General features: G+C 44.4%; 1 protein-coding gene across 1 annotated transcript; it reads right to left on the bottom strand.

Annotated features, from left to right (window-relative positions):
• Positions 1 to 728: 728 nt before the first annotated feature.
• On the bottom strand, positions 729 to 36,811 carry LOC310677608 (uncharacterized protein C14orf132). The gene is made up of 2 exons (XM_083440683.1): positions 36,331 to 36,811; positions 729 to 5,483 (listed from the first exon to the last, which is right to left on the bottom strand). Exons 1-2 carry the CDS (start codon positions 36,355 to 36,357, stop codon positions 5,259 to 5,261), a joined length of 252 nt encoding a protein of 83 aa, XP_083296809.1. The 5' UTR covers positions 36,358 to 36,811; the 3' UTR covers positions 729 to 5,258.
• Between the last annotated feature and the right edge of the window lie 24,137 nt (positions 36,812 to 60,948).

Raw genomic sequence — 60,948 nt, 5'->3', positions numbered from 1 at the left:
TCCTGAAGTCTGCATTCTAAAACCAAGGCGTGCTTTCCCATAGAAAGTACAGGGGTACCTCTGGATGCGAAAGGGATCCGTTCCGGAGCCCCGTTCGCATCCAGAGCAGAATGTAACCTGCGTCTGTGCATGCGCGGGTCACGACTCGTCACTTCTGTGCATGCGCATGGCGTCATTTTGAGCGTCTGCACAGGCGCGAGCGGCAAAACCCGGAAGTAATGTGTTACGTTACTTCCCAGTCGCCGCAGAGCGCAACCTGAAAACACTCAACCTACTTTAACCCGAGGTATGACTGTAATGCAAAACGGATTAATCTGTTCCAGATTTTTAAAAACAACCCCTAAAACAGCAACTTAACATGAATTTTATTATCTAATGAGACCATTGATCCATAAAATGAAAGCAATAATCAATGTAATGTACTATAAAATAAATAATACAGTATTGCAGATGATAAATTTAATTTTTTTTCTCCTTACGTGCACTCATGATAGTCATTGTTTGGATGGGGGGCTTTTATCCATTTCTTGCCGTCACACAATCAACCAGGAGCTGAACTGAATTCCACACAGTACCAAAAACAAGTCCCCAAAAACAAAGTCACAAGCCACAGTCACAAGTCAGTCCCATAAAACGAAGAACAAGTCACAGTCAAAAAAACGAAAAAGGCACACAAACAAAAATGCAAAAAAATAACAAAAACAAAAGCTCCAAATATCACCTCTGTGTTGTGTGGATGCTCAGGACTCAACCGCTGACAGACTCAACAGGAATCCTCTGATTAGCAGCGGGGGACTCAATTTACGAATGGAATACACTCAACAGGAAGCAGAACATGTTCAGCTTCCAAGGCAAAGCTCACAAATTGAAACACCTACTTCTGGGTTTGCAGTGTTCTACAGTCATACCTCGGGTTGAAGTAGGTTCAGGATAAGTATTTTCAGGTTGCGCGCTGCAGCAACCTGGAAGTAATGGAGCGCATTACTTCCAGGTTTCGCCGTTCGCGCATGCGCAGACGGTCAAAATGGCGTCACACGCATGCGCGGAAGCAGCGAATCGTGACCCGTGCACGCGCAGACATGGGTTGCGTTCACTTCTGGATGCGAATGGGGCTCTGGAACGGATCCCGTTTGCATCCAGAGGTACCACTGTATTTTCAAGTTGTTCATAAACTAAGCTGTTCTAAAACCAAGGTACCACTGTACTAGAAATGGGTAGCTCCTCATTATCTAAGCAAAAAGATGCGGATTCAAACTGTGAGAACTCTAAACGCAAAATTAATTTTTTCCAAAGGGTTTTTTTCCCCTTTTTTAAACTGAATTCATTTCACAGGCCCTCCACTTCTGTGATTACCTGCAGGACACTGGGCAAAATTACATTATCTGGGACATGATGTGAAAAACAGAACTGCTTTACACATTAATAACTCCCCTGCAGGAAAATGTGGAGAAGTTATTAAGATCTTGAATATCTCTCGGATACCACAGAGGAAGCATTCATAGGAGGGAAAAACACACAACAAATCATTGAACTAGGATGGTCAATTTCATTTGTCCCTTCCTAAGTCCATTAATTTCAACAATTCTCCTCTGAGTAGAATTTAGTCAGATATAACCCTTTGATAGCCTTATCCTCAATTTGTCTAATTGTAAAGCCATTCATGTTGATGGCCATCACTGCCTCTTGTGGGAAGCAATATCACAGAATATTAGTAGCAGTTTGGTCTTAAATCGGTAATTGAGTTATGTGAGACCATTACTAATAATATTAGCAAACCGTGAATATGGAAACTATGGGGTGGAGAGAACTACTTCTCTGCCTTGTTTTCTGAAAACAGTACACTCATGCAATGCAATTACATCTCTCGCTCTTTAAATAGACAGCCTGGTTCTTTTCTCCACAATTTGTTTTAGTCTGCTCTTTTTTTCCAAGGCCGAATGTTCTTTTAAAATTCGGTCTAGTCCGTCGGCAAACAAACACAAACACTGTTAATTGCACTTAGATTAAAACCCACAAATTAGCTCAAGCGAAGCATTGTTATCAGCAAATTCATCAAGCAGCACAGGGAGCCCACTGGGTAAAAATAAAATAAAATAAGTACAATTGTGTGTAACCATGGTGAAATGGCTTTCTCTCTTCTTGACGGTGCAAAGTTTGTTTTCGCTGCAAAAATGTGCCAGAGCTGCTGAAACGCCTATGAATATCTAATCAAATCTAATCATGAAGCTAGCAATAGGCTTGCAACAAAACAAAAAAAGCACTCAGGAGCGTGAAACTAAAGTCATTTAGTTTTCATTAGTGGTTTGGAATGGGAACTGACGGGGGAGGGGTGAACTGGGGAAATTTGGGTTTGAGCAGTAGACTCACAGAATTGTAGAGTTGGAAGGGATCCTGAGGGTCATCTTGTCCTATTTCCTGCAATGCAGGAATCTCAACACTCGGTCTCCCATCCAATTTGAAACCAGACCAGACCCTGCTTAGCTTTGCAAATGTGCTGCTTGAACAAATGATGACTGATGACTTGATGGAAAATAATGGTAAGGCAAGAAAAGATGTATTGCTAGTCAACTGTTTGAAAGGTAGGCCTGATGTATAAATGGGGGGGGGGGGGATGTTAGACAATGCCTATAAATATTCACTAGCCAGAATTGATATTTTCCTTCTACTGATACCTCTTCCATCATTTTTAGAGGCTTAACTGCATCCTCCATCTTTATCTCTGCAGTTATTTATGACAGAAGTTTCCCGGTCCAGTCCTATGAGCATTTTTCTCACCATGGGGCTTTCTCCCTGGAAGATATGTGCACAGGATTGCAGCCTCTGACTCTGCCTTCCGTGCAACAACCACAGTGCAATGATCTCGAGAATCAGGCCTTTGCTTATTAATAGCTTATTCTTCACAGCATTTCCAAATGCAATACAGGAAATGTTCACCAAGATTTCTACATCCACTTTTGGAAACACTGAAATATTCGACTGCAAAAAATAAACAAGAAACACAAAGTGCTGATAATAAATAAAAACACAAAGTGCACTTTCATAGCATTTGTCATGATTATCTTTTTATATGACATGCTAACTGAAACCATGTTGCTAATGCAGGGAGAACGCTCATTAACCTGCTTATAACAACAGCCACTCAAGTGTGCAGAACCAGAAAGTTGGCCAGAAAAATAATACAGACGCTCTTGAGGAATAATCACATAAGGTCTGAAATGTGGGGTGAGCTTTGGGAATGGTAAGAGGTAGAAGACATATAAGAAGTACAAACAATGGCTTGGAACTGGGGTAGAGAACCTTTGGCCAGGAGTGTCGTGACCAATTTAGAAGTGCAGGTCCCTTCCTGCTAGTCCTAGCCATGCCCCCCCCCATAGCTATATCCCTTCTACAATTATATAACCTTCTAAAATATTAACTTTGTAGAACTACCATTTTCTATGCATGTCCACAGGCAAATGATTTGGAGTGTTCCACTATCTTCTTTCAGGGTGACTTGAGTTGTGTGTTTTTTCTCTCCATGTGTGTTTTTTCTCTTCACAACATTCTCCTGAAACTGAAGCACCTTGTGTTCTTGGTGTCCCTACATGCTTAGCTTGAGAGCATACAGAGGCTACAAAAGCTCCCCTTTCACGCTGACTGGGTGACTCTAGGACACTGGAGACAGGGACCCTACAAGAGGAATGGTAACAGATTGGTGACATCTCCATTTGCCAATACACCACTCCCTTTAGACCTCTATGTGTTGCAGTAGTGCTGCTGATAACCAGCCATCACTGTCTTATTTCTCTTTGACTGTGTCTGAAAACCAAGCAGGTGGTGGCAATGATGACTCAGAGGAGAAGTAGCAGGTGGCAACCACGGCAGTGAGTGTAGAGCAGTGAGTGGACAACTGGAGCCCTCCATATGGTGCTGGAATACAACTCCCATCATCCCTGTCTATTGCCCATGCTGGCTGGGTCTGCTGGAAACTGGAGCCACAATAATAGGTTCTCTATCCCTGGCTTAGAACAACAGCAAAAAAAAAAAAAAAGAAAAAAAAAGAAAAAAAAGGCCTTCTCCTAATTCCCTTTGACATGAGTTTTTATACAAATATCTCTATGGACCTGGTGAAAGAGTGGCATTGGTTTCTGAGCCACAGACACACAATAACATCTCATTCTGTTCTAGACCACCACAGACTTTGGTCAATGCAGCTGGGTTAGAAGAAGACATCAGAATCTCTCTCTGTGCATGAGAGTGTGGCTTTGGGGCTGTCACCATTATGTTTCCCCATGTAACCAAGAATATCTATCAATATTGTTGCAAGCCTCTATTTCATTATCAGATCCTAAACTTCCACCATGTTATCCTTCCAGACCCAGGGTTTTCAGATTTATGCAACTGGATTGTACAACTTTCTAGACACCTGAGTCATTTTCTTTCTCCGGCAGGATGAACTGCTAGGAAAGTAACCATATGTACAAAACCAATTGTAATATTTCAATGTGCCTTTGTAATGGACAACGAAAAAGGGGTACTCTCCACATGCATACCTTCCTGCCATTTTAAAATAAAAATTCAAACCACTTCTGCATGTCTACTTGTCCAGTGCCTATGGAGGGCAAGGAAAGATATTGCTGCAGAACTTGAGGAGGAAGGTATTCACGTACAAAGCTCCAATTCAGGAGTAATTAGATACTTAAAACCATAGAGAAATGAGATAAGCAACAAATTCACTAGCCAGCAAGGATCAGAGCCCTTGGTGAGCAAACCTGCCTTTTCTTTTGTGTGCGTTGCAGTTTGCATTATGGGGAAAGGCCGTAGCTCAGTCATGAAGCCTCTGCTTTGAATTCAGGTCTCAGGATCAATCCCTGGCATCTCCAGGTAGGAGACAGGGAAAAGTCCCTCTATCTGAAATCCTGGAGATCTGCTGTGTCAGTAAGACAATAGCGAGCTAGATGGACCAATGATCTGACAAAGTATAAATTCACTGGCTTTTCATGTTAAACTTTACATTTAATTGATTATGCTGTTAATGAGATGCTTCCTCCCCACATCACTTACAAAGGACTTCAAGGGTGGCTCCCCCCCCCCCCATTTATCTTTTGGTCACCTATTGGTTAAGCTTGTTCTTAGCTAACAAGGGTCTACCTACAAATATTTAAAAAGATTTACATTTGTATATAGGCATGTGCGCATATATATATCCACATACATACACACACTCTGCGCTGATGAAACAGCAACTGTCCACCTCCCCGAGCTGTTGTCCTTTCTTCTCAGAACGTGAAGGCATACACAACTCCAACAACAACTATGTTTCCAATTGTGGCTATAATTGCAATCCATAACAAAATGGCGTCGTTTGAAGAACGGGAGGCGTCTTCAGGCTGGTTCGGCATCGAAGCAGCTGCGTGGACGTTGGCGGAGGAATTAAACAAGGAGTATTCCGTACTAAAGTCCTCGTTGGGTGAATCCATGAAGGCTCCTCCCATAACTGGAAGCTGTGGAAGAAGAATTTAGAACATTAGGGTCAAGAATTGGAGGACAAGGTCCATAAATAGATACTTGTTTGCTGTCCTCCAGGTGCTGTTGGACTACAACTTCCATCATCTGCTGTTTGTGGTGGAGTCCAGCAATATCTGGTGATATAATGGTGAGGATTGGAAAAATATACTTTTAAGAGAGGTGCAAGACATGTTTTCATGGAAAATAAATGCTATGGGTGTTTCTGTTTTGCAGTGACTTTACACTAGCATTTCTTGTAGGAGGGTAAGAAAACTGCATGTGCTTCTGGTTCTGTGCCTTAAAGCGAACACTTTAAAACTTGAAGACCACAGTGCAGAGTTTAGCAGGGCCTGCCTCTTTATGGACTGTGTCACATGGTGTTCCAAAAGGACTCCTAACATGCAGATGATGGGTTTCAAATGTGTTATAGTAGAGGGGCATGAAGTGAGGCATACCTTCCAAGAGCCCTGGGGAAAAACGGGGCATCCCATTTTTTCACACGAGATCTTGGTGGCCATTTTGGGTGCTGCGGTCTCATGTGCTTTTCCCCGAAAAAGTGTTTCCTTTGTGGTGAAAGTGAAGCATGGGTCACATAACTTGCTATGAGCACATCCCGGAAACTGCACTTCCCAGTTTTGTGTCAGAAAAAATTGGACAGTATGGTGAGGTAACAGTAGTTAGTGGAAGGAAGTGAAGGAGAGAGGGCTAGCAAGTGGCTAATTTAGCCCATTAGTCCTGGTTTCTGAAGGCCTGATGTTCCAGGCTGGTGATTCTATCCTCAGTAAAGGATAGACCTACTCTGTATGACATCAGTTCAAGAGTCATTCTTCCAGAAAGACCATTTCAGTAAACAGGCCTTGTCCAAGATAAATATTTGTTATGGGATTTCAAGCTTCTAACATAGTATCTTACACAGTTTATTGGTGGGAGGGGGAAACACCCAGATGGAAAATGTATTCAAGTGGACACACATTTCAGCATGTCCAAGTGCCTTCTTGATCCCAGGAAAGAAACCAGTACTTTAGGGGGTGGGAATTAAGAGTCTTTTCCTTCAGATGAATTTAAATTCTAATTCAGAGCTTTTCTGGAGCCCGGGACAAATTCTGCCATGAAAGCTAACAGCTGGGCTTGAAGTTCCTATGACAGGCAGCCTCTGCCATCACCATTCCCCACAAATTCTGCAGTCAATTAAGACAAAGTTAACCATCTGATATGACAAGACCCATCATTTAAGAGAATTTTAAGAAACTTTAAGAGATTGTGCAGGGGTGCCCTCATGTCCTATTTTAAAGAGACGAGTCTTCAACTTGAAGGGCTGCTAAGCCATAAAACTCACTGAGTTAACAGAATCTACCTCAGAGAGGATTGCTGCATGGATAAAATGAGAACAGTACCCTCCATCTTTGCCACCCTGAACTGTTTGAAGAAGGATGGGATACCACATTGCTTGGCACCTCAGTACCCAAGGGAATGTCACCTCCCATATGATGATACCCTTGGCAATGGAGGCCCTCATCCGAGTGTCTTCTCCATCAGAAGTTGGGGGTGGCTTTGAGAAAGAGAACTTTTCTCGGTGGTGTTCTGTAAGCTTGAGAATACCAGTTACTGGAAACCAAAGAGTCAGGAGGAGTGCTGCTGTGCTCAGGTGCTACTTGAAGACTTCACATATGCATCTGGTTGACCACTGTGATAGCAGGATGCTTGACTAGATGAGCCACTGGCCCTAATCCAGTAGGCTCGTCTTACATTCATTCTTGCTGGGCAGTGCCCTGGTTATGAAATGCTCACCCAAGGGAAACTGGCTTGGGAGTACCTATATTGTTGTCGTTTAGGCATCAAGCGAAGCCTTTTCTATTCTCCCAGCTTTCATGGTAGTGTTAACTTCTGTATTTTGTTAGTCATGTTAGTACATTCTCAGCTCGAGATTTTATTTTGTTTTCTTAGTGTGGTTTTGTAATACGCGGCTGTATGTTCACTTGGATGTTATGTCTTACTGTGGACTTCTGCTGCATATTGTGTTTTTAAACCCAAAATGTCACACCTAAAGAATTTTAATAGGGATGGGATTCATCACAGCATGAAGATGACTACAATGGAAAGTCCCTCCCTCTTATTCTTCCTTGTGCACCCCCTAAATCTGTTCTAGGGGTCACCCCAATTCTCTGGAGCAGATTCAGGACACACAGAAACTGAGGGATGGGGACCAAGTCCCACTGCAATAAATGTTCCACTTGCACGGTTATTTAGTTGAACACTGCCCTAGGTGTCTAATACCAGTACAGTGGTACCTCTGGTTAGGAACTTAATTCGTTTTGGAGGTCCGTTCTTAACCTGAAACTGTTCTTAACCTGAGGTACCACTTTGACGAATGGGGCCTCCCGCTGCCGCATGATTTCTGTTCTCATCCTGAGGTAAAGTTCTTAGCCCGAGGTACTACTTCCGGGTTAGCGGAGTCTGTAACACGAAGTGTTTGTAACCTGAGGTGTTTGTAACCTGAGGTACCACTGTATACTTAAAAATCTTCTGTAGAACTGTGTGATTTGAAGAAGCGAGCACAAAAGGAAAATGAGAGAAGAGAAGCAGATATTTTCAAATGAGCAACTGGGAAAACCCAGAGTTCTCTTCCTTTGGGCGAAGCTGGGGGAATTACTCTTCTTAATTGTCCATGTGAATCATTGTTACAGAAAGCTCTCAAAGTCTAGTGGTTTGAGAGCCTTTATCAGTGAAGAAAGACACATCAGAGCTGGCCCTAAGCTCAGATAGCCAAATAGCTAAGGGGACCGATTGGGTTTCTAACATGTCTCTACTAGGCAAGCTTTGAAGAAGATTATTCTTATAATTGGGCAATGTGCTATTTGTAGCAAAGCCCCACAATACATCATCTTTCCATTTAAATTGTACCCTCGGTGCCTTACTTTCCCCAGGGTTGGCAGAAAATCTTAAGAGATCAGTGTCAAGCCCTTTACAAGACATTTAGGAAAAGAGCTTGAAAAGGGGTGTTTTAGACTATGTTTTCTGTATTCACAAAAAAGCTCAGGAAACAAATGAAATGATGCTTGTGGAAATTGATTTTGTTTGGCACAAACATATACTAGCTGCAGGAAAACTGAACGATGTGGTTTAAAGCAATCTTTAGGTTTCCGATCGCAGTATCCAACAGAGGGCTCTGCCAGATTGTCTTGTTTATTGAGCATTCATCTTGTTTGGATGGTGGTTTTAGGATGTCGCCCAACACTGCCATTATCCAATGCATTTTCCTGTCACTTTCCTTGCCACAAAAACCCCACTTCTTTTGGAAGTGGCTTTGTTGCGCAAGACCATCAACTCCACTTTGTATGAATGAATTACAGTGTGATGGTCTAGAAGCAGCCGGACTCAACAGGAAAATCTCTCATTAATGTCTTTCAGTAAGAGGGGAACCAAAGCATGGGGGTGGGGGGTACCACAGCTCAGAAGTAGAGCTCTGGCTTTGCATTCAGAAGGTCACAGGTTCAATCCCCCGGATCTCCAGTTTAAAACTGGGTCAGTTGGCAGGCAATGTGAAAGACCTCTGCTTCAGGTAGTGGACAGTCACTGCAACTCAAAGTTACCAATACGGGGCTATATGGAAAATAGTCGGACCTGCTTTATAAGGCAGTTCCCTACATTTCCATCTTTCTACTCACCATCTTGTACATTTCAAGAATATCTCAAGGTCATGCAAGTATTTGTGAACTCTGGGGGAAGATTAAGTACCTCGTATGTTTAAAAGGATGCTAGAATCCATTCCAACTGATCTTGGCCCAGGACTAAGTTGTACAAACAGACCACATCTGTTTTCAGCAACATATTATTGGGAAATAAAAAGGAAAGACTAAAAAAGGGAAGAAACTCTAAAAATTCAGATTGCTAACAACCCAGACCTTTTTTGGGGGGGTGGGGTCAGTTCCAGGTCTCTCCACCCAACATCTTTTAATTAAGAAATTCAAAATAAACATGGATCAAAGTGGAAAAGGTTCTCAGATGATGCTCCCTGAATCGAACTTGAACACTGGTGGTTTCCTATACCACAATGGAGGCCAGTAGTTCAGTTGAGGGGGCACTGGGCCTGACATACAGTTCTCTGTCCTCCAAGACCCTGCCCCCTGCAACTGCTGCCTGAGGCAGCCGCTTTATTCTGCCCAATGGGAGGGCCGGCCCTGCAAAGGATTGTTGTTTTAGGGGCCAGGAGAAGATGGGTTTCTTGCAGGACATTAATACTTTGCACAAGAGATGTAAAGGAAAAGAAGGTTTAAGGTATGGCAGCCTGCCCATATTAAGGAAAGGAAGGCTTCTTGAGGGAAGAATAAATTCTTTCTAACGAAGCACTTATTGCTATGGAAGCAATTATTGAATTCAGAAAGCACATGGTTGCACATGTGCCATGTATTCCGACCTTGGGCTCTTCGCGCCATTGTTTAAATGAGAGAGGCCCAACATCATAAATACTTATCATTAGTATGCAATAATGAAAAAAATGTATGCTGTGATCCCCCCCCCCGCAAAGCTAGCACATTTGACACCTATGTAACTAATAATTCTTGCATGAAATAATGTAGATTTTCCTCAGACAATCGAGATTCAGAATGAGTGTGCAGTTCCCATTGGTTCCATATTCTGCTAAGAAATAAAAAATTTATATTGCCCCTCCTGGCCCCCTTTGCCTCAGCAACCTTCACATTTATGCCTTGAAATGTATATGTTAAAGTATTAATGTGAAAGTGAGCTTGCTCACAAAGGAAATCTCTTTGCTATGGATAAAAATCAGTGTTAAAAGTCAAGTACAAAAATGTTTTATTTAGTAAATATAAAAATAAGTGCCACAAATAGCAGGATGCTGTCAATAAATTCAGCCTGATACAAGTCCACACCTTATATAGCTTGCCATTCAAAATATAAGAAAGAGAGAGAAAACTGAAAGAGAAATATAATAATGAAATTATATAAAGTGAAACAAACAAGACTACCAACACACTAAGTAGGTTCAAGTTTGAATTTTAATTCATCATAAAATAAATATCTATCTGCACCAATTTCCCCTTTTGCTCATAGTCTTTGTTCTAAATAATCTAAAAATAAAATAAAATAAAATAAAATGTTGAAAGAGTTGTGGAGGATATGTCCTTTATTAATAGTAATAATAAGTTAGTTACATTTGTAAATGCTGTGGTAAAATTGTTATAGTTTGCAAAAAAACCGCAAGAACCAGAAAGTTTAAAATACAGTAATAAAATTTCCAACTAGAAAACCCCCACATTATGATGAATGGAGAGCATCATAAGGCTGTATATTATCATTGTACTTGCTATTCCAGTATATCAAAAAAATAAAATTTCTCCATATACTGAAAAGCAATACCAAGCAGCTTTTGCCCTTCTGTTCTATGGGAGGTTTCTGCCATCCCTGAGCTCCCCAAATATATTTGTTTGGTTAATTCTGCTTGTATTCTCCTATAATGAGTTCCCTCATTCATTTTTGCCATATTCCAAATCTTCTCGACCCACGCAAAGGTAGTGAGAGGAAAAAAGCTCCCCCCCCCCCAATTCTTAGCAATTATTATTTTTGCTGCAGTAATCAAACTGATTACCACCCCTTGATCGCTGTCTATGATAACACCTTTTAAGTATCCAAGCAGAAATATATTGGGAACACATATCCAAATGGAGCCTAACATTTCTGAAATTATTTCAGAAACCGAATTCCTAAAAAAAAAGAAGGGACAATTCCAGAAAATGTGGATGTAATCTGTTAGCAGATTAAAAACCAGTGCTGCATGATATATATTTTTTCAGACAACAGTGGCCCCTCCCTCACTGCATGCTGCAGTGCAAATATTTTTAATATTCCTTGGGGGGGGGGGCAGTTTGTGCTACTATATAAGGAGCTGCTGTTCATGAATGTGTTGTAAGCTGCATTGCTTGCGTACAGTCTCTTGCATGTGTTTAAAGGGGCTTCCTGGATCAGGGCCAATAAAGAAGGAGCCTTGTTCCGTAACGAATGTAATATCAAACCTAAAACCAGGGGGAGGGGGAATCTACAGCAACATACACCAACACATATGTAGTGGTTCTAGGGATTGCTTGTGCGTAAATTGCCTTTACTCGTGGCTGTCTTGCATGGTTGAACCCTTTCTGACAGAGCAGCCTCTATCTCATGGCTGCCTCAGTCGCTGGCAGAATCTGTCAGTGGGCGTTTCTTAAACCACTTCCAACATAAAAGCTGCTTGACGCCCAGTCTCCTCCCGCGTTGCCTGCGCGAAAGCTTTTTGCGCGCTGTGGGTGTGGGCAGCGGAGCACTTGTCCCCTCTCCGCTTGTCTCCTGCGAAGAGTCCTGGAGCCAACTCTCCGCTTCCTCTATCTCCCCTTCTCCACTGGTGTTACGCTGATTTCCTTCCCCAGCGTATGGGCTATCCCTCCTCCTACTAGGGCCCTCTCCACCATCGTCTGAGAGCCCTCTCACCTCCTCCTGCTCCGATGGCAGTTCCCTGACAACATATGTACCTCCTCCACCCGCCCCAGCCACCCTTTCAGAACCTAGGAAGTTGCTTTACAATAAATCAGGTCGATTTGTCCATCTAAGTCAGTACTGCCCACATTCCCTGGTATCACACCCTTACATATCTACCCTGATCAGCTGTGATTCCTGCAATGTAGGGGGCAGAGCCAACACAAGACATTTCGGCACCTGAGGCAGACCCCAAAGCAGAACCCCACTCCTTGCCTGGGAAGAAGGAGTGAGGGGAAAAATCTACATCAGGAACAAGAGAGGATGAAAGATTGACATCGGGACCTTCTGCCCCCGTGGATTCTACCGCCTGAGGCGGTTGCATCCAGGACAGAGTGCCGGCTAAGCTCTGCTTAAAAACCTCCAAGGAAGGAGAGTCCACAACCTCCCAAGGGAGTCCATTCCACGGTCAAACAGCTCTTCCTGTCAGGAAGTTCTATCTGGTTTTTAGCTGGAATCTCCTTTTTTTGTAACTTGAAGCCATTGGTTTGAGTCCTATCCTCCAGAACAGGAGAAAACAAGCTCGCCCCATCTTCCATGTGACAGCCCTTGAGATATTTGAAGATGGCTATCATATCATCTCTCAGTCTCCTCTTATCCAAGCCAAGCATACCCTGTTCCCTCAATCATTCCCCAGAAGGCTTGGTTTCCAGACCCTTGATCATCTTGGTCGTCCTCCTCTGCACACGTTCCACCTTGTCAATCAATTAAATTTACTGTACAAAGGAATCAGCAGTGATTCTACTTAGACACAGAACATTTGTTTGGACAACATGCTACGTAATGGTGAAGAGTACCCAGCTATCTAATTGGGGGAGAGGATCTGCAAAACAGAGTTTTGCCTCTCCACACCCTGCCTCTGGACTCCAGAAGGATATTTTCACATGGTCCCTTCCAAGACACCCTTAAGGCTTCATCCCTGGAGCAATTCTGGTCTATCTTTATTTAGCAGTCCAAACGCATAACAAGAGTAATACAGACAGGTTGATGGCAAACTCAGTTTGCACGCTTCCATCCATGACCTTGCATTGCTGGTTAATTGTCGAATTAAATCAAAATAACAAAAAGCAGACCTTGGAAAAAACAATGGAATATCCATTTTTGAAATATACAAAATTAATTACCTCACATTGCTCTTGTAATTACCTGCCATATCATTGTGAAATGAATACGGGATGAGAGCAGAATGCTAAATAAAAACACACACATTATTTAAAAGTACTTTGCAGAAGGTAAATATATTCCTGTGTCCCTCTTCACTTTATATATCCGAGAAGCCTTAAAAACTATGAAATGGAGGTGGGCATTTTCTTTTTTTCCATTTTGTTTATCTTAAACAGAAAGCAAAAAAAAACACACCTCCTTTGAGAGTCCTGCTGTCATGGACAATTCACATTCTAGTATTGCCACTGGGCTTACAGTTTGATGTGGGCAGTGACCTGTCTCTAAATAGGTATATTTACAATTGCATCCCCAAGGTGGCTGACTGTCAGGTGTTGAGAATGAAGCATTTTCTGCCATTACCTGCAGCAATGACTCTACTCAGTTTAGTAAATACATCTCAACATGCCTCTATAGAATGGCATCCCCAGACAGAATGAACCAGCCCAAGGCTTGTATATCCCCCTAAGAATATCAACATGCCTTCTGCAGTGAAACTTGGCAAAGTGCCTTAATGTGAGATAACTGGATGCTCATTCAAGTTTTAGATGTTGGACTGTGATTTGAGATTTAACAGTACTATGAGGTTTATATCACTGCCGCAACACAATAAGCAGAAGAATGTACAGATGACATTAAAGATCCATTCAGTCAAACATCCTGTTTCCTATTTGGGGCTGATTCCTTCCAGGCTGTTGTCAGACCCACTAGCCAAGAACCACAGTGCTGCATAGAGATATAACCCTCATACATTCCTAATTATTCTTATTCTTATTTATTTATTTACACCCAATCTTTCCTCCTGACAGGGACTCAAGGTGGCTTACAGGTAAAATAGGAACAGCTAAAAACAAGGTGAGAAAAAATAATTAAAAACAATTAAACAGTAATATAATTAATATTGTATATAAATAATAGAGGTCTATTAAAAACATAATTACAATAAAAACAGCACGGCACCAGCCCTTGTTGTTGTAACAGTAATCTTAGCCTAACTGCTATAACCCTTTCTTTTATTTATGCCATTTCTCCAATCCCACTCATCCGGGTTATGAAATCTGGGAGGCGTGTCAACCATCATTTTAGACCCACCTCCCCACGAAAAATTAGGACCATGTCATTTAATTGGTATTTTCTTCGGATCAACAGAAAGTGCACCAACCTTAAACACTGGAAAGAAAACATGTGCCAGAAAAATCTGGGCAGGAGTCCCCCCAAAACTGCTTCCCCCCAAACTGACAACCCACATTTAGCATCACTTCTGAACTTACCTGTGTGACAGGTAAGGACTGTTTATCCTTCCCCTTCCCTTTCCCAGCCATTGATGCACTACATATCACAAACGTTCCTTTTGTCCTTAACAGGGAAAAGCTATGGCGTTCTGAATCGTTAACTTTAGAAAAGGGAAAAGTCTTTTCCTCCCTCTCTCATATTATAGGAACTAGAGGTCATCGAATGAAGCTGAATTTTGGAAGATTCAGGACAGGCTAAAGAAAGTATTTTTTCACATCCTGCAGAGGCCTATGAGACGGCAGGCCTGCAAGCATCAGGACATCAGTGCAACAGTGCTTTTCCTACTTGTGATTTCCAGCAACTGGCACTGCCTCAGACACATACCGTATTTTTCGCTCTATAACACACACCCGAACATAACACGCACGTAGTTTTTAGAGGAGGAAAATCCGTAGGCATGCCTCCCGTAGGCATTCCCTCCATAACACGCACAGACATTTCCCCTTACTTTCTAGGAAGAAAAAAGTGAGTGTTATGGTGCAAAAAATATGGTAATAGTCATAGCTAGGCCATCAACGGCTGCTAGCCATGTTTGCCATGTTTTTCCTCTTCTTTGGAAGGCAGTACACTTCTGAATACCAGTTTCTGGGAAGCACAAGTGGGAAGAGTGTTGCTGCACACAGACCCTGCTTGCCGGTTTTGCCACTGTGAGAACAGGATGCTGGACTAGGTGGGCCTGATGTTCTTAATCCCTTCCATTTTAGACCAAAAGCAGAAGCTGGTCACATGTGTTAATCCCTGCCTTCTGCTTCAGAAGCATAAGCATGATTTTTTTTATTAAGCAAAAGCCAGGGAACCAAGAAACCAAGCTGTGTCCTGTTACCATCACCACACATAAGCAAAGTACTCCTCTGGCGAGCACTGCATCCCGAAATCTTTGCAAATAAACTGATAAAGTGTTAAGCTCTGCTGTAAAGAAGAAGAATTAAAAGCCAGCTCTGAGATGTAATACAGGAACCATATGGGAAGATTTTCCCTTTAACCAGAGCCTCAGAGAAAAATCATAAGAGATCTGTTTAGTTTTGTAACATTTGCCTGGAAAGGAGGCTGAGTAAACTCGCCCTTGCACTGTTTATGTGTGTGCAATTAACATTTTGTGCGGCTAATGTAAATATTTCTTTTTAAAAACAAAAATGCATGGGGCACATTAAGTTTACATTGTTGGTTATTTTATTCACAGTGCTGAAAATTCAGCCTGAAAAATAACCAGCCCAACCTATGACTCAATCTGTGCCTTTCAGTAATCTTTTCTGAGAACATTTGCTATTAATCGAATTACTGCCGCTGTGCATTGGTGAGCCAATTAATTTTAGAGCCTCACAACATATGCATGTTTCTTCATGATCTCAGTTTTAAGAGAGAGAGAAAATGTGATTCCATGAGGTGCTATTCAAGTACCTTTTACTCTTGAATAGACCCGCTGAAACGAACAAATCTAACTTAAGCCATGTTCATTAATTTCAAAGGGCCTTCTCTGAGCAAGACTTAGGTGAATGCTACTCATGGCTTCCCAAAATGGCTGCCGTGCATTCTTCCTTGAAATAACTTGAAGCAGTAATTGATTCAAGGTATGCATTGACTCTTTGTGGTGACTGGGTAACAAGGTAAAACGGGGTGATTCCGCAGATGGGGTCTTCCCCTCACCTCATAAGTTGAAGCTTGATGCCGATAACACCTTTGAATTGGATCAGGGCCACACATAGCACCGTGTCTTGACTTTCTACTGAGAGATGAGCTCCATTAGGCCTTTCTCCTTGAATTGTTTCTATTCCAGCTGGTCATTTTAAAACTTTTGAGAACTAATACCTGACTTTCCTTGTTTACTTTTCCTCTCCATTTTCCCCTTTGTATGGTGTCTTTTATGGTGCAAGCCAGTGGGCAAAGGCTGTCTGATTTTTATTGATCTTATGCAAGGTTCTCCGAGAGCCGTATTGATGGATGAGCACATGTAAAATAAAATGCTTAAAACAGACAAACAAGCAGCTCTGACAGCCTGATTGGATGGGATATATCAATGGTTTGAGTACAGGCAAAAATAAATTTTTGACTGATACACAAGATTATTTATTACTTATGTATTGCATTTACCATATTTTTCGCTCTATAAGATGCACCAGACCATAAGACACACCTAGTTTTTGGAAGAGGAAAACAAGAAAAAATATATTCTGAATCCCAGAAGCCAGGACAGCTAGCGGGATTGCTGCGCAGCGATCCCGCTGGCTGTCCTGGCTTATGGGATAGCCGCGTCATCCTCTCCTGGGCAAGGGGAGCCTTCATCCCCTGCCCAGGAGAGGCTGCACACGGCTAAGGCTCCCCCAAGAGCCGCACTCCCTTTAAAGAGTGCGTGGAGTGTGTGTATGGCTCTTTAAAGGGAGTGCTGAGCAGAGCCTACCGCCTGCATTCGCTCCATAAGACGCACACACATTTCCCCTTAATTTTTAGGAGGGGAAAAGTGTGTCTTATAGAGCGAAAAATACGGTACATTCCACTTTTTTCTTCATTGAGCTCAAGGTGGTTCTCTCCCTCATTTGTTCCCCACAACAACCCTGTAAGCAGGTTAGGCTGAGAGGAAGTGACTGGACCAAGATCAGCCAGTGAGAGTATCATGTCTGAGTTGGGATTTGAACCCTAGTCTCCCAAGTCCTAGTTCAACGCTCTCACCACTACACTGCATCTGTAACCTCTTTTGACCTCTTTTTGCTGATGTAGTTCATTTTGCCAATACATAAAAGACCGCCCTTATGTGGGCAACTGATAAGTTTTCCTCCCCACAAGGCTGCCCCCTTGCCTCAGAGCTCCCGTTCTCCCAAACCATCGGTACGCAAACTAAGGCCCAGGGACCAGGTGCGGCCCAATCGCCTTCTAAATCCAGCCCACGGAAGGTCTGGGAATCAGCATGTTTTTACATGAGTAGAATGTGTGCTTTTATTTAAAATGCATCTCTGGGTTATTTGTGGGGCATAGGAATTTGTTCTCCCCCCCCCCAAAATATATATATATAGCCCGACCCCCCACAAGGTCTGAGGGACAGTGGGCTGGCCCCCAGCTGAAAAAGTTTGCTGACCCCTTCCCCAAACATTCGGTAGAGCTTAAATGATGCAACTTGGTTGGTTTAGGAGTCTTTCCTCGACCTCCATTGTTGACAGATGTCCCCTGAAGCCCAGCAGAGAGAGCACTTTCCCTACAGGCAATGAAAGATGTCTTTTATTCAAGGAGGCGTATGGTGACTATTGTAGCCAGGAGGCTGTTCTAAGAGAGCGGCTATTTTAACAATATTTATGCGCACAGTCTCAGTTGACTGCGGCTTCATGGAGAACCACACCCCACAGCTGCATGGAAGGATTTGGGGATTAGGGCCCCAAGAAATGGGAGTGGCTCTGTGAGCATGCAAGGGTTACAGAGATGCATCCTCAGATCACTTCCCTCATAAGAAACACTCTTGCACATTTGGGAAAATGAGAATGCTGCGGACAGCGACAGGCGAAACCCCCCCAAACTCTTCTGAAGCCTGCCTGACAGTTGCATACAAGCTTCAAGAGAAAAGAGCTATGTGGTTCGATGCAGAAAGGCTGTCTAATTAGCGCTGCGATTTGCATTTCAAATGCATCGGAGTAAAACGGCAACACAGGGCTTTCTCAAACAGATGCTCTCAGGCAGGCTGCTGTTCCACTGGGCTAATGACTGTCATACATAATTAGGTCACTGATTTCAGAGGGTTATGGGGTTTACCTTCCTAGCAGGAAAATGTTTACAGTGTATAATGAAAAAGGGTGGGGGAAATGTACTCGAAACCCAGTACCCTAATGAGCATAAACGATAGGTTTTTGGGTACAGTATTTCCATTGAGATAAAAACACCAATGCATGATAGAATGATTTAAGGAAGAGCATAAAGAGATTCAATTGCAGTAACCTAGAATGCTGGCCGCCAGTAAAGACAGAAGAAGTAGCCACTGATAGTGTTAGTCTCCATGAACTGGTATAATCCTCTTGAAGCCATCCAACTTGGTGGCCATCACAACCTCTACTGGGAGCAAATTCATAGATTAACTATGTGCTGTGTGACTATTGGGCTATGAATGACTACTTAGAGACACTATTGTAGGGTTGCCATATTTTGAAGAGCAAAAAAGAGGATGCTATGACGACTCTCGTTTAAATACCCCTACTATATGTAGGCTAGGGACGCGGGTGGCGCTGTGGGTTAAACCACAGAGTCTAGGACTTGCTGATCAGAAGGTCGGCGGTTTGAATCCCTGCAATGAGGTGAGCTCCCGTTGTTCAGTCCCTGCTCCTGCCAACCTAGCAGTTCGAAAGCGTGTCAAAGTGCAAGTAGATAAATAGGTACCACTCTGGTGGGAAGGTAAACGGCGTTTCCATGCACTGCTCTGGTTCGCCAGAAGCGGCTTAGTCATGCTGGCCACATGACCCAGAAGCTGTACGCCGGCTCCCTTGGCCAGTAAAGCGAGATGAGCGCCACAACCCCAGAGTCGGCCATGACTGGACCTAATGGTCAGGGGTCTCTTTACCTTTACCTTATATGTAGGCTGTAGAAGCTGTGGCCTACTGCTGAGGCGGGCAGGAGAAGAGAAGAGGAAAGCAAATCTTCAGCCACTAGTAATGTCTATGTCCCATCCAAAAATTATAGCCAGAGACATTTGGGCAAATTTTAAAAAATCCACCTGGACACAATATTTACCCCTGAAAAAGAGGACGTGTCCTGGAAAAAGAAGACACATGGCAACCCAACACTATCACTATGTTCTGCCTCTGCTGTGGGAGGTAGTACATCTCAGAACGCCAGTTGCTGAGAGCGCTGTTGTGCTCATGTCCTGCTTTCAGGCTTCTCATCACCTTCTGGTGGACCATTGTGAGAACAAGATGCTGGTCTTGCTGGGCCTTGGAAGGACTGTTGCTTGACCTAGAAGGCTCTTCCTATGGTCTTAGTACAAAGGTCAGCCCCTAGAAATTTTAGTTGCTGCATTCCCATTTCATCATTTGTCTAAAAGAGGATGGGAATCCGGGGGAAGGACTTTGCTAAACCTGAATAATAAATAATAATATAATAATATTTTTTTATTTATACCCCGCCCTTCCCGGTTTAAAAACCGGGCTCAGGGTGGCTAACAACAAATTTAAAACACTTAATTATAAAAGCAGCATAAAATACAGTATGAAAACATGAATAACAATAAAATTCAAAAATCAATTTAGGGGAAATAAGCATTAGATAATCCCCAGGGCTAGCTGGCTGAATTGGTCCTACTTGGGCCAGCGAGGAGGCCAGGGGAGAATTAGCTGTTGGGTCTCAGAGCGGGTGATCTTCATAAAAGGGGAGGGGGAGGGAAGGGAAGGGAAATAAAAGATCAGGCTGAATTCAAATTAAAGGCCAGGCGGAATAGCTCTGTCTTACAGGCCCGACGGAAGGAGGTTAAATCCTGAAGGGCCCTAGTCTCATGCGATAGAGCATTCCACCAGGTCGGAGCCATCACTGAAAAGGCCCTGGCCCTGGTGGAGGATAGTCTGACTTCTTTAGGGCCCGGGACCTCTAAACTATGGTTGAAGAGTTAACAGGAATGGTCTCTCCCTCAGGAGGCTGTGGACTCTCCTTGCTTGAAGGTTCTTAAGCAGAGGTTAATGGCCATTTGTCATGGATGCTTTAGCTGAGATTCCTACATTGCAGGGGGGTTGGACTCGAGAACACTTGAGGTCCCTCAACTCCACTATTCTATGATTCTAATTTCTATAGTTGCAACTTGAAGAACTGTCTTAGACTGCAGTCTTGTACCTTTTTGCTCACTCTGTCACCAATCACAATTAGAAGCACACACCCCTTCCCCCCCAAAAACCCAACTGCATTTAGTTTTTATTTAAAAAGGAAAGTCAAGAGATCAGTTGTGGATCTTGGGTAAACCTCCAGTTTGGCTCCCGGTGCACAGTTTAAGTGTGCAAAACTGCTAACATTTCGCTGCTCTCTGAACAAAGCCTTAGCATGCTCAGGAGAAGCTACTGATGTACTCGAATGAAAAGGAAAATGCTCAGATTAAGAAGCTTATCAAAAGAGTTACCCAGCCCAACAAGCTATTGATGGTGCTATCACTATTTCTCTTAAAGCACTACTGTGCTGTTATGGTTGAAAGAATGAGATCATTTAAGAGTAAATAGAATGGCTCGAAAGCAAGGAAGAGATGGTGGCAGATGAAAGAATCAGATGAAAGAAAAACAAAGAGCGATGCTCCCATATTTATAAGCTAAAAAAATATCTTCTTCCCTTGTTCATACAATGGCCTTTCCCACAAATGAAAAGTATGGGTAAATATACCAATGTATAGCTTTCAGCAAGGAAACAAAACTTGTTGCACTACATGAAAATGTACCTGCTTAGAACTCTAAGATGCATCTATGTGACCTGATTGGTTTTTCTCCAAGCTTCTATTGCCAGCACATCTGCTTTTGCTCCATTCCACGCTACAAAGCTTTTCATCTGAAGGAGTGGCTGCTGTGATCCATAGCTAACACAACAACTGCAAGATGGGTAGCTGCTTCCCCCACAAAAGCAAGGCCCTGTCGGTTCTATTTCCAAGCGGCCACCACATATGCTATTTTAACACAAGAACTTGGCTTGCATCCCAAGTTGCGTCCTCCAATTAAGACGCAGTCAGCAAACACCAGCACAGCACAGATACAACGGAGTGAATGATCTGAAGTGGTAAAAATATTAGTCTGTAGAATTCAAATAGCAACCTTTGAGACAAGCATTACAGAAGTCTTTATCGTTACGAATGGGTTGTGTTTGCTTCCTACATCAGCTTCCATTCACCGGAGAGGTAGGCCACATTCGCTGCACATTTAAAGCTACCACTTTTAACAGTCACGGTTCCCTCTCCCAAAAATTATGGGAGCTGTAGTTTGCTAATGGTGCTGCAAGTTGTTGTTTTGCTCACAGAGCTACAATTCTCAGTGTTTCCTGTCAAGAGGCATTGTTACCCCACTTTTAAAAACTTTTTAAATAGTGGGTATAACACAGGCCCTGGGAGATTGAGCAGATGAGACCAATAGTGGGTCCAACAGTCAGGAAGGCGGTTTCTGCATGTGCTGTAGAGGGAAGTGAGGAACAGAAGGAAAACTCTGACTCTCAAGTTTCTCCCCAGTCCAAGGTCTCCAAGGAAGGAGCTCACACATGCCAGGTATCTCTCACTCCCCATCAGCCAACCACCTGTACAGAGATCACACCAAGCGAAAATTAACAGAGATGCAATGGAGGTTTGTTTGTTTTTATTTTCAGGGTGCCCTGCTTTCACAAAGTGACTTATGAGACTCTAAAGCACACGACATTGCCGTTGCAAAGCTACCAGTCTGTATAGATAATGCTGGCCTAGACAAAACCTGCATGCGAAGATGGGCTCCGACAGATTAAGAGGACAAGACCAAACAGTCAAGAAGGCAGTTTTTGCACATGCTGTAGTGAGGGGCAGGTGGGGCTTGTCAACGTGGGAAAGTAGCCCATCTAGGAGAAGGAAAACTCTGATCCTATACCTCTGCTGCCTTGCAGGATATCTTTGAGAGAAGAAAAGGCTAAGCAGTAAACCCCACACAAATCTGGAGAGGAGGAGGAGGAGGAGGAGGAGGAGGAAGAAGAAGAAGAAGAAGAAGAAGAAGAAGAAGAGGAGGAGGAGTCTGGATTTGATATCCCGCTTTATCACTACCCGAAAGAGTCTCAAAGCGGCTAACATTCTCCTTTCCCTTCCTCCCCCACAACAAACACTCTGTGAGGTGAGTGGAGCTGAGAGACTTCAGAGAAATGTGACTAGCCCAAGGTCACCCAGCAGCTGCATGTGGAGGAGCGGAGACGTGAACCCAATTCACCAGATTGCGAGTCTACCGCTCTTAACTACACCACTTCGGTGCTGCTAATGCAGTGGTTCGACTTCACTCCTGGAGGTGCACTCCATGATGACAACAACAATGGTAACCCCCAGCAACCCCTGGCCATTAGCCATGCTTTCCGGGGCTGCGTGGAGCTTTGGTTCAGCAACTTCTAGAAGGCCAAATGTCCCCCACACTTGATAAAGAGCCATCACGCTGAGAGCCTAGCAGGCCCTTGGCTCAGTAATAAAGCATGAAAAGTTGTCTGCATGAAAAGCGTCTCACATTCAATCTGTTGCCTAAAACCCTGTAGAGAGGGGTCTAGCCAATACAGATAATACTGAGATAGATAGACCAATCATCAGACTAAGTTTATGGCATTTTTCTATGTTCCGCTGATATTCCTGGACAGAGACATTGTTAATGGGTTTTCCCAGAGGGTCTGAGCACCAAAACTTCTATGTTAGGCATCAGACCTCATGCCCCTTAGTCCTGCACTTAAATTTCAATATATCGATGAGCCACTGCGACAGAGCACCCATCCACCTGCCACCTTAATTTGCCCAGATGCACTCTATACAAATCTATGCAAATTTGTGCCATGGGCCTGTGAAACATCTCTTAAATCTGTTTTTAAGAGCAAACATCTTAAACCATACGGCAGGCTGCCCTTCCATTAGAAAGTTTGCAAAGATTTGTTGCAAGTATTTCCAATTCGTTATTAATTCTATCCTGAGCCTCTCTGTAAAAATATTCAAGGGTGCCTCAGTACTGTGTGGTCTCCCAAGAAAGTGTGTGTGTGTGTGTGTGTGCGCGCACTCACGCGCACACACATACATACATACATACACACACTTTGCTGCACACAGGGCATTCTGTGTGCAAGGCTGATGGTCTACAGAGGAAGGCAAGGTGTTTCGCAGCAAAAGTTTCTATTGGCCGATTCCTGTTTTTTCCATCTCTGAGCACACTTGCCAGGAAAGCATGCCATCTGCCTCACCTTCAGCACGAAATCTGTCATTAAAATGTCTGATTTCAGTCTCCTAGCCATCTGTCATTTCCATGGTATGTTCAAGCTAGCGGTGTGAAATTTAAGAGATGCAAAAATGGCAGCTCCCCCCCCCCACCTCATTGTTTTGGCAAAGGCCATTCCACTAATAGGTCATTTCACAGGTGCTAGCAATGCCTAAGACATCTGTTTCAGTTGCGTCCTCACATGCCCTTTCATTGCGTCTTACCATTATAGTGAACTGGGATTTAAACCGGGAGAGGAGGGCTAACTAAAAGCGATGGGGTAGAAGACTGCACAAAGTAAATGCAAAGCAGAACCATGTTACACAGAACAGCTCTGCGTGCTGAGCCATGTGGGTGAATCATGGCATCACAACTCTTAGATAATGGTTTGTGTTGCCATGATTGAAGTCTGCCCAAAACCATGTGCAGAGACATATTAAGTAGGTCTAAAAACTAAATCAGCCTTTGCCCATCTGGTGCTTTCCAGAGGTTGTGGGACTCCCAATTTCCCATCAGCCCCAGCCAGCATGACCTACGACCTGGGATGATAAGAGCTGAAGCCCAATCATCTCCAGAGGGCACCAGATTGTGGAAGACGGAATCAACAAACTCAATGAGAAAGAATGGACTTGTTCAGGCAGCTGAGCACTTCTTTGTCACTCAGTTCAGACGTAACAACAAACTATAGTTTGGCATTACACAGATGAGCTCTCTACCCCTGTGATTATTCAAGAGGCAAGTCTATTACACCAACATCCCGAGAAAAACAATTTATGCGATTGCAATTTGTTTCCTAAGAGAGGACAGCTTAGAAATGTTAGGAATTTAAATTTGATGTCACCCCTTTTTTAAGCATCGAGGGAGAGAAAGTAAGCAACTGATAAGTGTAAACTGTTTAATTATAATTTGCTGATGTTTAATTTTACTGTTTACTATTGGATTCTAATGGATTATTGAATGTTGCTTTATTAGATATAAGTTGTTTATTTTAAAGTTATTGTGACCTTTTACATAGGATCTGGTTGTTATTATTAATGTTTGGTGTCCATTATTATTATTATTATTATTGTTATTATGTGTGTTGGAAGTCATCCAGAGTGGCTGGGGCAGCCCAGCCCAGCCAGATGGGCATGACAACAACAACAACAACAACAACAACAACAACAACAACAACGCTTTCCATTCTATTATCCCAGGGCAAAATGCTTTGTATGTTTTGGAAATGTTATAACTAGGTTTGAGGAAGTCTACCTTTTAAGTTCCAAGGGAGCAGAACAGAGGAAAGGAGTTCCTCCACTCAGGTCACACCCGGCCCTGTTTCCCCATGCCACTTCCTGATTGGTTGGTTATGACCCCAACAAACAAGCTAGGTTGTGTCACACCTAGTGTGGGGTATTCTTTTTCTCCAGTCTCCATCACCCTGGCAAATTCCTAAAGAGGAGCTCCCTGTGCAAGCAGAAACCAAAGCTTACAAAATCTAGGAATTGTACCTGCTTTTTGGGGTGCTGGAGTGTTTCCTGATCTGTGCAACGGACATTGTCAACCCCAACAGCCTTACTAGGACATTAACTCATTTATTTTAATATCAGTTCAAGTATGGCTGCAACCTTATACTTCGGAATAAGCCCTATTAAATTCAGTGGGGCTTACTTCTCAGTAGACATGTATCGGATTGCTCCGTAAGCTCATTAGACTGCACTGTATTCATTTGCTTTGGCACTCACTGCTTTGTGGTTGCAAATCAAACTTGGACCCCAGACACTGACACTGCCCAACCTCCCCCAGTCCAATGTTGTGGATTTAAACTCCCATCAGCCTCAGCCAGCACAGATAATGATCCAAGATATCTGAAATGTAGGCTGCAGAAGGCTTGTATCAGTATTTCGGGTGGCACCTTGCATAATTTTGCAAGCAGGTCAGGCAATTCAGCTGTAATGTATTCTTCATTTTCTAGATTCAGAGCCTGCTGGGCATTAGGAAACTCAGAAAGAGAAATTCCAGTTATGACTAAAAATGTACAGCGCTGAATTTTCAGACACCACAAGGGATTTGGCCTCTTGCAGCCAGGACAGCCTTTCTTATCAACTTATGATTTCAAACACGCTTGTAGCCAATAAGGGATGTGAACAGAATTTTTAAAGCATTTTTCCAGCTCGCTGACTGCTGGAACCTTTAGGGCTTGTGAGTACAAAATTCACTCTCAAATGGGAATGAGTGGTAATTGGGCTAAGAGCAGAAACCACAAACAACCACAAACAAAACACAACTATCGAAAGATGAACAATTGAAGCAGGTATACATGTGTGTTCATTCATATAAACCTATGCACACTATCCACTTCTGAAAAATTCACTTGTACTTTGAAGACATGCAAAATCTGTTTAAACCTACAAATAGGGGTTAATCGGGATTTGAGAAACAGATTAACCTTTTTTGCTAAAAAGCCAACTGCAACCCTATGTGTATTACTCTTCTCAGAAATGCGTTGTGAATAGCAAGTGAGCACACACGAGAGAGAGAGAGAGAGAGAGAGAGAGAGAGAGAGAGAGAGAGAAATATCCAGGAGAAACTTAAAAATTACTTCTAATAAGTGTTGGAAATGTAGAGAAAAGGAGGGTACGTTCTATCATATGTGATGGGAATGTAAGGTTATTAAAAGCTTCTGGGAAATTATCTATAATGACTTTTGTTAAAAAACCAGAAGCTTTCTTATTAGGATAGAAACAGAACTACCTAAAGAACAGAAGAAAATATTTATGTATGCTACAATAGTTGCCTGAATACTGTTAGCCCAAAGATGAAGGGAAGACACCGACGAAAGAAGAATGGCAGATCAAGCTAATGGACTACGTCGAAAGGGCAAAATTAACGGCAAAGCTCAGAGACTACGATAACGTGAAATTTAACAAAGAGTGGGAATTGTTTATTGTTTATGTGCAAAAATACTGTAAACAAGCTGAAACATTGGCAGGATTTTAAGTAAATGCTTGCAACTAGTGGAAAATTAGATAAAATTAAGGGAAATAATAATGGAAAAGGTTTAAGAATGGATATGCAGAAGAAATTGGTTAATATCAGTAACCAGAAGAGGGTAACGAGGGAAGTCCAGAGATTTAAATAATCTCAGAGAAGGTTTGTGAAAAGGTATTTGTTTTTATTTGTGAAAATGTAACTGTGAAAACCTAATATAAATTTATTTACCAAAAACCCAAAAACAAACACTACTGCTGATCCTACCAATCTCATTTGGGATAGATTTATATTTATTTTATTTTTTCATTTATATCCCACCTTTCCTCCAGGAAGTTCAAGGTGGCATACAGTGCCCCCCCCCATTTTCTCCTCTAAACAATCCTGTGAAGAGCGTTAGGCTAAGAGAAAGTGACTGGCCCAAGGTCACCCAGTGAGCTTCACAACTGAGTAGGAATCTGAGTGACCAACACACCGACCACTACTCCATATATCTTGGACACAGGAAGCTTTCTTGTGATGAATGGCTTTCCAGGGTTTGAGGCAAGAGTCTTCCCCAGCCCTATCTGGAGATGCCAGGGACTGAACATGTGATCTACCACCAGGCTATGGCCCTTTCCCATTCTGCATCACTACATTATGATGATACAATTAAAGTTACTGCCAAAGCAACCACATTTTTGTTTTGAGCGTATGTAGGAGAAGACACAACTGATGCTATTTATCCAAGGCCTTCTGGCTGGACAGTGAATTACCTAAAAGGATACTTCCACCTTGGACAATCCTAATCTTGTCTCCAAAGCACAGGTTGGTTAGTGCTTTGCCACCAGCGATGCCCCACTTTTGTGCTACGGTGCATCACATTCACCGAGGACCTAGCAGATTTGACAGCTGGAGGTTTTGATGGATCAACCGAGTGTCGAAGGATTAACATTCCACACTCCTTGAAGGGATTTCGTGCCACGAAGCATTTCACGTGGAAGTGCTGCCTGCGCTAACACATTTGGTCACTGCTGAACTTCCTGGCGACATTGTTCTAATTTTCCACATCGCCGCATTTCACTTCAAGGATCTAAATGGGGGTTGTCAAATGAGACCGTTACACATGACATCCTAACAAGAGCCAGGTAGAATAATATTCCCACTTTAGACCAAATGCTTGGCTTGCAAAATTATGATTGGGATGAGATCCCCCCCCCCTTTAACCCAATCATTGAAACTAATCAATTGTCAAGAACTGAACCCTGCTGGATATAGAGAAAAGAAACCTTAGCATGCCACAGTAGGCATGCTTGTTTAGAAAGTTTAGCTCTTTGCAATGGGGTCGGGACTACAAAATGATGATCACCCCTTCAGTTACATCAGGGGATGTGAATGATGTGTGCATGCTTTTTCAATTTGGCAGACTGCAAAATGGCACAGACTTCTCTGCCAAAGAGGTGGACAGGGCTTTTTACGCCCCCCCCCCCAAAAAAAGAAAAGCAGGGGTCCATTAAGAAGACATAACACTGCCTGCTTGCACTGCCATAGATAATGATGTTTAAGCAAGCAGGCCAATGTCCAATGGAGCAATTAGGCAATTTTAGATACTGGACACAATGGTCTTATGGGAGCCCCTACAGGCATGATTCAGCCAAAGCATTCTAAAGCCCCACTGGGGAAGTTAGGGCTATGCAGAGGCTTCCCATCTCAAAATGTCTGTATGGCAGCCAGAATGGAGTCTTCTGCTGTGTTATAGAAATCTGTGCTGTCCTACAGTGGTGCAATTAGGTAGTTTTATAGATTCTGGACCAAGGATTGGCAAATCTGTCAATTTTTAAATCCAGTTCTCCACATTTCCACCTCACTTTGCATTTTTTAAAAAAAGTTTTAATGAGAGTATTAATGAGAATTCATCAGCATTTTAGTGCAATTTTCTCCTGATATACACATGCAATTTTGCCTAACATGCACTTTTTCTTTTTGCAATACGCTTTCCCTTAATATCATGCATTTTTGCATGTTATTTTCACTAATATATACACCTTCACCCACACTTTACCCTAGTATCTGCATTTTTGTGCACATTATTTGGCTGGCAAAATGTGTGGCAAAATTCAGAGAAGTGCAAATTTCAAAGGAGGGCTGTTTCGGTTTGTGCATTGTTTCGGAAAGAGCGAATTACGTAGGTTCACCATTTAATGCAATTTGGATCAAACTACTCGTCTGTCACCACCAATGTGGGAAAAACATTCCCAGAAAATCTCCCAGGGTGTTTTCTCAAGGGGATGTGGATGTTTATTGCCTCCTCCTCTGCTTTGTGCCCGCATCTACCCGCATCTGCCCACTGGCTGTGCTCCACAAAGGCCAGATCTGCCACCCCTACCAGCTACCCCTACCAGCTACCCTGAGCCATGCAGCCTTGATCACAGCTTGGATTCTAAGAAGAATCATATTTTCAGTTCTTCTTGCAGCCCCAAGCCTTGAGGTTCAGGTAGGCATATGCAGTAGGTGGCAAACGATTTCTCACTGCCTTGTGATATTTAGTTGGTCCTAATAAAAGACATTGCACTACAGTTATTTCTAGATTCCACCCCACCTTCCAAGGGGCCAGCATGCAAGACTGTAGCTGCACCCCTCTCCCCTCCCCACCAGGCTACTGTATTTTTCTGTGTATAAGACACCCCCATGTATAAGACGACCCCAATTTTTTTAACCCAAAATTAAGAAAACGCACCATGCACTATCCATTTATAAAACGACCCCTTATTTTAAACTTTAAAAATTTAGGAAAAAATATAGTCTTATACATGGAAAAATACGGTACATATAGGAGAGAATTAATGCAACTGAAAGCCACAGACACATTCCTGTTAAGAATTAAAGAACTAAAACAATTTAGTGGGGGTGACTGTCCGGTCATCTCTTGCACGAAACAACAACATAGTCATGCAGTATGTTCCAAAGACCATCGTTTCTAACACAGAGCAAGCTATGTGGATAGGCATCTGGCGAAGCCCATTGGAATGGCACTGACAAATCAGGTTTGCTGAATTGACTTTGCTTCCACCCTACCCATCGGAAGCCTGAGGTCCCCCAAATGAAACCAATTGCAAAATTGGGGCTTTGGGAGGCAGGTGAAACCGGTGCAAAATGGCACCCCAGAGCCAAGCGACGGGACCAATTACTTACTGTTTCCTGTTAGCCATATACAGTAGTACCTTGGGTTACATACGCTTCAGGTTACAGACTCTGCTAACCCAGAAACAGTACCTTGGGTTAAGAACTTTGCTTCAGGATGAGAACAGAAATCGTGCTCCGGCGGCGCGGCGGCAGCAGGAGGCCCCATTAGCTAAAATGGTGCTTCAGGTTAAGAACAGTTTCAGGTTAATAACGGACCTCCGGAACAAATTAAGTACTTCACCTGAGGTACCACTGTACTGACATAACATGCATTGCACAAATTCAAATCTACATCTTAAGGTACCTTCCATGAACTTCCTTATCTTAGGAACCAGGTCAACAGCTTCCCATGAGAGAAACCCAAATACTCACACTATGAAGGTTTGTTGCCAAGCATCAAAGAAGCTGTGTGTTTTTCATCTCTGAGAAGTCGATGTCTGTGTGCCACATCTAGGCAGGTATTCATGCATTTTTAACATGTGGCGTCTCCACCAGGTTCTCTTTCCCCCAACCCCTGGAAAAAATATAACCTCTTTCTCTTTTTAAAGCTCGTTTCCTTGGATTTGTTCCAGAAAAGAATACATTGCCAAACGGGAATGGTACATTCATTACTGTCATGGATACTTATACACAGGCCACGAGCGAAACTTGGAAGGCCTACATGTGCAAGCAGATAACAGACGGGATTCATTGTTTACTCCTCTGTTTCTAAGATCCAGAAACACAAAAGGACCATGCAATCAGCATGAGCTCCACTAACAGGAGCTCAGTAATTCTGCCTTGTTCCCCCTTCAGTAACATTTGAAGAGCACAGATCTTCAGATGCTGTGCCTCAGAAAAAGACAGAGAAAGATAGAGAGCTTAAATTGCCTCCAGCTACCAACTTTCCCTTGCAAAGCTCGTTCAGAAATGATCATTCCTAGCTCCCGAGAGTCAACAATAAGGCTCAATACACCTAGCCACCATTCCATGCCTACTGACAATGTGTTCTTTTCTTTTTTTAAAATTTACCATTACATATATATCCCACCTTTTCTCGAAAGAACTCCAGGTGGTGTCCATATTTCTTCCCCCTTCCATTTTTATCCTCACAACAGCCCTGTGAAGTAGGCTAGGCCAAGCAAGAGTCACTGGCTCAAGGGCACCCAGTGAGCTTCACGGCCGAGTGGGGATTGGAACCCTGGTCTCCCAGGTCCTAGTCTGACACTCTAACCACTATACCACCCTGGCTCTCTGCAACACACAAGTTCCTGTAGAAAGAGACACTCAAAGGCATGAAGTGGGAAAACTCTTGGCCTAGAGTAAGGGAATGCTGAAGGGATAGCTCAGTTATAGAATCAAAGAATCATAGAGTTGGAAGAGACCACAAGGGCCATCGAGTCCAACCCCCTGCCAAGCAGGAAACACCATCAGAGCACTCCTGACATATGGTTGTCAAGCCTCTGCTTAAAGACCTCCAAAGAAGGAGACTCCACCACACTCCTTGGCAGCAAATTCCACTGTCGAACAGCTCTTACTGTCAGGAAGTTCTTCCTAATGTTTAGGTGGAATCTTCTTTCTTGTAGTTTGGATCCATTGCTCCGTGTCCGCTTCTCTGGAGCAGCAGAAAACAACCTTCCTCCCTCCTCTATGTGACATCCTTTTATATATTTGAACATGGCTATCATATCACCCCTTAACCTCCTCTTCTCCAGGCTAAACATGCCCAGCTCCCTTAGCCATTCCTCATAAGGCATCGTTTCCAGGCCTTTGACCATTTTGGTTGCCCTCCTCTGGACATGTTCCAGTTTGTCAGTGTCCTTCTTGAACTGTGGTGCCCAGAATTGGACACAGTACTCCAGGTGAGGTCAGCAGAGCATGAGAGTCCTAATCTCAGGATCTTGTGTTTGAGCCCCACGCTGGGCAAAAAGATTCCTGCATTGTAGGGATTTGGACGATGACCCTTGTGGTCTCTTCCTGTGGGATGTATCTTCACTGAAGCAGTCAAAGAAAACATTTTCCTGTTGCCTGGAGTGGACACACAGGGGAATGTAGTTCCAGACAGGGAGGACTTCCTAACATACCTGTTCTGGAGCCTCCTCCCTCTGTGTGTGACCAGGTAGATGGGCGTGACCCTAGCAGACCCTGTAAAAGGACAAGCCATGCAGCCATCTCCCATTCTTCCATTTTCTCCTTTCAGACTCCTTTCCTGGTTCTTAGCCAGCACATGGCTCATCCTTACAGAGGATGGAAGTCATAAGGCCTAGCTCAGACTTCTTTTCTCTACAATGTAGCTGTAACCACAAGATAAAGCCTGACTTCAGATTACTGCTGTAAACTGAAGGTAAGTAAACTTTACTCTTCCTTTTAAAGAAGACTGTCGTGTTATTATCATTTTAAGAGGGAAATAAAGGGGAAACTTACCAGGACCAATCCAGACTGGATTGCTTAATTTAAATGATTGTAATGAATCCATCAACTTGCTTCCAGCAATCTGCAAGGGAATGTTCTCTGCTGCTTGCTCACTAGCGCGAGTGAGGAGGGATAATATTTAATCAATATATCCTCTCCTACATTCCTCAACATTCCCACACTTCCAACACTACAACTCTATGGTTCTGTGATTATGGAAGCAAAACAGCTCCCTGGAAATAGGAAATTATTCCAGTGGCTCCCCTTCCCATTCTCTCACCAAGCAACAAAGCCACAAGACAAGAATAGCTAGGAAACAAACTAAACTTTAGAGAAGCATGACATGGTTTGTTTGATCAACTGTGGGGAAATTCATGGTTAACTCAAAGTTTGTTAACCAAACTATGGCTTAGTGTTACGTGTATACCAGGACAGGGGTTGTAATGGAATTGAGAAATCTATAGGAGGAACACTTCACGCTGCAACCTTTCGTTGCAGGTCCCACCTGTGTTCCTGCAAAAGCAATTCAAGGAGATGGTAGACCTTATGAGAGCAAGCTATATTGACCTCTGCTTCAGTTACATCAATTCAGTAGGCTTGTGAATTGTGAATGGGAAGCAAAATGCAAGCAACTCAGGACTCAGGCAAGTTCATTCTTGCCCCCCCAAAGTTGCAGTTTGCATCCTTCCCTCTATAGATTTTTTTAAAAAAATCAGAAATATAGGCCACCTGTCGGGCAAAAATTCCACACATTTTCATAAATATTGCAAGCAGTTCTTATAGTAGGAAACCATTTCATGTTTGTATCAGAGCAGTGCACATGAAGAACAAAGAGAGGGTATGATAAACATGCAATCCAATACATAAACGAAATACAGTGTAAGATACATAGGAACTGGTTTCCTCAATGTGAGAAGTGAGGTTACAGGAAACCAGGCAGCGGGCCTTCTCGGTAGTGGCACCCGCGCTGTGGAATGCCCTTCCATCAGATGTCAAGGAAATAAACAACTATCTGACTTTTAGAAGACATCTGAAGGCAGCCCTGTATAGGGAAGTTTTTAATAGTTGATGTTTTATTATGCTTTTGTTGGTAGCCTCCCAGAGTGGCTGGGGCAAAACCAGTCAGATGGGCAGTATAAAAATAATAAAATTATTATTCTTGCACTGTAGGAGGTTGGATTAGATGATCTTCGTGGTCCCTTCCAACTCTACAATTCTGCGATTCTAAGATGTCTTATATACAGTGGTACCTCAGGTTAAGAACTTAATTCGTTCTGGAGGTCCGTTCTTAACCTGAAACTGTTCTTAACCTGAGGTACCACTTTACCTAATGGGGCCTCCTGCTGCTGCCACTGCACGATTTCTGTTCTCATCCTGAAGCAAAGTTCTTAACCCGAGGTACTATTTCTGGGTTAGCGGAGTCTGTAACCTGAAGGGTCTGTAACCTGAAGCGTCTGTAACCCGAGGTACCACTTTACTAAGTCAGGTTTTAGGCAAGGTTCTCTCTCAGCCCTACCTACAAATGCCAAGGGGAGAACTTGGGACCTTCTGAATGCAAAGCTACTGAGCTATGGTGTAAAACAACCACGTTCTTTTGGCTCTCCCTAAAACCAAAATACATCATGCAAAATGTAACTGAGTAACTGGAGAGCCATTTCGCAACTGGTCTTCATCCCTTCCTGAGAGAAGAGGCAGGCATTTATGTCAGGCGGGGGGCGGGGAAGCCTGTCAGAATTACCAGCAGACAAATATTTCATCTCTCCTTAATGCAGCCTAATTCAATTTAACGTGAAATCACCTGACATAAGCTCGAAGCTTTGCAATAAGTATGAATGGGCCAGACAGCTAGATAGTAACCAGCAGGCAAGAATATATTGGCTGTGCTCCTAAAGCTACTGTTAAGATGCCATGTTTGAGAAAAAGGGAGAGAAAGCCTGCCAGTAATGATCAAGGACAACTGGAGGTGCTGTTTATTACTGAGATTTCTAACTTCAGCTGCCCTTATGGCAGAGAGAGAAAACTTTTCAAAACATACTCTGGGTACCTACTTATCCAGGAGGTGGGAACTTTGATTAAATCTACTTTGGTGAGTGGGGTTCCACCACCACAACCCACCTTTCCAAACAATGAGCACTCTAATATATACACCTACACACAGTCCGTTTCAATTTATGGGAACCACGCAAAAAGGCACCCAAGTTCTCATGCACCTCTTGTTCATTTCACTAGGACTGTGCAGGAGGATTTCTTGGTTGGTCACGCCCAAAGACTGCTTTTCTTCTTTCTTTCTTTTTTTACAAGAGAACAGTAGAATTACACCAGATCTATTGTCCTCAGTGTTCGAAACTCCCAATGTTCTAGGAGCATTTTGCGACAAGGAATTTCATTAGCGCGAGCGGTTTCTGAGCTCTGTGCCTAAGATTTCAGATTGAAAACTGCAGGGCGGAAGGAAAAGAGGACCTTTTTCTGCCTCCCCACGTCCAGCTACTCTCTGAAGACTGGAGAAGAGACCCTCTTAAGAATATTAGTGGGGTGGGCAGGGGAAGGACTAAACCATGTGAAAAATGAACATAATATTTTAGCTGCATTTCATTCATTTTCAGCTTTGTATTCTTGTTATTAAAAAAGTGTGCCGAGACATTCCGTTGTTGTGCCCATAACCTAGGTTTAAGGTGCCATTTAGCTCCTAGCTTTTATATCTCAGTTCCTAACACTGATTATCCTATGACCGACTTCACTGACACTATATGAGGTCAGTCAAGAAACCAGCTGGGGAGATAAGAATCAGCAGGAGCTTCCTCCTTTCAACTCTTCCATATAGGAAATTAAACTATAATCCTTCATTGAGGCTCTACTAAACCTTTTGCCATAAGGCAGGGGTGGGCAGACATCAAGCTTGAAGAATTGACTGTTTTTTTACCCTAGAATACTGAAGTCTGCCAGCTGGAGCCTAGTCCAGTCCAGTCCAGAATACATATCTATGATTCTGTGAAAATAGTGGTTTAGGAAAGGGGTGGATACACCCTTAGAATTAAGGAACAGAGCACCTGTGGTATGCATGTCTAGGAACTCAGTTCTCAGTATTCGCATATAAAACTGCGCTCGTCATTTTCCCTTAAGTCCTTGTCCCCCACTCATATCAGCAGCTAACTCTCTCCCTCTCTCTCTCTCTCTGTTATTGTTGTTGTTGTTGTTGTTTTTGTTGTTGCTGCTGCTGCTGCTGCTATTGTTAAACAACCATGTGTTGGAAATCCTTGGTTATCTATTGCAAGCCAGAAATCTAACAGTAGATCGAACTTTGCTAACCTGATACTTCCCTGATGTTTTGGACTACAAATCCCATCAGCCATAGTCAGCATGGCTGTGCTGGATGGGTAGGTCAAGACACAGAGGATGGAAAGATGGATGGATCAGGAACAGAGCAGCACAGTGGGGCTTATTTCTCAGTAGACAAGCACAGGTAAAGCTCCAGTCTTATATCTATATAATGGGGAGTAAATCCCATTGAACTTAGTGGGGCTTACTCTGAGTAAACATAGAGGATAGTGCTGTTACATTATATATACATGGAAGTATGGGAGGGGGGTTGAAAATTATTCCTACCCATCTGCTCTATCCCCACAGGGAAGTGTACTTCCTCATGCTACACACCACCAAATCTAATTATCCCACAGTTAACAGGTTTCCAAGCATACTGAATTTTGCATACACCCTGGGACCTTAGGGTGACAGACGGGTAATACATTATTATTATTAGAAATGCAAATTATTAAGTGGGACAGAAACGTCTTAAGCAAATGAAAGAAATCAGTGCAGTTGGGAGAATTCTATTATTTGCTGCTGCAAGGCAGACGCAGCCCTTCATCTCCTTCAGGGGGAAATCGGCTTGTTGCATTCGAAATAAAGGGGAAAACAAAAATCTTGCACAAACCTCTTTATCCCTCCACCCCCAAGTTCTTCTCGAGGTTATGTCACTAAAACCTCTTGTTACTGGAAAGTAACAAAGGGCGAGAGGGAGAGGGAGAGAGAGGCTTCCCCACTCCCCTCTTCCTGTTCCTCGCCTAAAAATAGAAAAGGAGGGGGGGGGTCAGTGCATCTCAAAGCATCCACCCAGAAACCTGTGCAACCGCAACCAGCGAGGGGCGGCTTCGAGGTCGCCCCTCTGTCCAAAGCCTCCTCCATTCATTTCCCTGTATTCATTCGACGGGACTTGTATCCCGCTTAGTCGCCCAGAACCTCAAAGCGATTCCGCTGGAATCCTAAGCGCTTTACGCAAAATCCCCTTTCATTCATCACGACGGCTACGGATGTCAGAGATGGATGACCCACGCATCTTGGGGGGGGGGGCGTCCCCTGTTGCAAACCACCCCCTCCCAATATTCGGGGGCGCGGAGAGGGGCGGTTCGAAGGCTCAGCGGACCCTCGACGGGGTGGGGTCTGGAGGCTGCCTCTCGCCATTTACCTGCGCGGCCATAAAGGAGAGATCCATGGTGCTGCTGGACCCCGAGGTGCTGCTGCTGCTGCTGCTGGCGCTGTTGTTGTTGGTGCTCCTCGCCGAGCTGGCGGTGAAGCTGGTGCTGAGGTTGCTGCTGCCCCCCGGCGTGGCTTCGTCTCTGGGGGGCTGGGGAGGGGCCTCCCCCAGCAGCAGCTTGGGGCGCGTTACCAGTTCCAGCTCCCTGGGGTGGCGGAGCCCACGCGGCTGCCTGGCTGTCCCCAGCTTCCTCGGAACATGGTCCGCCCCGATGCTGGCTGTGGCGGCGGCGGCGGCGCCAGCTGGAGTCTCCACAAGCAACTAGTCCGCGCGAGGAGCCGCCTTCGCTGCTGCCTGGCCACGCCCCCTTTCCCGGGCAGCTCAGTCGCAGCAGCAGCAGCAGACAAAGGGGGACAGGCTCTCCTCTCTCCGCCTCCTGCTCCCGCTTCTGCCTCGTGCAAAGGAAATTGCTAAGCCAGCCAACCACCTGAGTCCCCAGCTACTATGCCAAATGCACACACATTACGCACACGCAGATGGAGTGTGTGTGTGTTCCCCCTTGGCAGGTCTCCTGTGCCTTAAAAAAAATGACCGGATGATATGAGAGGCAGGCAGACGTTCAACAGGTCGCTTCTGTTTTCCCAGCCGTACAGCATCTCCGTTGTTCGTAAGCACTCATTAGATTTTCAAAAGGCTTTCTTTCTTTTTTACAAGGCGCCTCACCAAAGACTCCTGAGCAAACTGCGCAGTTATGGAATAAGAAATAGCTCCGTTGGTTAGAGCGTGGTGCTGATGGATGACAAGGTTGCAGGTTCGATCCCCGTATTCCTGCAATGGAATCCGGGTGGGTGGCCAGCTCCCAAGACACTGCGATCTACTCACAAAGTTAAAAACTGGCAGTAATCATAGAATCATAGAATCATAGAACTGTAGAGTTGGAAGGGACCCCCTTTTGGGGGGTTCAGGTCAAAGTTGTTGAGCTTTATTTGGGAGGAGGAAAACCTCGTTTTTTAGGGGTGCAGGCTTCTTTGGGGGAAACCGGTGATCTATCACAGATGTCCAGTGATCTACCGGTAGATCAAGATCTACCTGTTGGACATACCTGGATTAGATGATCCTCCAACTCCCTTCCAACTCTACAATCCTATGATTCAAGAGGAGAGGACTTCCTGTATCAGGACTTGGTTATGTACCAGGGAGCAGAGAGTAAGGATAAAGGAACAGTTCTCTGTAGATGTAGAAAGTGGAGTGTCCCCACCCCTCACCCCACAAGGATCAGGAGTGGCCCTGTACTAAATGGTTCAGGGTGGTGAAAACAAGGTAAAGGTAAAGGTAAAGGGACCCCTGACCATTAGGTCCAGTCGTGACTGACTCTGGGGTTGCGAGGGACCAACTCTCCCTCGCTTTACTGGCTGAGGGAGCCGGCGTACAGCTTCCGGGTCATGTGGCCAGCATGACTAAGCCGCTTCTGGTGAACCAGAGCAGCGCACGGAAATGCCGTTTACCTTCCCGCCGGAGGTACTTATCTACTTGCACTTTGACATGCTTTTGAACTGCTAGGTTGGCAGGAGCAGGGACTGAGCAATGGAAGCTCACCCCATTGTGGGGATTCAAACCGCTGACCTTCTGATCAGCAAGTCCTAGGCTCTGTGGTTTAACCCACAGCGCCACCCACGTCCCTGGAGAGCACCAAAAGGATGGCAGAGTGAATGGGTGGTAAATTGGCAAATGCAGTTCAGCGTAAAAGAAAAGTGTAAAGTTGTATATGTTGGGGTGAAACCGTAATTTATTGTATATGCTCAGTGGGTCTCCCTCTCCTATAACTCTAGAATGGGCATCCAATGAAGCTGGAGGAATCAGGATGGATAAAATATTTACTCACATGGCACATCGTTAAACTATGGAACTCACTGCTGCAGGAGGCAGTGATATGCCACCAACTTGGATGGCTTTAAAAGAGAATTAAAAGTGGGTGCACAGAGGATGGGAATTTCAACAGCTACTAGCCATTCTGACTACGCTCTGCCTCCATGGTTGAACACATTGGACTTCTGAAGACCGGCTTTTTATGAAAACCGTATTGTCTGTGGTTTGCTTCACAGCAGGAGGAATTCTATTACAACTACACAGAATCTCTAATTGCAGCTCAGAATGAGAAGAATTTTCACCAGGGAATTGGGACTTACACAAACTTGACAACGATTACATTAACCAAGCAGACCTACTTGTATGGACACCTCGGTGAAGATACGGAGGTTTGCATCTGAATTACAGCTAACCTGGACTCTTGTGATTGGCAGAGCAAGCCCTTCTCATCCCACTGGCAAATGTTGCTGTCCAGGAAGATGCAAGGCGGAATGCAATCACTAAGAGAACCCTAACTCTGGAATTTCCCCCTCCCTGCCCAGGAAAATATTGATGGCTACATCTTTGATAAGCTGCTTCTGCTTCTGCTGCCTAGTTAAAGCATATCTGTTCTCTCAGGCCAAGTCTGTGCTGCTGTCTTGTTAACGTTAACTGCTGCCTGCTGATCTTTGTTGTCCTCAGTTTCAATTGTCCTGGTTTTATTGTGTTTAATTGGAAGCTGTGAGGTGTGGACCACACTGTGGGGAGAAGCATTCTGTGCGCTTCATAAATAGGCAAAATTGTTGTTGTTTAGTCGTTTAGTCGTGTCCGACTCTTCGTGACTCCATGGACCAGAGCACGCCAGGCACTCCTGTCTTCCTCTGCCTCTCACAGTTTCGTCAAACTCATGTTCATAGCTTCGAGAACACTGTCCAACCATCTCGTCCTCTGTCGTCCTCTTCACCTTGTGCCCTCACTCTTTCCCAACATCAGGGTCTTTTCCAGGGAGTCTTCTCTTCTCAAGAGGTGGCCAAAGTATTGGAGCCTCAGCTTCACGATCTGTCCTTCCAGTGAGCACTCAGGGCTGATTTCCTTAAGAATGGATAGGTTTGATCTTCTTGCAGTCCAAAATAGGTAAAATGCCCTTTGAGAAAAATTGCACTAGTGAAAGTAACTTAGCTGACTCTCCCCAACATCACTTCTTCCAGATTTATGGCTTATTTATTACTCAGGACTGAGAACGTGGATATAGGGTTCACTTTATGGCATTTGAAGCAGCAAGGTAACTTGGAGTATGGGGCCATGGGCAAAAAGGACATTATGACTCATGAAGCATCTCTCATCTATATATGTGCCTGTGCACATGCACACTCTAATAAACCAAGCCTTTGGTTGATTTGATTGACATCCTATGCCTTTTTAAAATGTGGGTTGGGGGGTTATTAGGTTGTTGTTCTTATTTTGATTATGGATTTTGTGGTTTTATATTTTGATTTTATTCCGTAAACCGCCCTGAGACCTGCGGGTATAGGGCAGTATATAAATTCCAATAATAATAATAATAATAATAATGTCAAAACCAACCCTTACCACTTACCAGCACTCCACAGTACTGGTAGGTTTATTCATTGTCCGTAAAGTGCATTGCAACCATGAGACTTCAATATATGTACATTTGTATTAAGTTTTCACAAAGTTCCAGGCCATGTTGTTGTTTGTGTTACCATATGTGGGGACTCCTATTGTTTGTAGTTTTGTGGCCCTGGACCAGTGCACTGCCTCGTTGCTGCAGTGAGCTGGACGAGGGGGGAAATTCTGAAGCCCAGGAAGGGGGAGGGCTCTGTGAGTGAGTGGCTCTCATGCCTGAGAAATAGGTCAGTTGCCTGTCTGGATTTGGGTGCCCTATCTCGGAAGGAGTAGGTTCGTGATTTAGTAGTGCTCCTAGATACAGCTTTGTCACTAGAGGCTCAGGTGTTGTAGCAGTGCAGAAATCTTTTTCTCCACCCACTTTTTCCAGGCCGTGAATAATTTTATAAAACTTCAATCTTGTCCCTTGTGCTGCAAACTTTCTGTTATGTACTGAAGTTCTCACCCTGGGCCAGCAGAAGGATACTGTAGATAGTTTTCATTCAGGTCCACATATGCAAATAAGGAATTGAAAGTGACATTCAGTGATTGGATAGTTACAGAAAGTTGTTACCGTTGCGTTGTAGTGGAGCTCTATATAAGCAGGCTGGCTGAACCCTTCAGTTCTGTTCTGTTCTGGCCTGTGAATAAACAAGAGCTGTCTGAAGAATTGCTGTGTCGTCTGGTATGTTCACCCACAACTTAACACTTTCTTCTTCTAATTAATTATCCTAAATAAATAAACAAACAAATAAAATATCCCCATGCCTTAGAAGAGCCTTCATCAACCAGGTGACCTCTGGGCAGCTTAGATTACAACTCCCATCACCACCAGACAACAGGGGGCACCAGGTTGACAAAGGTTGACTTAGTTCCTTGGACAAATGATGCAATACGTAACTCGACATCACCTGGGAAGCCAAATGCAGGCTGCACTATCTTATACATGCTATCTTATACATGCTTACCGGGGAGTAACTGAACCTTCTCATAGACATCTATGCATCACTCACTCAAAGATAGACCATGGGTCATTAGAGTGCTTCGTGAAGATTTGCTTTAAAGCTGTTTACTTCAAAAGGGGGAGGACAGGGTTTTGTCGTCCCCCCTTCCCCGCTCACAGCACTGGAACATACGTCAATTAGTGAATCGTTGGGTTTGTCAGATTTCCTGCGGCATAGTAGGAAATCCTTTGTTGCACTGAATGTGTGCATAAGCTCTGCTTTTGCTTCATAAAGCAGATCTAACGAAATTTGACAATTGAGTCTGGCTTCCAAAGAGGATTTTTAAAAAAATGTGCTCGTATTTATGCGTGTTTGCATTTACTGTATGTCGTGTTCTAGTCTCCAAAGCAATTCAAAGTTCTCCTTTCTTAGACCTCTTTTAAACAATACAACCATTTGGAATGCAAGGATTAGCTTGCTGGATGGGACTCATGGCCCAGTTAGCAAAGTTCCCTGTTTTTAATCTCACAAGATGGAGAGAACCACCCACCCACAATTGTATTCTGCCTCTGGACTACAGAAGTTAAGGTCTGGCGACGGCGGCGGCGGCGGGGGGGGGAGGGGGTTACCCAGAAAACAGGGGAACCACCAGTCCTCAGTTTCCTCCCTCACACCTTCACATCCTCCATGTATTTGTCTAACTTCTTTTCAAGTCTCTTCTGCTAGTGCCTTAGTCCCCATCATAGCTAGGACCATTTTTGTCTGTATCACTCTTTCATATTTCAGTAGGGCAAAGGCAGAGGGCCTTCTCAGTAGTCACAACCACCCCATGGAATGCCCTTGCATCAGTTGTCAAGGAAATAAACAACTGTTAGACTTTTAGAAGACATCTGAAGGCAGCTCTGTTTAGGGAAGTTTTTAATGTTTGATGTTTTATCATGTTTTTAATATTCTGTTGGGAGCTGCCCAGAGTAGCTGGGGCAACCCAGTCAGATGGGCAGCATACAAATAATAAAATTATTATTATTATTATTATTATTATTATTATTATTATCCTGTCAATACTTGTTGGTGGAAAGGTAGGCTATACAGAGTGTGTCCTGGCCCTTGCTGCCAGAAGAACTCAAACCCAGGTTTCTATTTCTGCCAGTGTTTAATAAATGTATAGATCCGGGTGGTGTATATATATATATATATATATATATATATATATATATAGGCAAGACAAGGTTTAGAGGTGCAGCGGGTGAATCGCATGGCCAATTGCAAGCTGAGACATTGATCCAACAAACTCCACATCCCCCTGTTCCTTTTGAAGAGCAGGGCAGACACAAGACATAACATAGCAAATGGCAAGCATTCCTGCTCTGGGCAAGTAAATGAGTGCTTCTGCGAGTGGCCAGGGTCAGTGAGGTTTGTTCAGGCCACTGCTGGCATCTGCATGTCCTTCTCCACAGAGAGGCTTTTCTGTGTCCATCTTGCCTCAGTAGTGGCTCCTTTGTGACAGGAGTGACAGGAAGGAGTGGCAGCGGCAGTTGTGAGCGGACCCTCCAACATTTCTCTGATGAAAATGTTGTTGTTTAGTCATTTAGTCGTGTCTGACTCTTCGTGACCCCATGGACCAGAGCACACCAGGCACCCCTGTCCTCCACCACCTCCCGCAGCTTGGTCAAACTCATGCTGGTAGCCTCGAGAACACCATCCAACCATCTCGTCCTCTGTCGTCCCCTTCTCCTTGTGCCCTCCATCTTTCTAACATCAGGGTCTTTTCCAGGGAGTCTTCTCTTCTCATGAGGTGGCCAAAATATTGGAGCCTCAGCTTCAGGATCTGTCCTTCCAGTGAGCACTCAGGGCTGATTTCCTTAAGAATGGAATGGTTTGATCTTCTTGCCGTCCATGGGACTCTCAAGAATCTCCTCCAGCACCATAATTCAAAAGCATCAATTCTTCGGCAATCAGCCTTCTTTATGCTCCAGCTCTCACTTCCATACGTCACTACTGGGAAAACCATAGCTTTAACTATACGGGCCTTTGTTGGCAAGGTGATGTCTCTGCTTTTAAGGATGCTGTCTAGTTTTGTCATTGCTTTTCTCCCAAGAAGCAGGCGTCTTTTAATTTCGCGACTGCTGTCACCATCTGCAGTGATCATGGAGCCCAAGAAAGTAAAATCTCTCACTGCCTCCATTTCTTCCCCTTCTATTTGCCAGGAAGTGATGGGCCCAGTGGCCATGATCTTTGTTTTTTTGATGTTGAGCTTCAGACCATATTTTGCACTCTCCTCTTTCACCCTCATTAAAAGGTTCTTTAATTCCTCCTCACTTTCTGCCACCAAGGTTCTGTCATCTGCATATCAGAGGTTGTTGATATTTCTTCTGACAAGGAGAAGGGGACGACAGAGGATGAGATGGTTGGACAATGTTCTCGAAGCTACCAGCATGAGTTTGACCAAGCTGCAGGAGGCAGTGGAAGACAGGAGTACCTGGCGTGCTCTGGTCCATGGGGTCACGAAGAGTCAGACACGACTAAACGACTAAACAACAACAACGCCCAAGACCACCCCCCTGAAACATCATACATACATTACTGAAGGAGGTGGTCTACAACAGAAATCCTGCTTGCCAGGATACTTTATAATTGTCACTGATTGCTTTACCTGGGCAGCCTGGCCTTTCTTTTGTGATGGTTAATAGTTTAGTTCCTGAATCCAGGTCAGAAGCTCACCCTATTCATACACAAATACGTCCTTTAAACAGGATTTGTAAGCAAAGACGTGGGGGGGAGGGCTTTCCCATTTCCTTTCTCCTTGCAGAGAAATATTTGAGGTCAATTTGGGAGAGTCAGGATTGCTCTCCTGTACTATTTCAGACATGTGGTTTATACACATGTGTTCGTCTTGTACATTTATGAACATTTAATTTATATTTGAGACCTTAGGATTCTTTTAACAAAACGAATGGCCCCAGCTTTGCCATGTACATTAATTTCAGTGGGCCTATTCTCTGAGTAAAACCTAGCTGAATACCCATCACACTTAAAACAAAATAAATCTGTATCCTGAGTGGTAACCTTTGAATGCATGTACGGTGTTGTCAATTAAACACTGTCCCCACATGAACACCACCCCATTTTTATTGTGTTCTGTGCTTTGCACTAGTGAGCCCCATGGGATTCACCCAAGCGGAGCATCTGGAGGTTGGCTGCCTTTGGTGAGCCCCGTCCAAATGGATCTGAGGAGCCCTGCCTGGAGACAGAGTGCAGAACGTCTGCCAAACGCCCCCCCCCCACTCCACCCCCCTGTTGTTTCCTTACAACAGAAAGCAGACGAGAGATGCTGAATTTTTAATGCCAGAGCCTGATTGGATTGAATTGCCAGAAGAAAATGCACTTAAGGAACTCTTTACATTTTTCATTCATCCTTCAGCACCACTTAGGGAACTGAATAAATAATCGGTAATTTGATGGAATTCCCAGCCGCCCACCCGCATAATGTGACAGAAATGTGCCTGCACAGGTATTTTAGGGGAACAATGGGGGGAAAGGCACCAGAACATTGTTGCAGCATCTGTTGAGTGAAAATGCAGAGAGAAGAAGCTGGTGCTCTTTGCCCCTTCTCTTTTGTTCATCTGCTTTCAGTCCCACCTTTTCCATCGAAAGGGCCTTCCAGGGGGATTGCAAGATAAGAGAACAGTAAACACAAAATTTTTTTAAAAATCATATAAGAATAAAAAAGGAGAACACGGCAGAGATCTTGCCTCAAACAGCAAAAAAGGACCCCGGGAAGATGAAATACAGTGGTACCTTAGGTTACATATGCTTCAGGTTACATACGCTTCAGGTTATAGACTCCGCCAACCCAGAAATAGTACCGGTACCTCGGGTTAAGAATTTTGCTTCAGGATGAGAACAGAAATCGTGCTCTGGTGGCGCGGCGGCAGCAGCAGGAGGCCCCATTAGCTAAAGTGGTGCTTCAGGTTAAGAACAGTTTCAGGTTAAGAACAGACCTCCAGAACGAATTAAGTACTTAACCCGAGGTACCACTGTACGTATATTCCTGCTTAAAAGCCTAACAAAGGAAATTAGTATTTTCAGAATGGCAGAGCTCCTGTAAGGCAAGGTCCACCTGAATCTTGGTGGGGTAAGGAAAGTGCAGTAGGGTCCACTAGGCCAAAGGTTGGGAACCTCAGGCCTGGGGGCCAAATGCAGCCCTCCCCCCGGGTTCCCTGTCTGCCCTTGGGGCTCTGACTAGGCAACACTCCCTGTCCCAGTCCTCACCTCTCACTGGTCCTGCTCTGCAGCCCTTCAAAATATTTTTGGCTGGCTGTTATGTGTCCTTGAACTGCAATAGTGCCAGGGTGGAAGGGTGTGTGTATTTGTGCAAACCTCTACTGTACAGAAGTAAGAATCTCCGCGACGGGGTGAGCTCCTGTTCCTCGGTCCCTGCTGCTGCCCACCTAGCAGTTCAAAAGCACGTCAAAGTGCGAGTAGATCAATAGGTACCACTCCAGCGGGAAGGTAAACGACGTTTCCGTGCGCTGCTATGGTTTTGCCAGAAGTGGCTTAGTCATCTTGGCCACATGACCCGGAAAAACTGTCTGTGGGCAAACGCCGGCTCCCTCGGTCACTAAAAAGCCAGTGTGGTGTAGTGGTTAAGAGCAATTGACTCGTAATCTGGTGAACCGGGTTCGATTCCCCGCTCCTCCACATGCAGCTGCTGGGTGACCTTGGGTTAGTCACACTTCTGTGAAGTCTCTCAGCCTCAATCACCTCACAGAGTGTTATCAAATCCAAACTCTCTAAAGCGAGATGATCGCCGCAACCCCAGAGTCGTTTGAAACTGGACTTAACAGTCAGGGGTCCTTTACTTTTTTTTACAGAGGTAAGAAGCATATCTGTTCATAGCTGTTACCTTTTCCCTTTTCTTGCGAGGCATCCTATTCGGAATAAGGGAATTTCCCTCTAAAAAAGGGAAATGTTGATGGCTTTGTATCTGTTACCCCTCCATACTGGAATACAGAGCCCCACTGGGAATGCTTCACTCAGGCTGGAAAAGATTCTCCAGCCTTGACCTACAAGAAAGGCCCCGACTCATCTCGACATCTGGCCTTTGTAATGAACCAGTGGTCTCTCCCTCTTTCCTATAGCAAGCCTCTGAGCTAAAACTATGCATAGGCCTTCCCAGGCATCTGTAGGCACCACAATCTGAATCAGCGCAAGGCCTTGCCATGACTCAGCAAATTGTTGTCTAAAGGAATGCGCAGGACATACCAAAGACCATGGCCATTTGGAGCTATTTGATTGGACCATTGGAATTCCAGTGCCCACGTCTCCTGGCTCTTCTTGGGATTGGTCAAGAGCCCTGACTTTGCCCGTAGACACCCAGACCCTGCCTGTAAGCTCTTTTGAAATGCACACTGTTCTATTTTTGGCTCACATATAAAGGTTAGCTAGTTAACTCTTGTGTTTTGTTTTATTTTCCCCCCATTTCGGAATCGATTTTCTCATTTGTTCCTAAATAAATTAGCTTAATTGGAACCCTGGAGTTAATGAAACTCTTTGCGTAGCATGGCCCAGTTTTATGGCCTCACCTAGACCAGAGATAAGTAGAAGGTCAATGAGGATCTACAGATGGCTCTCTGGATGAATTACAGTAGATCAGCAAGGACTATTTCCCAATACAGCACCATCAAAAGGATATTTAATCCTTGTCCTGGGTCTGTGGCAATTTAGACTTAAGGATATGCACTGTAAACCATCATCCAGAACACTGGCATTTTTAGGACTCTGGATTATTATTTATTTATTGAATTTATATACCGCCCTATACCCGGAGGTCTCAGGGCAGTTCACAAAAAAGATCACAATAAATAAAATAAAAATAAAAACCCAATAATATCTCCCCCCAAAAGCCACATTTTAAAAGGGCATAGGATCTTGATCAGGTCAACCAAAGGCCTGGTTAAAAAGGAACATTTTTGCCTCATGCCTAAAGGTGTATAATGAAGGCGCCTGGCGAACTTCCTTGGGGAGAGCATTCCATAGATGGGGAGCCACTGCAGAGAAGGCCTGTTCTTGCATTTGCCACACTCCAGACCTCTCAAGGAGGAGGCACACGAAGAAGGGCCTCAGAAGATGATTTCAGGGTCCGGGTAGGTTGATATGGAAAGAGGCGGTCCATTAGTAGGTATTGCGTTCCTGAGCCTGGATCAGAGTTCATTGCTCCAGATGTTTTCTTGGAGAAGCTGATACCACCTTCTGCAAATGACAGGCTTCCTAACAGAAGTCTTCTTTTTTGGCAATCACTTGTAGCCAAGTAAGATTGTCTTCCATAAACATGGTTTTAACAATGAGTCCGTAAGTGACTGTGGAGGCCAATTCTGGATTCACATGTCCTTCCACAGTGGGGACATTGGTTTCTGGGTGAGAGTTGATCAAGGTGTGGATTTGCCAAGCATTCCTTTCTTTTAGCACGTTTGTCCCTTGTGTCCCGAGTTTGAGTGTCTTCAAAGCCCATGACACCTTTGGTAAAGGCTATTCTCCAACTAGAGCACTCGCAGGCCAGTGTTTCCCAGTTGTCAGTGTTTATACTACATTTTTTCAGATTTGCCTTGAGACAGTCTTTAAACCTCTTCTGTTGACCACCAGCATTACGCTTTTTTAAGTTCGGAATAGAGTAGTTGCTTTGGAAGACGATAATCAGGCATCTGCTCAACATGTCCAGTCCAATGAAGTTGATGTTGAAGAATCATTGCTTTGACACTGGTGGTCTTTGCTTCTTCCAGTACACTGATATTAGTTCGTCTGTCTTCCCAAGTGATGTGTAAAATTTTTTGGAGACACTATTGATGGAATCTTTCGAGGAGTTGGAGACGGCGTTTATAAGTGGTCCATGTTTCACAAGCATATAGTAAGGTTGGTAGTACAATAGCTTTGTAAACAAGAATTTTGGTTTCCCTGCGAATGTCCCGGTCCTCAAACACTCTGCACTTCAATCGGGAGAAAGCCGCACTCACAGAGCTCAGGCGATGCTGGATTTCGGCATCAATGTTGGCCCTTGTGGAAAGATAACTGCCTAGGTAGGAGTAGTGATCGACATTTTCCAACATTACACCATAGAGTTGGATTTGTGGTGCTGCAGAGGGATTATTTTGTACTTGTTGGTGCAGCACTTTGGTTTTTTGGATGTTGAGTGATAGGCCAAGCTTTTCATAAGCTTCTGCAAAAATATTTAGGATGGTTTGGAGGTCATCCTCTGAGTGTGCGCACACTACATTGTCATCAGCATACTGAAGCTCTATAATGGAAGTTACGGTAAGCTTACTCTTTGCTTTCAGCCTGCTCAGATTGAAGAGCTTTCCATCTGTTTGATATATGATTTCTACTCCGGTGGGGAGTTTTCCTTTGACAAAGTGTAGGATCATGGCAATGAAGATAAGAATAGAGTTGGGGCAATAACACAATCCTCTTTAACACCTGATCCCACTGTGAATGGTTCACTTTGAGAGCCATTGTTATCTGCAATTGTTGCTGTCAAACTATCATGGAGGAGCCGAATGATGTTTACAAATTTATCTGGGCAGCCAATTTTCAGAAGGACAGTCCACAGGACATTACGATTTACAGTGTTGAAAGCCTTAGTCAGGTCAATAAATGCCACATACAGTCTGACCATTGGCCCATCTCGCTCAGTACTGTCTACATCTACTGGCAGTGTCTTTCCTGACTTTCCAACCTGGAGACGCTGGGACCTTCTGGATGCAAAGCAGATGTTCTACCACTAAACTACAACTTGGATAGCCATCATGGTGACTGCTGAAAGCAACAGGCAAAAGGTAAGGCAGCAGAAGGGATCTAATCGTTCCACAACCCCATCACCAGCCATTATTATCACAGCAACTTTCTCATGTGCATCTAGCACCTTGCGAGACCAATTTTGTTTCATTTCTCTCCCCAACGGTAGCTGATTCCCTCTTTTCTCAGAATCAGCTGTTATTATGGTGCCCTGCAAATTGGCTGAGATGCCGTTCCTAGCCTTGAAGTGAAAGATGACATAAGGAAGCATATTGCAGTGATGCTGATTAAAAAATCCTAGTATCATTTGCCTCTTTGACAAGTCATGTGCAGCAAGGGCTTCATGTAATGTAAGCCCACTGGCTGTTTTTCCCTTGAAAAGCACCCTTGGAGTGATTATTTTCAATGAGGAAGGGAGGAGGTGGAGGAGAGAGAGAGAGGTGGGGAGGGAGGAGGAAGTTTCTCTCTGAAACTCCTTAACGCCAAGCTGTTTTTCATCCCATAGTATTCCAGAGCCACACTGCAAAATACACATAGCTATGAAACCTCTGGAAGGAAAAAGCAACTGGCAGAGGATGTTTCAGAGAGAAACAGGAATGGCAATGGACACCAGATCCCCTTCTGCCCCTTTCTTACTGCAAATCCCTCCCTCCTGAGGATGCTTTGCAACCCAGAGAAGCAGGCGACAATCTTACATAGCACACGGTTGTACTGTAATGTTTAGTTTTGCAGCAGCGAGAAGATAGATGCCTGTTCACAGAGTCTCCAATGAGTAGGGCACAACTGATTTACAGTTGAACAAGAGGATTGCATTCCTTCCTCCTGGATGAGTTCCGCCAAGCAAACATAAAACAGCAGGAGGGGGTTGGAAGAGTGGATTTATTGGGACTCTGGGTGCGTTTACGAGGGAAGAGTATTGCAAATGGCCTCCCCACCTCATTCGCTTCTTCCTCCAGAATGACAGCTTAGGGTCGCTTTACTGATGAGTGGTTGTTTTGTCAGTTGTGTGGGACACAATAGTCTAGACCAGGGATGGGCAGAGCACATTCCCTTCTACACCAATTTCTTCCCTGCTGGCAAAATTAAAAGGCAAGATTAAATACGTAGCATTTTGCTGCTTAAATCACTCTGCCTAATGGCGCCCCCTATTTCAAGGTGTGCCCTGTCCAACTCTGGTTAAAAACTGGATAAGATAGGGAACTGAAAGTAGGGAGAGCAGGCTGGCAGGGCTGGGAGGGGGGACATCTCTGTCCTATCCAGTCACTGCCCCCTCCCGGTTCTGTGCAAAGAGAATTTGGATTGCAACCAAGCACAATGATTGACTACTGAAAGAGGAGGTGGAGGCTGGCTGGGCTTATATACCCCAGAGCCAACCTAGTTGGATCCACTCTGGGGCGAAGCCAGTACTGCAGCCTGACCGCCACTGGCCAATTTGCAGGCAGGCTATGATCCACTTCCTGGACCAGTGTGAGGACTGTTTGCCTGATCCAACAGGCTTTCCTGGTATTCTTATCACAGGAACACCAGTTCCTGGCCATATCAGGAGTGTAAAGCTGGGAGAGTGAGTGAGGCACAGTAGCCTGCAAACAACTTCGGTGGGTAAAAAAATAAAAGAAATCCACCCGTGTATAACCAACTTCTGTATTAAGATCCGTTGCTTCCTTGGGAAAAATAAGAACTTTTCTTCCAATGCCAGTGCCACGTTAGGTACCTTTTCCAGCTTCGGGACATGCTAAGTTTAAGCCTCGTTAAAAGCCACGATGCAGATAAGCTTTTATAAATACATCTATCATATCAATGAATTCTGACCCCGCTGCGTGCGCCTTGAATTCTCCCCAGCGCTTGACTTGATAGGCAATTTGTTTCATTATGACAACAATGTCTTTGAATTGATTACTTCATGGCATGTTTGGTTTGACAGGTGCTTTATATTTCATAGGGGATGATGGATTCGCTTTGACAGATGACAAGAGCCTTTGGCAGGATGAGCCACATCAGTACTGCTACAAGCCATGTTCACCTCAGCTAGTAATGTATGTACAGGGCACCATATAGAGGCTGTCTTACATAAGAAGAGTCTTGCTGGACCAGGCCAAAAGCCATGGAGTCCAGTCTCCTGTTCTCAGAGTGGCCAACTAGACGTCTATGAGCAGCCTACAAACAGGATCTGAACTGAAAACTTGTGATTGCCAGCAACTGACATTCAGAGGCATACTGCCTCTGACAGAAGAGGCAGAATATAGTCATTGTGACCAGCAGCCATCAATAGATCCATGAATTTATCTAATTCGTTTTTAAAGTCATGCAAGTTTGTGATCACCACTACCAGCTGCGGGATCAAATTCCCTAGTTCAGTTGTGCACTGTGTGAAGAAGTACTTTATTCTGTCTGCCCTGAATCTTCCAACAGCCACCTTCATTGGATAGCAGTGGTGTAGCATGAGTTGCCAGTGCCCAGGGCCACACAGAAGGGGTGGGTGGGAGGGAGGGAAATGGAAAGAATATGCATGCGCATTCAACTGCCTAAAGGCATCCACATCAACCAAGAGATCTCGGGTACAGAGATAAGAACAGTTGTTCCGTTGCCTGGAAAGATCCCAAAAAACCTCCAAACTGGAGGTTAACAAAGTCACTCCATGGTTTGTATGGAGAAGCTGTTTTCAATGGAGCCCACTGATGGAAGTGTGCAGCTATATTGAGGCAGCACCAGGTGTTGAAATTTTGCTGCCCCTAACAATTTTTTGCCTGGGGCAGCCATCTCTGTGTCCCACCATGCTACACCACTGTTGGATAGCCCTGAGTTCTAGTATTGTGAGAGAGTCAGAAAAAGTGTCATTATCCATTTTCTGCAAACCATGCATAAGCTTATACACCTCTGTCACACACCCTCGTTCACCAGCCCCATAGAAAAAAGCCCGAAATGTTGTAACCTTTCATCGTAGGGTTTTCTGAATGTTTTCCAACTCAGCAATACCTTTTTGGTTGGCCATTCTTAATGTACACTTAATGTGGAATTGCAATTCATTTTCTTGAATAAAGTTGTTTGTAAGATACTTTGCCAGTTTTGGTGGCAGATATGCTCGCATTGTTAGCAGCAATTGAAAATTTAGTATCCAGCACTGTCAATTGACAACTATACAGCTCAACGTTTTGCAGTGATTGACAGCTGGCAAGCAGTAGCCATCGATATTGGAACAAGAAAACAAAACACCTGACAGCAGCTTCTGACAGTATTTAACAACCTGCACTGATATGTTCCTGGTTAACACAGATTTAATTTGGACAGCAGTTTGACACTGACAGCTGGTAGCAGTTAACAGTTGATGGGAGCTAACATGCAGCAGCCCTGTTTTGGCAATATTTACATTGGACCATAAAGAAGGCTGATCGCCGAAGAATTGATGCCTTTGAATTATGATGCTGGAGGAGATTCTTGAGAGTCCCATGGACTGCAAGAAGATCAAACCTATCCATGCTGAAGGAAATCAGTCCTGAGTGCTCACTGGAAGGACAGATCGTGAAGCTGAGGCTCCAATACTTTGGCCACCTCGTGAGAAGAGAAGACTTCCTGGAAAAGACCCTGATGTTGGGAAAGATTGAGTATATAAGGAAAAGGGGACGACAGAGGACGAGATGGTTGGATAGTGTTCTCGAAGCTACCAGCATGAGTTTGACCAAACTGCGGGAGGCGGTGGAAGACAGGAGTGCCTGGCGTGCTCTGGTCCATGGGGTCATGAAGAGTCGGACACAACTAAACGACTAAAACAACACCACCACCACATTGGACATGCAGCAGCAATCAGTATTTTACAGCATATGGGGCTCCATATATTGTTGGACTACATTACTCTGACCATTGAGCATGCTGGTTGAAGCTGATGGTAGTCCAACAATTTTAAAATGACTTCACACACACACACAAACTGAAATAAAAAACACATTCTGAATACATACCCTGGACATGTAGGGCTTTTGATATTTTATTTAGTAGATAGTTAATGACTTAGGAGGTCATAGGAAGAGGCCATAGCTCAGTGGCAGAGCACACCTGGTTGCTTCTAGTTCAATTTCCACTGTTTCCAGTTACAAGAATTGGTTAGCAGATTATTTGAAATAGCTCTGCTTGAGACTCTGCAGAGCTTCTGCCAGTGAGAATATACAATATATTGGATTAGGCCTTTCTTCCCTAACCTCCTGCCCTCTAGATGTTGCTGGACTCCAGCTCCCATCATCCCCGACCACTAACTATACTGCCCAGGCTTATAGGTGTTGGAGTCAAACAAGTCTGTTTACCTTTCCTGGTCAGGTGGCATTGCAGGACAGAGGCTCCCCACACCTTTTCATCCGATGGGGAGCATGTCTCGGGCAGTTTTCCCAGGTCAGCGTGACCCAAAATGGTCCTCACACCAGCCTCGGAAGTGGACCATAGCCTGCCCACAATTTGGCCAATCGTGGGCAAGCTGCAGTACTGGCTGAGCCCCAGCAGTGGATCAGCCTAGGCTGGCAGACTTCACTTCAGTCCACCTTGAGTATATAAAACCCACCAGCCTCCACCTCCTTTATTCAGTTCCTCATCAGATCTCCCACCTTCCTTCCCTTTTCTTGGCTTTTGTCTGTGCTTAACCTTGCTAAGGACTATTGCTGGTCTCCATATTCAGGGCAGGGTAGGATTTTGTCCATTGGACTAATTGGCCCGGTTCTTGGGTTCCGCCTGCCTAATCGCAATTGTCACAACTTTGGTGGTTTAGGCATTGGGTAAGCCGTACTCTTTGGCGGAGGGGTGGTTGTAGCCTCTTCCTGCCCCTCCAGTTTTTAGGGGTATCCCATTAAAGCAGTGTTTCCCAAACTTGGTTCTCCAGCTGTTTTTGGACCACATTTCCCATCATCCCTGACCACTGGTCCTGCTAGCTAGGGATAATGGCAGTTGTCATCCAAAAACAGCTGGAGAACCGAGTTTGGGAAACACTGTGTTAAAGGGACCTGGAAGGAATTAAAGGTAAAGGTAAAGGGACCCCTGGCCATTAGGTCCAGTCATGCCCGACTCTGGGGTTGTGACGCTCATCTCACTTTATTGGCCGAGGGAGCTGGCGTACAGCTTCCGGGTCATGTGGCCAGCATGACTAAGCTGCTTCTGGCAAACCAGAGCAGGGCACGGAAATGCTGTTTACCTTCCCGCTAGAAGTATTTATCTACTTGCACTTTGACGTGCTTTCGAACTGCTAGGTTGGCAGGAGCAGGAACCGAGCAACGGGAGCTCACCCCGTCACAGGGATTCAAACCGCTTACCTTCTGATCGGCAAGTCCTAGGCTCTGTGGTTTAACCCACAGTGCCACCCGTGTTCCTGGAAGGAATTGCTTCTGTCCAAATGCCCAGGTGGGGGCTAGGACCATAGCACTCCTTGACGTGGCAGCCCCACAAGGGGTCCCTTCTTGATGTGTGTCATAGTACCTCTATTGTCTTGGGTTGACCCCATATGTATATTCCAGCAGACGGGCTCGCAGTTTGATGGTTATACTCAATGCCTATGCCGAACGTATACATCTGTAATCAATAAAGTCATGGCCTGATGTGACCTGAAGCAATGTTGTCCTGCCTGTTTATTTGGGGGTCGTGGGGCCCACACAACATCAGGATAGCTGTTTTTGGTGGACAAAACATCTGACCCAATTAAAGACAGCTTCTAGTTGGGTTGGGGGACATTGTAGGTTTGCTTTAAAAATCAATCTTCTTTCAGAAGCTGGTTTTCAAAACAAGAGGCACCCAAATCGTTTTGACAACCTTTGTTACAAATCAAATTTTCCAAAGTAGTACTTTTCACAGAAGTAGTCCAAGTCTAGCTTTGGGGAGAAAAGTTCAAAAATGGAGCCCCACCCCTACTTCAAGCGAGCTTCATCTACTAATCTGCTTCACCATGAGACACCTGTCAAATTTCGCTCCAATCTTGCTTTCAGGGTGCACGTGTTCAGCCGTGAAGTGTGCCTGCCCGCTCTGTGGAAAAACATGGACCTCTATATACCCTGTATTTGTGGCTGTCAAATCCTGTATATCTGGCTGTCATCCTGTAAAATTGCCCCTTTGCCAGCTGTAGTTGCGGTACTCTTAAAAATAAAAGAACCACTGTGGGGAGGTTCTTTTATAAAAAATCTATAGGCTCTGTTAGCTAACTTAACTTGCACTTACGACACAATCTGCTTGTTGACTCATCATCCCACTGAAAGTCATTGAACTGAAAGTCAAGGGTCAAAATTTCTTGTTGATGGTCTTTAAATCAAGCTACACTTTAAATGCAAACATATTTGTTGAAAATGCAACCTGAGCAGCTCTTTCTTCTGAAAGTCAAATTGGACACAACAAGGACATCCTCTTGTATTTACAAAAAGAATTCTAGATCCCGTCATCCATCTAGATCCTGGTTATTATTGTGGCAATTTGATATGACATTACTTGATCAAGTTGTCCATGTCTCTTCCTCCCTGCACATGTCCCAGGTGAATGAAGAAAGAAATGGTTACACTATCACCCACAATTGCTGGAACTGCCTACATCTGTTTTCAAACAGACACACTGCAAGGTAATGCAGAATCAATCTGCGGCGAGCTTTTATTTCCGGAATCAAACCAGTTTTCAGCACTGGGGGAGGAAGAGGGGGCGGGGGAGCGCACTGCCCCCGGCACCATGATCCCGGTGGGGTGCCATTGCAGCTGCCCCCCCACGCTGGGCGCCACGCCCCACGGGCGGCGCACCATGCCCCCAGGACATGCGCCACCTCCCTGCGGGTGGCATGCGATGCCCCCAGGACACGCGCCAGACATGCTCCCGTCTGCTCTTCGCCCCTGGTGCTGGAGCATGAACACCACTGGTTTTCAGGAGCATTTTTTTTAAAAAAATACAGTAGATCTAGATTGCATGAGGACTATGTAGAAAAAAACCACTACTTGGCCCCCCAGAATAAAATGTTGTGTGTACACAGCCTTAAGCTTATAATTTAAACCGCATTATCCTAGGAATTGAGAGCCCATGCAAGTTGGAAGCTGACCTAATTATGAGAATGAACTTGACGTTTACCAATATATCTGGACTGACCTGAAAAAGGCATACGAAACAAAGACCTTACCTCGACGCCTTGTTGTCAGCTGGAGTCCTTTGTGTACACAGTCTTATCTACAAGATTTACTACACAGTTGAACTACTGAACTCTCAATCTCGGTTATATTGTATAACAATTTGCAAGACTATATATTTTTTCCTTGCAACTGTACATATATGCTTTGTGTTGATATCATTTTGAGTCATAATACGGATTGCATTGGGACATTCAGTGTACATTATAAAGTCGTACCTCAGAATAAATGTGCTTCAAGTTAAGCATTTTCGGGGTGCGCTCCGCGGCGACGCGGAAGTAACGGAGCATGTTACTTCCGGGTTTCGCCGCGTGCGCATGCGCAGACGGTCAAAATGACGCCACGCGCATGTGTGGAAGTGGCGAAACGCAACCCGCGCACACGCAGATGCGCAGACGCGCAGACGCGGGTTGAGTTTGCTTCAGGATGCGAACGGGGCTCCGGAACGGATCCTGTTCACATCCCGAGGTACCACTGTATACAGAGTTGTGTTTGATTTGATATAATTGAAACAAATCAATCAAATCAATGGCGGGACTAAATAATCCTTGAGGTCCCTTCCAACTCCCTGATTCTGTGACAGGACATGCATACACATGGACAAAAAAGGGCCATTCGATGGGCAGCTTTTCATGCCATACATACAGAAGTGGCTGCTGTCGCCTGCATAGATAAAATGGCACGCTGCACAAGAAGCAGATTTCAGGCAACCACCAGGTTTGCAAAAATCTTTGGCAATAAAACTGTTATGGAGGCAGTGGGGATATATCTAAAATAGCTCAGTGGCCACCTAATGCTGACTGATTTCGGGGGTCGGGAATGGAAAACTTCTGGGAGGGGGAATGGGAGGCAGTGGCTGAGACACTGAACAGGTAAAGTTGTGTCTTATGCTCTGACATGGTGGTAAAGACTGTGAGCAGGTGACCAGGTCACCTGTGTGCTTGCTCTGTCTGCTGTCCAGGTGCTCACTATTCTTGGGCAAGTATAGTGGGCCGAAGACCACACCCACTCTTCTTTCTCAGGGTCCCTATAGACTAGACAGACCTTCAAATACTGGAGATATCGCCACGCTATGAACAGGGGTCTCTGCATGCTGCACCTTTTTGTTACAGGTCCCACTTGCACGGTGACTGTCTTCAAATCTGTTGATCTTAAGTGCAAATTATGATTGGGTATGAGACATATTGCTGTAGCTCAACAGCTGTGATAAAAGCTTTTATAAATCAATGCCTGGAAGTGCTTGAAATGAACAAATCCTCCCAATGTGCAGTCATATAAACATTTATATGTAAAGTAAAGCCTATTGAACTCAATGGGGCTAATTTCTGAGCAGACAGTGATAGGCTTGCACTGTATGAGACTGTTTTTGGAAAACAATAATGACTGGCAGCTACAATGTTGTTGTTGTTATTGTTAGCTGCTTCCACATAAATGTGGCTTATTTCTTTTCTAGATGCGACCTTCTCATATGCTTTTGGATCCATTCATTCTATGAGTTTCCCTTTTATTGCTCAACTATCGTTTTCTATATGTTTGTGGTTGTTGCGGCTTTTAAATTTATTGGATTGCTTTATGACCTAAGGCTAATGCATTAAATAAAAACAGAACAATTGGTCATATTTATTTAAGGAGAGTTCCAAACAAAATGGATTAAATGCATTAATAAACATCAGGATGTTAAATGATTCATTGGGGTGATGCATTCAACTTGGCAAGTGTGCATTTTCTTAAGTGTATTTTGCTCACTATACAACAGATTACTTTTGTTGCGAAATGAAAACCAAAGTGAAATAATTCATTTTCAGGTTTACTGACCACTTAGAATCATAGAATCATAGAGTTGGAAGAGACCACAAGGGCCATCGAGTCCAACCCCCTGCCAAGCAGGAAACACCACCAGAGCACTCCTGACATATGGTTGTCAAGCCACTACCTCTGTCTTCTTTGATTTTATAATTTTGTTTTTAAGTGCCTAGGGGTGGAGGCAGCCCTCTAACCAACATTTTAAAACATAATCCCCAAAAAGTTTATATCCTCGTTTATTTATCTCCTTTGAAAAATAGCCCCTGCTCTTGAATATTCTGTTCTCAGTTTTCCTGAGATATTAGATATTTATGGAAAATGGATCCATTGTATTTTCAATAACGTTTTGATATAAACACACTTCCAGACCCTCTTAGCTGACAAACAGCATTGATGGTGACCTCCTACCCTAATAGCAACTTGGAGGATAGGCAATTTTCATTCGGATCGCAGTGGCAGGGAGGGAAAGGGTTAATCCTCATCCCTGTGAATCACTGCTTTGTTGTTGTTGTTTAGTCGTGTGGGACTCTTCATGACCCCATGGACCAGAGCACGCCAGGCACTCCTGTCTTCCACTGCCTCCCACAATTTGGTCAAACTCATGTTTGTAGCTTCGAGAACACTGTCCAACCAGCTTGTCCTCTGTTGTCCCCTTCTCCTTGTGCCCTCAAACTTTCCCAACATCAGGGGCTTTTCCAGGGAGTCTTCTCTTCTCATGAGGTGGCCAAAGTATTGGAGCCTCAGCTTCAGGATCTGTCCTTCCAGTGAGCACTCAGGGCTGATTTCCTTCAGAATGGATAGGTTTGATCTTCTTGCAGTCCATGGGACTCTCAAGAGTCTCCTCCAGCACCATAATTCAAAACCATCAATTCTTCAGCGATCAGCCTTCTTTATGGTCCAGCTCTCACTTCCACCGTTAGTTAAACCATAAAAACAAGACCTGCTGAGCACATTCCCACGATTAATGTCATGCCTAGAGTTCAACCCATGTGTGTAGGTGAGAGGAATGGGATTGAGCCTGAGTGCAGCCTGCTCCTTTTCAGCCAATTGTGGGAATAAAGTCTATACATGTACAAATTGTGCAAGGCAAGCTCTGTTTGCATAACCAGCCTGCAAAAAGCAGAACTCTGGATTGTGCAGACAAGCCAGTGTATTTCCACAAAAGGATGCTCTACATGTGCAGGTCTACTGAACATATCTAGGTTGGCTAAACGGAACAGTCTTCTCTCTCTGCTCACCAGTGCATTCTATATCTCTAGATTTGTAGTCTGAAAAGGGAAGTCTGTTTTCCTCAAGCAGGGAAGGCTGCATATATTTAGAGTCTTCGTTGCTAGGAGCCGTTCATTTTTGCTAAGCCTCTTCTGCCCCCATGTGACTGTACACAGTTTATAAAGGCATTTCCTCCGTTCCAGAGATAAATCTATTTCTAGCGGGAGATGGTGCTGTGAACTGTATTTATTCCTGCCGCATCCTTCTAGTGCCCGTGTACAATGCAAGGGTGGCTTACATTTGAAATCACAAGAAGGTACAACTATATTGCAAGCACAAAGGGTTAAACAGGAGAAATGAATAAAATACACAGCATATTAAAATCCCTTTAAAAGCCACAGTGGCAGACATCACAATCAATTTATTTATACACCACAAAACGTCATCTAAATATTGTTGTTGTTTAGTCGTTTAGTCATGTCCGACTCTTCGTGACCCCATGGACCAGAGCACGCCAGGCACTCCTGTCTTCCACTGCCTCCCGCAGTTTGGTCAAACTCATGTTCGTAGCTTCGAGAACACTGTCCAACCATCTCATCCTCTGTCGTCCCCTTCTCCTTGTGCCCTCCATCTTTCCCAGCATCAGGGTCTTTTCCTGGGAGTCTTCTCTTCTCATGAGGTGGCCAAAGTATTGGAGCCTCAGCTTCAGGATCTGTCCTTCCAGTGAGCACTCAGGGCTGATTTCCTTTAGAACAGATAGAATGGATATATAAATATAGTTGCAGACTAATGATACATAATAAAAAGTATAACGGTATACTTAAAATCAATAATTAATGTTTTGTTTCACTTACAACAAATTTCAGTGGCCATAAAGCTCACCAATAAATGAAGCAAAAATATCCAATATGAACTTAATAATAATAATAATAATTTTTTATTTGTACCCTGCCCTCCCCAGCTGGAGCCAGGCTCAGAGCAGCTTGTTGTTGTTTAGTCGTTTAGTCGTGTCTGACTTTTCGTGACCCCATGGACCAGAGCACGCCAGGCACTCCTGTCTTCCACTGCCTCCCATAGTTTGGTCAGACTCATGTTTGTAGCTTCGAGAACACTGTCCAACCATCTCGTCCTCTGTTGTCCCTTTCTTCTTGTGCCCTCAACCTTTCCCAACATCAGGGTCTTTTCCAGGGAGTCTTCTCATCTCATGAGGTGGCCAAAGTATTGGAGCCTCAGCTTCACGATCTGTCCTTCCAGTGAGCACTCAGGGCTGATTTCCTTAAGAATGGATACGTTCTGTCCTTCTGGATCTGTCCTTCCAGTGAGCCCTCCCCAGCCGGAGCCAGGCTCAGAGCAGCTAACATCATATAAATAATACAACAGATAATATTTAGCAGACAAAATACTGCTAGAATAGGCATGTATTACCAGTTGGTGAAAGACAGCTAGAGAAGGGGGCATCTATGGGGCAAACTAATATACTATTGGTGCAGCCACTGGACAGGCTCATATCTATTGTCATTGTCATTCATATCTTAATATCTTCTTGGGTCACAGAGAAGGATCTCTTTTATCTTAGGAAGAAGGCAGGATGATATGGGAGGAGCCAATCTCTCAGTTATCCCAGCTCATTTAGGGCTTTAAAGGTAATAACCAACATTGAATTGTATCAAGGAGCAAACTGGGAGCTAGAGCAGACATGGCCAGATAGGTATAACACAGTGGCGTAGCGTGGGGGGTGCAGGGGGGGGCCCGGCCGCACCGGGTGCAACATCTGGGGGGGGGGCGCGCTCGCACTCGCAGCTCTCTGCCCCTACCTGGCTCACTCACTCTCTCTCACTGCAGTGCTGGCTGTGCAAATCCGATCCGAGCCGCCGGGTCGCCGCCCACTGTGGAGGGGGGGGGTGCCAGGCATGCGGTGCGGTGCGGAGAGAGAGCGAGGGACTATCTGGGGGAGGGACAGTGCAGCGGGGGGCGCAAATTACTTGCCTTGCCCTGGGTTAGGGGGCACAAATTACTTGCCTTGCCCCAGGTGCTGACAACCCATGCAACGCCACTGGTATAACATAGTCTCATGGGCATGGACAGCCTTGCTTCTCCATTCTGGACCAAGTGTAAGCTTCTAAAGACTCTTCAAATGTAGCCCCATATAGAACAATAACTGTGTGGAACCCATTTTGGACAATGCTCTTGGACAGTGTTCAATCTGACACTTCAAAGTGAGGGATGAAGGATTCTTCTGGCTCCAAATCCATCCTAGCCTTATGAGGAACAGT

This window comes from Podarcis tiliguerta (assembly GCF_965153285.1).
Source record: "Podarcis tiliguerta genome assembly, chromosome: 1".
NCBI lineage: Eukaryota > Metazoa > Chordata > Lepidosauria > Squamata > Lacertidae > Podarcis > Podarcis tiliguerta.
The sequence above is the reverse complement of the archived record's forward strand: the minus strand, read 5'-3'. Positions and strand labels throughout refer to the sequence as shown.

Bases quoted from the DNA above. Each gene is read 5' to 3' on its own strand.
- LOC310677608 (XM_083440683.1), bottom strand. From the start codon at position 36,357: ATGGATCTCTCCTTTATGGCCGCGCAG. The intron at 5,484-36,330 runs GTAAATGGCGAG...CTTCTTCCACAG, and splicing joins TCTCCTTTATGGCCGCGCAG to CTTCCAGTTATGGGAGGAGC.